The following is a 72,089-nucleotide window of genomic DNA, read 5'->3' on the forward strand; positions in this document are numbered from 1 at the left end:
GTATAACTTTTGAGACGTCATGTAAGGGAACACCGCAACAACTGGTCGAGTAGAACGTAAACATAAACATATATTAAATGTTGCTCGTGCATTGCATCTACAGGGTCACTTGCGTTAGAAATTTCGGGGGAATGTGTGATGGCGGCATGTTAATTAATAGGACTCCTTTGAGCATGCTTAATTTTAAAACAACGTATGAATGTTTATTTGTAAAAGTTCCTTATTTAAAAGCAATTCGGGTAATTGGGATGTTTACCTTATGCTCGTAATCAAAAAGCAAAATGTGAAAATTTCAGAGTAGGGGTCGTAAATGTATTTTTCTTTGTTACCCATTTGCTAAGAAGGGATGGTTATTGTATGATTGGAAGAAGAAAGAGTTTATGGTTTCACGTGATGTTGATCTTATTGAACATGTGTTTCCTATGGGTCTAAGCAATGGGGATATGGTTACAAGTGAGGTTGTGAGTACAAAAGACTTTTATGATGACGATTTTGATGAGTAATGGGGGGGGTGATGGGATGGTAGGCCTGCGGTCACAAATGAAGAGGAAGTACACGCAGTAAGGGGAGAGTAATGAGGAGATGGTGCAACACGTGGATCCAGTCTAGTGCTCATGACGAGGGCGTAGCAACAAGTCAACAACTAATATTTAGCAGGCTGCTGGGGAAGTGGAATGCAACAAGCAGATGAAATACAAAGGTGTCTTAAATGGGAAAAGGAAAACGAGTGAAGTTTCTAATTCTCGTTATCATGGATTTGTTACTCATATTACCGTGAAGAAGAAAAGTCCATCTGAGAATTCACCATCTCCATTGCCTTCCTCGGGTACTCCTTATCCTATTTCACACTTTGTATCTTGTGCACGGTTTTATAATAAGCACAGAAAACATATATAACAGCTCAGAATGCAACTGAACCTCCTAAAATATTTAAGGAGGCAGTGAAACATGAAAGATGGAGAAAGGCAATGGAAGAAGAAACACGAGCATTAGAAGATCAGAGCACTTGGGTGTTGCACTTCTACGGAAGAAAGCACTTGATAGTATTTGGATTTATAAGGAGAAACGGGATGAGGATGGAAATTTGCAAACATTGAAAGCGAGACATATGATATAAAGAAATAAGGCATGAAAAGTAAAGAAATTACTTGAATCGAAAATGGAGATCTTGCTCCAAGAATTTAGAAATCTAAAGACAATTAAGCAATAAAACTACACCAGAAAGCAATAACGGTTTGTGAGAGTGTATCACTAAGAGAGATAAGTAAATAACTGAAAATAAACCTAAAGACACACTCCACACATGTTAACTAAAGGGTAGTCTTCTATTTATACTAAGGGGAACATGTGCCTTAAAGATATGGTTGACGTTAGATGTTGCATGGGGTCCATCAGGTCTTGCACGGGCCCTGGAAGAGATGCACGACCCTAACTGTCAATTTTCACGAGCTATTGTCTGCACGGCCCTGGGAAAGCTGCAAGGTCCTTTAAGCAGCGTGCAATGTACCACTTCACTTAAAAATATCATAACTCCATTTCTGCTCGTCGAAATATGGCGTGTGATAACTTGTTGGAAACATATTGAGATAATATATCACCTCCAAGTTGAATCACCTCAAGATTTTGAGTATATCAGGAGTTATGGGCAGTTAAATTGACCCTTGTGCAAGTACTCTTTTGAATCCTTCCGCAACGACTTCAAACCATTCGGGGTGTTTCCCCGTTGTATAATACTTCCTTGGATCATGTAATTGACCTCATGGGATACTTCTACTCTATCTCTTAATTCATGTAATTCATTTGTAGATGGTAATGAGAGAGAAGCAATGAAGCCTTAGGGCTATGCTCGTTCCTCGTGGATGTGGCTCTTCTCTCTTTTGGATTAACGTGACTCCTTATTCCAACGCGTTGCTTTTACTTGACCTGAAAAATAGGGAGAGAAGATCTATGCATAGAAAATAAGAAAAGAAATACAAAGGAATAGGATTTGCTCTAAATGCAACTATATGCAACTAAATTACACTAATATGTACACAAAAGATATCCCAATTAGCTCCTAAAGATGTGCTAATTACAAGCATATCAAGGAGTTTATCCCCTTTAATGTGTAACCATTTGATGTTAAGTTGTAGAGCTTGCTGAAGACCTTTGTGAAGGGTGGATGCTTCAGCCTAAAGGCACGGGAGGTCTCTAGGTTGTAAGTATGGGCCGCAATTGTTGTCATTCGTTATTCCTTATGATAATATTCGCAGCTATTGAGCAGGAAGTGCATGAAGCTTCAAAATTGTGTCTGAAGGCTTCCGAGGGGGAGGAAACCAGAAAACATGGATTATATGTCCATTGTTAGTAATAATGGAGTCGTGTGAGATGAAAGGGGTACCCTTAAGTTGGTGGAAGTTCATTTGTGTTATGAGTTATCATTCTTTATAGGCATGATGTAGACACCTAAAATGTGTCTTCCCTAAAATGTAACATGACTGGTTTGTTTAGCAGTCCGAACCAGAAACATATGGGCCCACGCTTGCTAATTAGACATACAAACCATATTCTTATTTTACAAGACAATCTTTGGGCCTAATCCAACTACTAAGCCCTAAAGTTAGCTCATTTATGGTTCAGATATGCCAGATAATCCGATATAACCAAAATCGAGCTTACTCCGTCCATAAGATCTTGATTAGCCAATGCATCTTTAATAGTTTAATAACCCTTCATATAAGCTTTTAATTCATACTCCCTCTGTCACAGAATAGTTGTTACACTCTCCCGGGCACATAGTTTAATGCGATAAGTAGTAGTGTGGTTATCAATTGTTATTCTATTGAAAAAGTAGATATGATAGGAGTTAGTGGGGTATTTTTTTTAATTGAATGAGAGAGGGTGTGGGGAAAAAAAAAATTTAGTGGGAAGAGAGAGACAATATAATAATTGTAGGGTCGTTCCTAATTTAGAAGTGTAACAACTAATCTGGGACGGACAAAAAAGGAAAGTGTAACAACTAATCTGGGACAGAGGGAGTATATCATAGCTCAATTCCGATTTGTAACGAAAGAGTTGCGAGTCGTTTTCTAAAACCAAGTCGCTTTCTAAAACCGTACATGCTTCACCATTTGCGCCATATCTTACGTTATTCAAATGATTCTTATTGAGTTAAAAATAAGGATTGTAGCTTTCCTAAAAGTTATCATATGCACAAAAGTGAGGTCGGACGCGTAAGACATGGCCTAACTGAAAGGCTAAATCGCGTCTCATATATATCAAAGATAAATCTAGTGTTCACCCACTAAAAATATATCTAGGGAAGTAAGAATCAAATCCACAGGAAAAAAAGTGTTAACCTAAGACAATAATTGAATCAAGAAATATTAAACTACTAGTAACCAAACAATTGGCTTCTAAAGATGTGCTAACTACAAGTAACCAAACAAGGTGGGTGATTTGAATATTAAACTAAGACAATTATTGAATAAAGAAATATCAATATTAAACTAAGACAAAAATTGAATCAAGAAATATCACCACGAATGCAGACTAGGATTGGACAACAGACAACAACAAATAATCCATAACCAAAACTAGGAATAACATGCATCTCTCGATTCTTATGAATCCCTTAGAAAATAGAACTAGCAGGCTCTCGCAATTTACCAGCAATATTCCTATCTAATATTCCTAGGTCAAAAGCATCAGATTATACCTCTCGCCGCATAATCTAAGGTTAACCAAACTCAATCAAAATAGTCCGGTCGAACATAATTGATGAAAAATTAATACAGACTATAGAAATCATGATTAAAAATCAAAATTGAAACCAATCCATTCCCAATCAAACATTCATGGATCTCGTAAACCCTAGAAATAAAATACTCACATATATTGAAATTAAACAAAACAAGCATATTAATTGAATGCATAATTGAAATTAAAGAATTGAAATAAAGGAGAATACAAAATTGAAGAACATAAGTTGAAACTTCAATTGAAATTAAACTTGAGTTGAAATTTACAATGTTAAATAACAAGGGTTTTTTAGAGAACTAAAACTAAGAGAATTAAAGTGCTTATAATAATAGATGTCTTCTAAAAACTTAGCATGTAGTATTTATAGGCTTCCTAAAAGTTAAGAAAAAAAAGGAAGTCATTGTATGGGGATTTAGTATTCATTCTTTTATATTTGCATTTTTGAATGTAGGTTTTAGAGGCTTGACAAAATCCGATTGAATTTTGCCAAACACGCTAAACTTTGAGTGGTTTATCAAGAAGTGTGACTACGATAGTTGACTTGATTTGGACAATCCAACAAGGGGGGTCAATTTCAAGAGTCGCGCTAATGACGTTAACCGGTTTTTGAACATTGAAAAATCGAAATTCAAGATAGAGTAGGGCCCCTACGGCTTTGAACACTGAATTTCGACGGAGTCGCCACCAAAGTTTTGGAAAGACCATGACTCGGATAAGGCATTGGAATCGAAAACCGAATAGAGATATGAATTCGGGAACGAGGCACTTATTTATAAAGATTGCAAACTTTGGTGAATTCTAAACAAGGATCGTTTTCGTGTAGAAAATCCTAGCATGATACTAATTTAGGCGGGTTTGGCATGCATTTAGAACAATGAATTTGCTAAAATGTTGGTAATCGCTTCGCTTTAATCAAATTTAGGGAACCTAGGCCGATTGTCCAAAAATTATCTTGTTTAAGTGTGATCAAACTCTGTATGTTGTTGTTTAGCATGTGAGGTGATGAAAGCAATAAACAAGTAAAGCAAATCATCACAAGCATATTGTATTGGGTGCATAGAAGTAAAATTCTACACCGCCTAAAATGGACTAGGTGTAAAACTTGAATGAATTGTAAAGGTGCGGAATTGAAATAAGCGATTAAATAAGCAAGCTAGAGCATAATAATCGAAATTGCAATAAAGAATTGAAAGGTGCATTCTTGAAATTCAAAGGGGAAAAAACTTAATTCAAGTGTGACATGTTTTCCCTTGAATCAAATTTGTATGAATCTAACTTTAAAACGAGAGTATCGTCGATTTTGAATTGAAATAAAAGATTGAACTTGAATATTGAATCTTGAAATTAGGAGGCTAAATATTCAAAAATAAAAAGATTTATGCTAGAAAAATCTCATCTTTGACATGCTCCAAGACTTGAGTGTTCTAATTTAAAGAGATTTTGCTCTCATTTAAACATCCTTGAATATTGAATATTGAACATGAAACATGAAGTTCATGAGTACTAGTTTGAAGAATGGTTTGCACTTCTTAAAACATCCATGAACATTTACAAAATTGAAGGCTTTTGTAAAATTGTATGATGATTGCTGTAAAGAGTATTTTCAAGAGTGAAATCTCATTTACTAATCATTATTTTCGAAAATAAGTTGTAAAGATTGAAACTTTGAACTTGAAATAAGAATATGAAAAATCATTTAAAGGGAATTTCAAGATTGAAATCCCTTCAAATATTACTCGTTTATTGTATTTCATATTTCATGTGAGTATGAACTCAGATGAACATCCTTGGACAATTTTGTAAGATTGAAATAAAAGAGGTAGAAGCTTGAAATCGAGAGATTAGAGCCTCGGAATTACCTATGTTTTCTAGGTTGAAGCTTCCAAGCTCGGGCCCCAATTGCTAAAATGTAGAACTTGTATTTTGTGTTTGCTTTTTGAAAGAGATTTGTATTTTGTGGGAAAATTCGTTTAGATTTTCGGCTCTGTTTTTGCTAATTTCTTCTTCCTCCATTTTGTGTGGAAATTTGAGGTATTTTTATAGGAAAATGTTCGAATACTGCCAACAGGTGCATCGCCAGGCGCTGGACCAGCGCTGGGCGTTAGGCCAACTTAGAGCCAGGAGTCAGCCCTCCTGTCAGCAAGACAGTTGCACGTACTTGTCCTTTAGGCAAGTATGTGGCCTTAAAGGACAAGTGTACCTTTATTTGTATATGGCTTGGAGGCTAAGCAATCCGTTTTGAATTTCGTACATGAAAGCAATGTTTTTGAGCCGTTTTCGGGTTTGTTGATTTGTACTGAATTTTGCTCGGTTTTGGTGGGTCGCGCCCAGGATGCTCGATTTTGTGGGTCGGCGCCCGAATTGAAAGTGCTTAATTTTATTTTGAGTAGAAACGTGCCTGTAAGACTGATCGTGGCATCCGCTTCGCGATATTGTGTTTGGATTTTGAAATTGTGTTTGGAATTGAATTTTGTATCAAGTTACGGGATGGGAACGGACTACGGAATTGGATTTTGGATTTTCGAAATTGGAACAAGTTCATTGTAGTTTTGCAATTGGTGCTTGCTCTCGAAGTTGCCCCAACTTGAAGCTAGGTCGATTAGGATCGTCATCGTCCGTAAACAAAAAACAAAATATTGAAAACTATACCGAATATACCCTTAGTATTGAGATCTTGTCTTCAGACAAGTGGGAGACTAAAGGAATTATGTGGATATTTTCGGCAATAACTATAATTAGAAAACATTATGGAAATAAATGTTAAGTTAAATTAGTCATTCATAATTACTTACTAGAGAATAATTATGAAAGTAGGTTACAATTGGATTGGGCCTACAACTAATTTAGCTTAATTCCTATGAGGTCACACATATAAGCATTAATTGGAATAAATAATTTGGGCCCGAAAAGACCATAGATGGCGGCTTACTAAGATATAAGGTTGGGTTTTTTACCTAAAATTCTCATATTATAAAACAGATATAATATCAGGAATTAAGGATCAACGTTATTCAAGTGTATGACACAGAAAATAAAAAAACACAAAAACCCTAACCTAAAACTCAAAACCGCGCCCCTCCCTAGGCAAGCAACTCTCTTCCGTACTAGCATACGTACGATCCATTCTGTGCTTGTGGACTTAATAGAGGAGCTACAAGTGGAGCTCTAGGATCTCAAAAGCTAAAAGGAATTCACACTACAACGGGATTATTCCTCAATCATAAATTTGATTTGCATTATCATGCATGCGATCCTATGACAGACGTTAAAAATTATTTCCTGAAATTCCGCTTTACGCATCTGTATATACTCATTCTTTTATCATACTTGGTTGCATCTTTTACATTTGTTCATTCATGTGTATACCACAATACATAATTGTACTATATGGTCCATATGGACACCTGAAATGCCAAAATATTATTATTGCAAAACCAAATATATCCTATGATTACAATAGATTACAATTTACACTTGCAACTCTACGGTTACTTCCGCGAAAAAAACAAGCAATGTACATAAATTCTACAGAGAAAATTACCCAAACACCTACAACTCCTCTGCAAAAATAAATAAAGGAACGCTCACCAGTTCCCCTTATAGGACTTTCGGTTCTACATACAATGGTGATACAATGGTGATAAGACGCCATAGAAAGCTATGGCAGACGTACATAGAAGAGAATAAGAAGCCATATGAAGTTGTGATTTCCTAGCAGACAATTATACATTAATACCTGGCATGTATCAGGTGCCAGAATTTGCCAGCAGGAGAATCTGGAAAGACTAATCAAAATGATGGGAGCATATTGTCAACGACAGAGACTATACTCAATACTCCGAGTGCAAACCATCTGATGCTAAGGCAGAGCCACCCTTCATGTTGAATTGTTGATGGCTATTTCATAACCATCATATATGTTCCAGATGTACAATAAAATAACAGGCCAGAAACCAAAAGCTGCAGTGAACCACATACTTTGTACACCAAAGATTATGTTGCTTACACACTCCTGTAATACAATCATGTAATTAGGAAATAGAAACAAAATAATTTTAAATCATTCCATAAAAGATTAGATTCAAAAATTCTATTACTTACAAATCTAAGAATTTAGTCTTCAGTAGCTCCTGGTATTCAGAGGATCATAATCATAAGCTTCACCAGCTTTGACAAATCGGCCCTTCACACGCTTCCTAACATCAGCCCTGGCTTTCCGGGATGCATATCTCACTCTTTTCTCAAACCTAGTTGTAATAAGAAACGAGACATGGTCATGGTTATTTTCTTTTTCCCCTTCATATAATAAAAACAAAGTGAATTAGCACCAAGTTAACTCTGGAAATCATAAGGAACTACCACTTTTTAAAATAAAAAATATTACCCCTCTAATCCGAAAATAAAAGTCACGTATCATTTTAAAAGTTTGTCCAAAGTAATTCTCCCCTTTTCTATAATAGTAATAGTAATAGTTTATATTTCAGGTTTCCTATTATGCCCTTAAGATAAGGGACGGGGAAGGGAAAAAATAACACAACTATTATAAAGGACATTTTTGTGAAGCTAATTAAAAAGCTTGGGACAATGTGATAGCCACTTTAGGATGGAGTATACATACACAAGAAAGGGTTACTACAACGAAACAACTTCCAGCTGATGTGCATTACCAGCAATGGTTTTTGGACCAGACAAGCCAATATCCTAGCCTTCCCAAGTGTAGAAGACATTCGAGCAACATTGACAATACTCACGTAATTTCACAAAATGGTCAAACCATGTCAGGAAAATTGTGAATTATTTGACAGTAAAGGCTAGGATAGAGATTTTTACGAGCAGAGCAAATATATCAAGCATCTAATAAAATTTTCAATTAACTAAGACTAAAAGTTAGAATCAGATAGAGATTTTTGGCCAAGTTTTAAAAACTAGCGGGGAGTATGGTCGTGCGCTTACTTTTTACAGCATGGATAACTTTTAATCATCCTCCACAACCCAGTAATTCCTACTTTTTAGCGAACACATAGTCTGTCCCAATCTCCCTGATTTCTATATGGGTTCAAAGCTCCAATGCAGTAGGTAAAGAAGTAGGAGTGAATTCATCTGCCATGGGTAGTCGCTCACCCGCAGTTCTTACAGCAGCTTGTTGTAATGCCTAGATTTTCAGGTGGTTCACACCCTAGTGGTAAAATCCCTAAAATCAATTAAAAATAAATGTCCTGTTCTCTCCTCTCTTAGCCTCCACCGTAAAGCTAACATGTATCCATTCCAGAAATACAAATCCTGCCTCTATGCTTATTCAACAGCCCCCATGCAACCAAGCGCAATCCTTCAACTTATATAGCTCTCTGTTCCTCCTTCCCCCAGTCCTGCTGTGGCGCAGCAAACCTCTCAAATTCTCAATTGCATTCGTAATGTTAATCACCTTTATCTACGCCATGAGTGCAAACTGGAACGGAAGCTAAGCTAAACTCCCTTCCTTTCCCTTTTCCTCAATCATCTATTTATCTTCCACTCAATCCAACTCCAAAGAGCCATTAATAGTGGTCAGACCTCTGAAACACCTTTCCATAATTTTTCCTCGCAATATATTCCCTAAAAGAGTCATCGCACACCTGTAACACTTGTAAATGTCCTAGCTTACAGTCTGTCTATTAGACAAAGTGGGCAACCGACACTATGAATCGACTGCCTACATTAGGCTCCACGAATCCAAATATTTCCATGATCCGTCTCAGATTTAAACGGGTAAAAAAGTCGACCACTATGATAGCTTCTTTCGTCGGATTTAACTCTCTCCCCTTAGTGGTTTGCACCCACTACTAGTGACTTTCTCTACTTAATAGAAACGACTCACAACTTGTGATCACCCGAAATTTGAATCCCTCCACTTTCCAAGAACCAACCACTTACTAGCAACACCACTTATAGAGTTATAGCACCACATTTCATAAATATCCATCCTCAACTGACAAACTATTCAGTATCTAGTGTCTACGTAATTAAGAAGTAGCTAATTGCCTGACAGTAGAAAGTTACTTTGCACTTTTCTGTCATTGTGAATCCCATGAATATTGATCAACAACAACAATAACAAACAAAGCCTTAGTCCCAAAATAATTTGGGATCCACCAACATGAACCGTCCACGAAACGTGAAGCAAGAAAAGTAAAAGGTTATGTTAAACAGAGTAAACACACAAAATTGAGAAAGTGAAGCTGAGGCACCTCTCTTTGACTATGCTTAATGTTATCTTCTCTTTGACTAAGTGTTAACTCATCGTTAATCATTTACTTGATTTGAAGATTAGTAAAAATCAATTTGTAAGTTAATTTGATGGTGGGCAAGTTATATCCACACTCTACTTTTCTTTCAACCCTTATTCCAATGGATAACCTTTAGAAGGCAAAGGGACATGGAGCCTCATGTGAACTATGAAATTTTCACGATCTTGAGGTTGTTATTGCCAGAGAAAAAGAATAGGATCTTACTTAAATTTTCTTGGGGTAGTCATGTCCATTTACAAAATTTAGGGTTAAATGAGAAGGATCTTACAATGACAAGGATGAGAAGAAATCCCAATCCCACATATATGTATTATATAACATGGTTCCTTAGCTTATTCTACAGCTTCTCTTCACAGCTCTATTTTACCTATGTCTTTTCTTGGACTCCACTGTACAACCAATTCTAATAACCAATCATTTCTTTATCTAACAAGACATATGAGTGCATATGACAGATGAACAGGAATAATAATCAGAACTATAATGAGTAGACATTCAGAAGGCAATTTATTATCAACTGAAACACTAAGAACACAGCAGAATTTTGAGAGCATTCATCAGAGACCAAAAGTAATATTTTTTTCCAGATGCTTACTTCCGGGCCTTCTTTTTCTCCTTGTATCGCATAACAGCTTCAGTTCGACTAGTGGATTGGAAGGAACTATCAGGACAGGGAGGGAACCAGGGTGGCTCTCCAAGTAAAAGCGCTGCAGAAGCTCCACAGTCCTGATAGTCCCCACCACTGCTATCTCCAGTAAGGCCAGAAAATGAGAGATTAGAATGGGCTTGCTTTGCTGCAAAACCAGGGTTTGGTTCAGTTTTGACACTCATCATAGAGTCAGCAGATGCTGCGTTGCTGCATGCTGGCAGGACTTGAACCATGATTCCAGCAGATGCCCCCTTAGTAGCAGAAAAGTATCATAACCATCATCATTAATAAGAACAGACACATACCCAGCTCAATAAGCAGTATAGAATAAGTAACCCTGAATATATCTTACAAGAAACACACTTTTCAGTTTTCACAGTTGAACCAAGAATAACTAACTTATTCAAGCACTGGAAATAGTAGAGCCTGATAAGTCTTTGAAAGAACTAAATAAAAAAAACTATTAGCATTAGCTTCACCATGCAATTTAGGGTTTTTTTTGTCTCATTCCACTACCTTAAACTTCATCCCTCCCTATTCTGTTCCCCTCTTTCCATGCCCATGATACTAGATTATGGATTCAAAATTCTATAAAGGACATATAACTGCTACTACCTTCATTTTCTAGATTTCAACTCACTTTTGTTTTTCGTTCATTTTTCTGATTTCCACTCAATTTTACTTTATTCCCTTTATGGATATCTTTTAGTCAGTTTTCATCATCTACTAGACTACTACCCACCTTACGGAAATCTCTTACTCTCTATCTCTCTCCTCTTAAAATTACATGTACACACATGGGAGGTCCACTTTTTGTGTTTTCCTCGGTTTGTGTTGCTACAGAAACTGAGTGGAAATCAATAAAAAAAATTGGGAGAGTAAGAGTTAAAGAAATAAATCAAGAGATCATCAAAAGTTGACAGAGAGGAACAAGGCAAATCCATAATTAAAATGGTATGTAACTAAATGCTTCTAAACTGTGGAGTCATGTAATACCCATTACACATGGCTATGTAGGTGGAAAAGGCTTGTAAATTTATGAACCAAACATGGTTAAGAGTTTAGCTAACATAATTTAGGATTGTTAAAATTAAAAACCACAGGGATTTGTCAAAGGGAACAAGAATTTAATATTTCAAAAATTAAAGACTTGGAGTTAGGAACTTTGGATACTAGAAAGATAGAGAAATAGGACAGCTGGTTGATAGATGTTTGCTTGGTGCAGGAGCATTAATGAAGCAAACAAGTAACGGATTTTGCTTGGGTGTGATGATAAGCTATTCAACATAAGTTCCAAGGTGCTTAACTATATTAAAAAGGTCCATTATTATATCCTACGATTGAACTTGCAACATGATCTTTTTGGATATTGTAGAAAACGTACTCCAGTTTCAACAGAATATTGCAAATTGCCAGATGCAACAATCAGCAAGTAGCTTCTCAGAGATAAGCTAAAAAGTGGAAAATTCTTCTAGGGTTACTTCGTCACAACCAACACCTTTTTCTGTAGCACCTCTTCTGCCAAGATAAATAGCTGTTTACCAAACCAGCAGCAGTGATTATTCTTAGTTTATAGATAGTAAGGGTTATTTGATAAGACCTCCCATACTCGAATTTTGTATTTGTTACGAGATATATGTTAGGTGTATATTTTAGGGATATACATTACGGAAATTAGGAGAGATAATATGTTACCATAGAAGATAATTAAGGAGAGATTATTAGGAGTAAATTGTGGGGCGTTATTCTTGGCTATGGGTACAAGAATACAACATACTTTATGTAATTATGATGAATGAGAAAGCAGAATATATTTTGGAGAATTATTTCTTATAATTGGCAATTCAATGGAGTTATGGCACAAGCGATTAATGTGAGTGTTTTAAGTAATTAGAATAAAGATGGTTGTGATGTAAGTTATCGTGCAAAACAACCTAGAAAGAGTTTTCCGACTGGTAGTAGTAGAGCTAGTAGAATTTTTTGACTCGTTCATTGCGATTTGTGGGGTCCGAATAGTATCCCTTTTTCGTGTGGAGCATCTTATTTTGACTATTCTCGATGATTATTCAAGAGCACTTTGGGTTTATCTATAGATCTATACTGAAACTGACATCAAGAATGACACATGCAACTTTCTAGTGCAAAATTTTCCAGCCAAAACCCCTGTCCTAAAAAACATACTTCCTTCGTTCCTTAATCGTACCATTTGATTTTTACACTATCCATACTACGACTTTGGCCATTTTTTTGTGATTCATGCGTAAGAAAAAATTGTAGTGATTTGGAAACGTGTTAGATTTGTATCGATATATATTTTCAAAATATCAACTTTATAATTTATAGTTATACATAATTTGAGATATTAAGAGTCAAAGTAACGTGTAGGAAAAGTAAACGTCAACCATTGTGCAGTATTTAAGGAACAAAGGAAGTATCTACTTTATTAATTTTTTTATATTCTCTTCTTTTTTATAAACCGTCTATGTATGGAAAAAAAATATTGGATTATGGAATATGTCAACATTACACAATTTTGGTAGTTAAATCCTCATTATCAACAATAGAAAATATATTTACTCAATATTTCGGTTAAATTAGCATATTAGCATATCGAATATTCTTGTCGAATTATCATATTAATAAGCATATAAAATACTACGTAATACGTGGTAACCGAAAATTGCAGATTAAATAATTAAATAAGCATGTTCAAGATTTACTCCGTATTAATTATGCATTAACTTAAGGAATACATATTTCAGTTTAATATTATAGAAAAGACGGTGAATAATAATTTTCGAATATTCGTGCGTGCACATGACATAATCTAGTTTATTATATAATAAATTGGAAGTTGAATTTATATTCATGAATTTTGTTGCACGGGTAGAGCGACAATTTAATCAAAATATAAAAATAGTTCGGAGTGACAATGGGACCGAACTCAAGTGCTTTAGTAACTATTTTGTGAAGAATGGTATAACTTTTGAGACGTCATGTAAGGGAACACCGCAACAACTGGTCGAGTAGAACGTAAACATAAACATATATTAAATGTTGCTCGTGCATTGCATCTACAGGGTCACTTGCGTTAGAAATTTCGGGGGAATGTGTGATGGCGGCATGTTAATTAATAGGACTCCTTTGAGCATGCTTAATTTTAAAACAACGTATGAATGTTTATTTGTAAAAGTTCCTTATTTAAAAGCAATTCGGGTAATTGGGATGTTTACCTTATGCTCGTAATCAAAAAGCAAAATGTGAAAATTTCAGAGTAGGGGTCGTAAATGTATTTTTCTTTGTTACCCATTTGCTAAGAAGGGATGGTTATTGTATGATTGGAAGAAGAAAGAGTTTATGGTTTCACGTGATGTTGATCTTATTGAACATGTGTTTCCTATGGGTCTAAGCAATGGGGATATGGTTACAAGTGAGGTTGTGAGTACAAAAGACTTTTATGATGACGATTTTGATGAGTAATGGGGGGGGTGATGGGATGGTAGGCCTGCGGTCACAAATGAAGAGGAAGTACACGCAGTAAGGGGAGAGTAATGAGGAGATGGTGCAACACGTGGATCCAGTCTAGTGCTCATGACGAGGGCGTAGCAACAAGTCAACAACTAATATTTAGCAGGCTGCTGGGGAAGTGGAATGCAACAAGCAGATGAAATACAAAGGTGTCTTAAATGGGAAAAGGAAAACGAGTGAAGTTTCTAATTCTCGTTATCATGGATTTGTTACTCATATTACCGTGAAGAAGAAAAGTCCATCTGAGAATTCACCATCTCCATTGCCTTCCTCGGGTACTCCTTATCCTATTTCACACTTTGTATCTTGTGCACGGTTTTATAATAAGCACAGAAAACATATATAACAGCTCAGAATGCAACTGAACCTCCTAAAATATTTAAGGAGGCAGTGAAACATGAAAGATGGAGAAAGGCAATGGAAGAAGAAACACGAGCATTAGAAGATCAGAGCACTTGGGTGTTGCACTTCTACGGAAGAAAGCACTTGATAGTATTTGGATTTATAAGGAGAAACGGGATGAGGATGGAAATTTGCAAACATTGAAAGCGAGACATATGATATAAAGAAATAAGGCATGAAAAGTAAAGAAATTACTTGAATCGAAAATGGAGATCTTGCTCCAAGAATTTAGAAATCTAAAGACAATTAAGCAATAAAACTACACCAGAAAGCAATAACGGTTTGTGAGAGTGTATCACTAAGAGAGATAAGTAAATAACTGAAAATAAACCTAAAGACACACTCCACACATGTTAACTAAAGGGTAGTCTTCTATTTATACTAAGGGGAACATGTGCCTTAAAGATATGGTTGACGTTAGATGTTGCATGGGGTCCATCAGGTCTTGCACGGGCCCTGGAAGAGATGCACGACCCTAACTGTCAATTTTCACGAGCTATTGTCTGCACGGCCCTGGGAAAGCTGCAAGGTCCTTTAAGCAGCGTGCAATGTACCACTTCACTTAAAAATATCATAACTCCATTTCTGCTCGTCGAAATATGGCGTGTGATAACTTGTTGGAAACATATTGAGATAATATATCACCTCCAAGTTGAATCACCTCAAGATTTTGAGTATATCAGGAGTTATGGGCAGTTAAATTGACCCTTGTGCAAGTACTCTTTTGAATCCTTCCGCAACGACTTCAAACCATTCGGGGTGTTTCCCCGTTGTATAATACTTCCTTGGATCATGTAATTGACCTCATGGGATACTTCTACTCTATCTCTTAATTCATGTAATTCATTTGTAGATGGTAATGAGAGAGAAGCAATGAAGCCTTAGGGCTATGCTCGTTCCTCGTGGATGTGGCTCTTCTCTCTTTTGGATTAACGTGACTCCTTATTCCAACGCGTTGCTTTTACTTGACCTGAAAAATAGGGAGAGAAGATCTATGCATAGAAAATAAGAAAAGAAATACAAAGGAATAGGATTTGCTCTAAATGCAACTATATGCAACTAAATTACACTAATATGTACACAAAAGATATCCCAATTAGCTCCTAAAGATGTGCTAATTACAAGCATATCAAGGAGTTTATCCCCTTTAATGTGTAACCATTTGATGTTAAGTTGTAGAGCTTGCTGAAGACCTTTGTGAAGGGTGGATGCTTCAGCCTAAAGGCACGGGAGGTCTCTAGGTTGTAAGTATGGGCCGCAATTGTTGTCATTCGTTATTCCTTATGATAATATTCGCAGCTATTGAGCAGGAAGTGCATGAAGCTTCAAAATTGTGTCTGAAGGCTTCCGAGGGGGAGGAAACCAGAAAACATGGATTATATGTCCATTGTTAGTAATAATGGAGTCGTGTGAGATGAAAGGGGTACCCTTAAGTTGGTGGAAGTTCATTTGTGTTATGAGTTATCATTCTTTATAGGCATGATGTAGACACCTAAAATGTGTCTTCCCTAAAATGTAACATGACTGGTTTGTTTAGCAGTCCGAACCAGAAACATATGGGCCCACGCTTGCTAATTAGACATACAAACCATATTCTTATTTTACAAGACAATCTTTGGGCCTAATCCAACTACTAAGCCCTAAAGTTAGCTCATTTATGGTTCAGATATGCCAGATAATCCGATATAACCAAAATCGAGCTTACTCCGTCCATAAGATCTTGATTAGCCAATGCATCTTTAATAGTTTAATAACCCTTCATATAAGCTTTTAATTCATACTCCCTCTGTCACAGAATAGTTGTTACACTCTCCCGGGCACATAGTTTAATGCGATAAGTAGTAGTGTGGTTATCAATTGTTATTCTATTGAAAAAGTAGATATGATAGGAGTTAGTGGGGTATTTTTTTTAATTGAATGAGAGAGGGTGTGGGGACAAAAAAAATTTAGTGGGAAGAGAGAGACAATATAATAATTGTAGGGTCGTTCCTAATTTAGAAGTGTAACAACTAATCTGGGACGGACAAAAAAGGAAAGTGTAACAACTAATCTGGGACAGAGGGAGTATATCATAGCTCAATTCCGATTTGTAACGAAAGAGTTGCGAGTCGTTTTCTAAAACCAAGTCGCTTTCTAAAACCGTACATGCTTCACCATTTGCGCCATATCTTACGTTATTCAAATGATTCTTATTGAGTTAAAAATAAGGATTGTAGCTTTCCTAAAAGTTATCATATGCACAAAAGTGAGGTCGGACGCGTAAGACATGGCCTAACTGAAAGGCTAAATCGCGCTCATATATATCAAAGATAAATCAAGTGTTCACCCACTAAAAATATATCTAGGGAAGTAAGAATCAAATCCACAGGAAAAAAAGTGTTAACCTAAGACAATAATTGAATCAAGAAATATTAAACTACTAGTAACCAAACAATTGGCTTCTAAAGATGTGCTAACTACAAGTAACCAAACAAGGTGGGTGATTTGAATATTAAACTAAGACAATTATTGAATAAAGAAATATCAATATTAAACTAAGACAAAAATTGAATCAAGAAATATCACCACGAATGCAGACTAGGATTGGACAACAGACAACAACAAATAATCCATAACCAAAACTAGGAATAACATGCATCTCTCGATTCTTATGAATCCCTTAGAAAATAGAACTAGCAGGCTCTCGCAATTTACCAGCAATATTCCTATCTAATATTCCTAGGTCAAAAGCATCAGATTATACCTCTCGCCGCATAATCTAAGGTTAACCAAACTCAATCAAAATAGTCCGGTCGAACATAATTGATGAAAAATTACTACAGACTATAGAAATCATGATTAAAAATCAAAATTGAAACCAATCCATTCCCAATCAAACATTCATGGATCTCGTAAACCCTAGAAATAAAATACTCACATATATTGAAATTAAACAAAACAAGCATATTAATTGAATGCATAATTGAAATTAAAGAATTGAAATAAAGGAGAATACAAAATTGAAGAACATAAGTTGAAACTTCAATTGAAATTAAACTTGAGTTGAAATTTACAATGTTAAATAACAAGGGTTTTTTAGAGAACTAAAACTAAGAGAATTAAAGTGCTTATAATAATAGATGTCTTCTAAAAACTTAGCATGTAGTAGTTATAGGCTTCCTAAAAGTTAAGAAAAAAAAGGAAGTCATTGTATGGGGATTTAGTATTCATTCTTTTATATTTGCATTTTTGAATGTAGGTTTTAGAGGCTTGACAAAATCCGATTGAATTTTGCCAAACACGCTAAACTTTGAGTGGTTTATCAAGAAGTGTGACTACGATAGTTGACTTGATTTGGACAATCCAACAAGGGGGGTCAATTTCAAGAGTCGCGCTAATGACGTTAACCGGTTTTTGAACATTGAAAAATCGAAATTCAAGATAGAGTAGGGCCCCTACGGCTTTGAACATTGAATTTCGACGGAGTCGCCACCAAAGTTTTGGAAAGACCATGACTCGGATAAGGCATTGGAATCGAAAACCGAATAGAGATATGAATTCGGGAACGAGGCACTTATTTATAAAGATTGCAAACTTTGGTGAATTCTAAACAAGGATCGTTTTCGTGTAGAAAATCCTAGCATGATACTAATTTAGGCGGGTTTGGCATGCATTTAGAACAATGAATTTGCTAAAATGTTGGTAATCGCTTCGCTTTAATCAAATTTAGGGAACCTAGGCCGATTGTCCAAAAATTATCTTGTTTAAGTGTGATCAAACTCTGTATGTTGTTGTTTAGCATGTGAGGTGATGAAAGCAATAAACAAGTAAAGCAAATCATCACAAGCATATTGTATTGGGTGCATAGAAGTAAAATTCTACACCGCCTAAAATGGACTAGGTGTAAAACTTGAATGAATTGTAAAGGTGCGGAATTGAAATAAGCGATTAAATAAGCAAGCTAGAGCATAATAATCGAAATTGCAATAAAGAATTGAAAGGTGCATTCTTGAAATTCAAAGGGGAAAAAACTTAATTCAAGTGTGACATGTTTTCCCTTGAATCAAATTTGTATGAATCTAACTTTAAAACGAGAGTATCGTCGATTTTGAATTGAAATAAAAGATTGAACTTGAATATTGAATCTTGAAATTAGGAGGCTAAATATTCAAAAATAAAAAGATTTATGCTAGAAAAATCTCATCTTTGACATGCTCCAAGACTTGAGTGTTCTAATTTAAAGAGATTTTGCTCTCATTTAAACATCCTTGAATATTGAATATTGAACATGAAACATGAAGTTCATGAGTACTAGTTTGAAGAATGGTTTGCACTTCTTAAAACATCCATGAACATTTACAAAATTGAAGGCTTTTGTAAAATTGTATGATGATTGCTGTAAAGAGTATTTTCAAGAGTGAAATCTCATTTACTAATCATTATTTTCGAAAATAAGTTGTAAAGATTGAAACTTTGAACTTGAAATAAGAATATGAAAAATCATTTAAAGGGAATTTCAAGATTGAAATCCCTTCAAATATTACTCGTTTATTGTATTTCATATTTCATGTGAGTATGAACTCAGATGAACATCCTTGGACAATTTTGTAAGATTGAAATAAAAGAGGTAGAAGCTTGAAATCGAGAGATTAGAGCCTCGGAATTACCTATGTTTTCTAGGTTGAAGCTTCCAAGCTCGGGCCCCAATTGCTAAAATGTAGAACTTGTATTTTGTGTTTGCTTTTTGAAAGAGATTTGTATTTTGTGGGAAAATTCGTTTAGATTTTCGGCTCTGTTTTTGCTAATTTCTTCTTCCTCCATTTTGTGTGGAAATTTGAGGTATTTTTATAGGAAAATGTTCGAATACTGCCAACAGGTGCATCGCCAGGCGCTGGACCAGCGCTGGGCGTTAGGCCAACTTAGAGCCAGGAGTCAGCCCTCCTGTCAGCAAGACAGTTGCACGTACTTGTCCTTTAGGCAAGTATGTGGCCTTAAAGGACAAGTGTACCTTTATTTGTATATGGCTTGGAGGCTAAGCAATCCGTTTTGAATTTCGTACATGAAAGCAATGTTTTTGAGCCGTTTTCGGGTTTGTTGATTTGTACTGAATTTTGCTCGGTTTTGGTGGGTCGCGCCCAGGATGCTCGATTTTGTGGGTCGGCGCCCGAATTGAAAGTGCTTAATTTTATTTTGAGTAGAAACGTGCCTGTAAGACTGATCGTGGCATCCGCTTCGCGATATTGTGTTTGGATTTTGAAATTGTGTTTGGAATTGAATTTTGTATCAAGTTACGGGATGGGAACGGACTACGGAATTGGATTTTGGATTTTCGAAATTGGAACAAGTTCATTGTAGTTTTGCAATTGGTGCTTGCTCTCGAAGTTGCCCCAACTTGAAGCTAGGTCGATTAGGATCGTCATCGTCCGTAAACAAAAAACAAAATATTGAAAACTATACCGAATATACCCTTAGTATTGAGATCTTGTCTTCAGACAAGTGGGAGACTAAAGGAATTATGTGGATATTTTCGGCAATAACTATAATTAGAAAACATTATGGAAATAAATGTTAAGTTAAATTAGTCATTCATAATTACTTACTAGAGAATAATTATGAAAGTAGGTTACAATTGGATTGGGCCTACAACTAATTTAGCTTAATTCCTATGAGGTCACACATATAAGCATTAATTGGAATAAATAATTTGGGCCCGAAAAGACCATAGATGGCGGCTTACTAAGAGATAAGGTTGGGTTTTTTACCTAAAATTCTCATATTATAAAACAGATATAATATCAGGAATTAAGGATCAACGTTATTCAAGTGTATGACACAGAAAATAAAAAAACACAAAAACCCTAACCTAAAACTCAAAACCGCGCCCCTCCCTAGGCAAGCAACTCTCTTCCGTACTAGCATACGTACGATCCATTCTGTGCTTGTGGACTTAATAGAGGAGCTACAAGTGGAGCTCTAGGATCTCAAAAGCTAAAAGGAATTCACACTACAACGGGATTATTCCTCAATCATAAATTTGATTTGCATTATCATGCATGCGATCCTATGACAGACGTTAAAAATTATTTCCTGAAATTCCGCTTTACGCATCTGTATATACTCATTCTTTTATCATACTTGGTTGCATCTTTTACATTTGTTCATTCATGTGTATACCACAATACATAATTGTACTATATGGTCCATATGGACACCTGAAATGCCAAAATATTATTATTGCAAAACCAAATATATCCTATGATTACAATAGATTACAATTTACACTTGCAACTCTACGGTTACTTCCGCGAAAAAAACAAGCAATGTACATAAATTCTACAGAGAAAATTACCCAAACACCTACAACTCCTCTGCAAAAATAAATAAAGGAACGCTCACCAGTTCCCCTTATAGGACTTTCGGTTCTACATACAATGGTGATACAATGGTGATAAGACGCCATAGAAAGCTATGGCAGACGTACATAGAAGAGAATAAGAAGCCATATGAAGTTGTGATTTCCTAGCAGACAATTATACATTAATACCTGGCATGTATCAGGTGCCAGAATTTGCCAGCAGGAGAATCTGGAAAGACTAATCAAAATGATGGGAGCATATTGTCAACGACAGAGACTATACTCAATACTCCGAGTGCAAACCATCTGATGCTAAGGCAGAGCCACCCTTCATGTTGAATTGTTGATGGCTATTTCATAACCATCATATATGTTCCAGATGTACAATAAAATAACAGGCCAGAAACCAAAAGCTGCAGTGAACCACATACTTTGTACACCAAAGATTATGTTGCTTACACACTCCTGTAATACAATCATGTAATTAGGAAATAGAAACAAAATAATTTTAAATCATTCCATAAAAGATTAGATTCAAAAATTCTATTACTTACAAATCTAAGAATTTAGTCTTCAGTAGCTCCTGGTATTCAGAGGATCATAATCATAAGCTTCACCAGCTTTGACAAATCGGCCCTTCACACGCTTCCTAACATCAGCCCTGGCTTTCCGGGATGCATATCTCACTCTTTTCTCAAACCTAGTTGTAATAAGAAACGAGACATGGTCATGGTTATTTTCTTTTTCCCCTTCATATAATAAAAACAAAGTGAATTAGCACCAAGTTAACTCTGGAAATCATAAGGAACTACCACTTTTTAAAATAAAAAATATTACCCCTCTAATCCGAAAATAAAAGTCACGTATCATTTTAAAAGTTTGTCCAAAGTAATTCTCCCCTTTTCTATAATAGTAATAGTAATAGTTTATATTTCAGGTTTCCTATTATGCCCTTAAGATAAGGGACGGGGAAGGGAAAAAATAACACAACTATTATAAAGGACATTTTTGTGAAGCTAATTAAAAAGCTTGGGACAATGTGATAGCCACTTTAGGATGGAGTATACATACACAAGAAAGGGTTACTACAACGAAACAACTTCCAGCTGATGTGCATTACCAGCAATGGTTTTTGGACCAGACAAGCCAATATCCTAGCCTTCCCAAGTGTAGAAGACATTCGAGCAACATTGACAATACTCACGTAATTTCACAAAATGGTCAAACCATGTCAGGAAAATTGTGAATTATTTGACAGTAAAGGCTAGGATAGAGATTTTTACGAGCAGAGCAAATATATCAAGCATCTAATAAAATTTTCAATTAACTAAGACTAAAAGTTAGAATCAGATAGAGATTTTTGGCCAAGTTTTAAAAACTAGCGGGGAGTATGGTCGTGCGCTTACTTTTTACAGCATGGATAACTTTTAATCATCCTCCACAACCCAGTAATTCCTACTTTTTAGCGAACACATAGTCTGTCCCAATCTCCCTGATTTCTATATGGGTTCAAAGCTCCAATGCAGTAGGTAAAGAAGTAGGAGTGAATTCATCTGCCATGGGTAGTCGCTCACCCGCAGTTCTTACAGCAGCTTGTTGTAATGCCTAGATTTTCAGGTGGTTCACACCCTAGTGGTAAAATCCCTAAAATCAATTAAAAATAAATGTCCTGTTCTCTCCTCTCTTAGCCTCCACCGTAAAGCTAACATGTATCCATTCCAGAAATACAAATCCTGCCTCTATGCTTATTCAACAGCCCCCATGCAACCAAGCGCAATCCTTCAACTTATATAGCTCTCTGTTCCTCCTTCCCCCAGTCCTGCTGTGGCGCAGCAAACCTCTCAAATTCTCAATTGCATTCGTAATGTTAATCACCTTTATCTACGCCATGAGTGCAAACTGGAACGGAAGCTAAGCTAAACTCCCTTCCTTTCCCTTTTCCTCAATCATCTATTTATCTTCCACTCAATCCAACTCCAAAGAGCCATTAATAGTGGTCAGACCTCTGAAACACCTTTCCATAATTTTTCCTCGCAATATATTCCCTAAAAGAGTCATCGCACACCTGTAACACTTGTAAATGTCCTAGCTTACAGTCTGTCTATTAGACAAAGTGGGCAACCGACACTATGAATCGACTGCCTACATTAGGCTCCACGAATCCAAATATTTCCATGATCCGTCTCAGATTTAAACGGGTAAAAAAGTCGACCACTATGATAGCTTCTTTCGTCGGATTTAACTCTCTCCCCTTAGTGGTTTGCACCCACTACTAGTGACTTTCTCTACTTAATAGAAACGACTCACAACTTGTGATCACCCGAAATTTGAATCCCTCCACTTTCCAAGAACCAACCACTTACTAGCAACACCACTTATAGAGTTATAGCACCACATTTCATAAATATCCATCCTCAACTGACAAACTATTCAGTATCTAGTGTCTACGTAATTAAGAAGTAGCTAATTGCCTGACAGTAGAAAGTTACTTTGCACTTTTCTGTCATTGTGAATCCCATGAATATTGATCAACAACAACAATAACAAACAAAGCCTTAGTCCCAAAATAATTTGGGATCCACCAACATGAACCGTCCACGAAACGTGAAGCAAGAAAAGTAAAAGGTTATGTTAAACAGAGTAAACACACAAAATTGAGAAAGTGAAGCTGAGGCACCTCTCTTTGACTATGCTTAATGTTATCTTCTCTTTGACTAAGTGTTAACTCATCGTTAATCATTTACTTGATTTGAAGATTAGTAAAAATCAATTTGTAAGTTAATTTGATGGTGGGCAAGTTATATCCACACTCTACTTTTCTTTCAACCCTTATTCCAATGGATAACCTTTAGAAGGCAAAGGGACATGGAGCCTCATGTGAACTATGAAATTTTCACGATCTTGAGGTTGTTATTGCCAGAGAAAAAGAATAGGATCTTACTTAAATTTTCTTGGGGTAGTCATGTCCATTTACAAAATTTAGGGTTAAATGAGAAGGATCTTACAATGACAAGGATGAGAAGAAATCCCAATCCCACATATATGTATTATATAACATGGTTCCTTAGCTTATTCTACAGCTTCTCTTCACAGCTCTATTTTACCTATGTCTTTTCTTGGACTCCACTGTACAACCAATTCTAATAACCAATCATTTCTTTATCTAACAAGACATATGAGTGCATATGACAGATGAACAGGAATAATAATCAGAACTATAATGAGTAGACATTCAGAAGGCAATTTATTATCAACTGAAACACTAAGAACACAGCAGAATTTTGAGAGCATTCATCAGAGACCAAAAGTAATATTTTTTTCCAGATGCTTACTTCCGGGCCTTCTTTTTCTCCTTGTATCGCATAACAGCTTCAGTTCGACTAGTGGATTGGAAGGAACTATCAGGACAGGGAGGGAACCAGGGTGGCTCTCCAAGTAAAAGCGCTGCAGAAGCTCCACAGTCCTGATAGTCCCCACCACTGCTATCTCCAGTAAGGCCAGAAAATGAGAGATTAGAATGGGCTTGCTTTGCTGCAAAACCAGGGTTTGGTTCAGTTTTGACACTCATCATAGAGTCAGCAGATGCTGCGTTGCTGCATGCTGGCAGGACTTGAACCATGATTCCAGCAGATGCCCCCTTAGTAGCAGAAAAGTATCATAACCATCATCATTAATAAGAACAGACACATACCCAGCTCAATAAGCAGTATAGAATAAGTAACCCTGAATATATCTTACAAGAAACACACTTTTCAGTTTTCACAGTTGAACCAAGAATAACTAACTTATTCAAGCACTGGAAATAGTAGAGCCTGATAAGTCTTTGAAAGAACTAAATAAAAAAAACTATTAGCATTAGCTTCACCATGCAATTTAGGGTTTTTTTTGTCTCATTCCACTACCTTAAACTTCATCCCTCCCTATTCTGTTCCCCTCTTTCCATGCCCATGATACTAGATTATGGATTCAAAATTCTATAAAGGACATATAACTGCTACTACCTTCATTTTCTAGATTTCAACTCACTTTTGTTTTTCGTTCATTTTTCTGATTTCCACTCAATTTTACTTTATTCCCTTTATGGATATCTTTTAGTCAGTTTTCATCATCTACTAGACTACTACCCACCTTACGGAAATCTCTTACTCTCTATCTCTCTCCTCTTAAAATTACATGTACACACATGGGAGGTCCACTTTTTGTGTTTTCCTCGGTTTGTGTTGCTACAGAAACTGAGTGGAAATCAATAAAAAAAATTGGGAGAGTAAGAGTTAAAGAAATAAATCAAGAGATCATCAAAAGTTGACAGAGAGGAACAAGGCAAATCCATAATTAAAATGGTATGTAACTAAATGCTTCTAAACTGTGGAGTCATGTAATACCCATTACACATGGCTATGTAGGTGGAAAAGGCTTGTAAATTTATGAACCAAACATGGTTAAGAGTTTAGCTAACATAATTTAGGATTGTTAAAATTAAAAACCACAGGGATTTGTCAAAGGGAACAAGAATTTAATATTTCAAAAATTAAAGACTCGGAGTTAGGAACTTTGGATACTAGAAAGATAGAGAAATAGGACAGCTGGTTGATAGATGTTTGCTTGGTGCAGGAGCATTAATGAAGCAAACAAGTAACGGATTTTGCTTGGGTGTGATGATAAGCTATTCAACATAAGTTCCAAGGTGCTTAACTATATTAAAAAGGTCCATTATTATATCCTACGATTGAACTTGCAACATGATCTTTTTGGATATTGTAGAAAACGTACTCCAGTTTCAACAGAATATTGCAAATTGCCAGATGCAACAATCAGCAAGTAGCTTCTCAGAGATAAGCTAAAAAGTGGAAAATTCTTCTAGGGTTACTTCGTCACAACCAACACCTTTTTCTGTAGCACCTCTTCTGCCAAGATAAATAGCTGTTTACCAAACCAGCAGCAGTGATTATTCTTAGTTTATAGATAGTAAGGGTTATTTGATAAGACCTCCCATACTCGAATTTTGTATTTGTTACGAGATATATGTTAGGTGTATATTTTAGGGATATACATTACGGAAATTAGGAGAGATAATATGTTACCATAGAAGATAATTAAGGAGAGATTATTAGGAGTAAATTGTGGGGCGTTATTCTTGGCTATGGGTACAAGAATACAACATACTTTATGTAATTATGATGAATGAGAAAGCAGAATATATTTTGGAGAATTATTTCTTATAATTGGCAATTCAATGGAGTTATGGCACAAGCGATTAATGTGAGTGTTTTAAGTAATTAGAATAAAGATGGTTGCGATGTAAGTTATCGTGCAAAACAACCTAGAAAGAGTTTTCCGACTGGTAGTAGTAGAGCTAGTAGAATTTTTTGACTCGTTCATTGCGATTTGTGGGGTCCGAATAGTATCCCTTTTTCGTGTGGAGCATCTTATTTTGACTATTCTCGATGATTATTCAAGAGCACTTTGGGTTTATCTATAGATCTATACTGAAACTGACATCAAGAATGACACATGCAACTTTCTAGTGCAAAATTTTCCAGCCAAAACCCCTGTCCTAAAAAACATACTTCCTTCGTTCCTTAATCGTACCATTTGATTTTTACACTATCCATACTACGACTTTGGCCATTTTTTTGTGATTCATGCGTAAGAAAAAATTGTAGTGATTTGGAAACGTGTTAGATTTGTATCGATATATATTTTCAAAATATCAACTTTATAATTTATAGTTATACATAATTTGAGATATTAAGAGTCAAAGTAACGTGTAGGAAAAGTAAACGTCAACCATTGTGCAGTATTTAAGGAACAAAGGAAGTATCTACTTTATTAATTTTTTTATATTCTCTTCTTTTTTATAAACCGTCTATGTATGGAAAAAAAATATTGGATTATGGAATATGTCAACATTACACAATTTTGGTAGTTAAATCCTCATTATCAACAATAGAAAATATATTTACTCAATATTTCGGTTAAATTAGCATATTAGCATATCGAATATTCTTGTCGAATTATCATATTAATAAGCATATAAAATACTACGTAATACGTGGTAACCGAAAATTGCAGATTAAATAATTAAATAAGCATGTTCAAGATTTACTCCGTATTAATTATGCATTAACTTAAGGAATACATATTTCAGTTTAATATTATAGAAAAGACGGTGAATAATAATTTTCGAATATTCGTGCGTGCACATGACATAATCTAGTTTATTATATAATAAATTGGAAGTTGAATTTATATTCATGAATTTTGTTGCACGGGTAGAGCGACAATTTAATCAAAATATAAAAATAGTTCGGAGTGACAATGGGACCGAACTCAAGTGCTTTAGTAACTATTTTGTGAAGAATGGTATAACTTTTGAGACGTCATGTAAGGGAACACCGCAACAACTGGTCGAGTAGAACGTAAACATAAACATATATTAAATGTTGCTCGTGCATTGCATCTACAGGGTCACTTGCGTTAGAAATTTCGGGGGAATGTGTGATGGCGGCATGTTAATTAATAGGACTCCTTTGAGCATGCTTAATTTTAAAACAACGTATGAATGTTTATTTGTAAAAGTTCCTTATTTAAAAGCAATTCGGGTAATTGGGATGTTTACCTTATGCTCGTAATCAAAAAGCAAAATGTGAAAATTTCAGAGTAGGGGTCGTAAATGTATTTTTCTTTGTTACCCATTTGCTAAGAAGGGATGGTTATTGTATGATTGGAAGAAGAAAGAGTTTATGGTTTCACGTGATGTTGATCTTATTGAACATGTGTTTCCTATGGTCTAAGCAATGGGGATATGGTTACAAGTGAGGTTGTGAGTACAAAAGACTTTTATGATGACGATTTTGATGAGTAATGGGGGGGGTGATGGGATGGTAGGCCTGCGGTCACAAATGAAGAGGAAGTACACGCAGTAAGGGGGGAGTAATGAGGAGATGGTGCAACACGTGGATCCAGTCTAGTGCTCATGACGAGGGCGTAGCAACAAGTCAACAACTAATATTTAGCAGGCTGCTGGGGAAGTGGAATGCAACAAGCAGATGAAATACAAAGGTGTCTTAAATGGGAAAAGGAAAACGAGTGAAGTTTCTAATTCTCGTTATCATGGATTTGTTACTCATATTACCGTGAAGAAGAAAAGTCCATCTGAGAATTCACCATCTCCATTGCCTTCCTCGGGTACTCCTTATCCTATTTCACACTTTGTATCTTGTGCACGGTTTTATAATAAGCACAGAAAACATATATAACAGCTCAGAATGCAACTGAACCTCCTAAAATATTTAAGGAGGCAGTGAAACATGAAAGATGGAGAAAGGCAATGGAAGAAGAAACACGAGCATTAGAAGATCAGAGCACTTGGGTGTTGCACTTCTACGGAAGAAAGCACTTGATAGTATTTGGATTTATAAGGAGAAACGGGATGAGGATGGAAATTTGCAAACATTGAAAGCGAGACATATGATATATGGAAATCGCCAGGTGTAAGGAATTGTATAATGAGACATTTGCACCGGTGGCAAAAATGGTGCCGGTTCAAACTTTTCTAGCAATGGCAACGATCAAACAATGGGAGGTTCATCAAATGGACATCCATAACGCATTTTACATGGAGATCTAGAAGAAGAGACATGAAAGTTCTTCCGGACTTTGAGAAGAAGAACAACAATATGGTGTGCCGTGTGCGGGATGAAGAAATCGCTATATGGTTTGAAACAAGCTCCACGGAGTTGGTTTGCTAAGTTAGCAATCGCATTGAAGAGTTATGGTTTTAAACAATCACATTCAGATTATTCCTTATTTCACTTTGTCGGAAGGAAAAATCCAAATTAATGTTCTTGTATATGTGGATGACATGATCATTATAGGTAATGATAGAGTGGCATTTGAGATTTTTAAAGACTATCTTGAAAAATGTTTCAAGATGAAGGAATTGAGAGTGTTGAAGAATTTTTTACGGCTAGAAGCCTAGAAGTAGCCGGAGCAAGAAGGGAATTTGTATGTGCCAAAGGAAGTATCCACTGGATATCATCATCTATTCATCTCTAAAACAAAGTCGATGGGGTGGAAGCCAACAGAGTTTCCAATGGAACAAAACCACAAGATGGCGTTAGCTAGTGGAAAAATACTTGATGAAAGGACCTCTAATATATCTAGGCCTGACTTTGGCATAATCCGTTCACATTTTGTCACAATTTATACAACAACCTAAGAAAGAACCTAGGGAACAACATTGGGAGGCAACATTTCGAGTTGTACGCTATTTGAAGAAAAATCCGACAAGGCATCTTGAGAGAAGACAATGAATTACGCTTAGAGAGGTGGTGCGATTCCAATTGGGTTAGTTGTCCTACTACTCGAAGATTTGTTGAGTGGATGGTTTGTGTTACTTGGTTATTCCCCAATTCCTGGAAAACCAAGAAGCAACAAATAGTGTCATGATCATCAACGAAACCAGAATATCGTTCAATGGCATTGGCGTCCAGCCGTCCATTACTTGTGAATTGAAGTGGTTGAACCAAATGTTCAGGGATTTAGGAGTTCGGCATGAGAAAGGAATGAGAGTCGATTGTGATGGTCAGTTGGCGCGTTGGCGGTGGCGTTGTATGTTGCAAAAAATCTTGTCTTTCATGAGCAGTGTAAACATATACAAGCCTATTGTCATTTTATTAATGATGCGACCGTAGAAGTTTAGATTGATCCATTTACGAAGGTTTTGTTGGCGGACATATTTACAAACGCGCTGGGGAAGTCCCGGTATGAGTTTAGTTTTGTTGGGCAAGTTGGTCGTTCGGGATTTATACGCTCCAACTTGAGGGGGGTGTTACGAGATGTATCTTAGGTGCATATTTTAGGGATATACTTCACCAAAATTAGGAGAGATATATGTTATTATAGAAGATAATTAAAGAGAGATTATTAGGAATAAATTGTGTTATTCTTGGTTATGGGCGCGAAACAATATCCTTTTGTTCCGGTGAAATCACCACTCTATGTGAGTACACTACTTATATAAGAATGAATCTATGCCATTGGATTAGGAGGGATCTAACCGCGTCATTAGGCGCGTTCATTAATGGCAAAGTTAATAAACATATTTTTCTTATACAAGTTAGAAAATGATGTATGTTTGTTTAGAACATGTTAGTATGTTTGGTTAGAACATGTTGTATGTTTGTTCAGAACATGATGTATGTTTTTTTAAAACATGTATGTTTTTTAGAACACGCTTTATGTTTTCTCAGAACAAGAAAGCATACTAAACTTCAACTTCATTTCCTCCATTTTCTCTCTCCAAATTTTCCACATTTCTTCAAATTAAGTTTGTCTCTAACTTTTAAATTATTCAAAATTTGTTATAATACTTGCATGTAATCTTCCAATTTGAATTAGAATGAGCCATTTTTCATCTTAATTCAAAGAACTTTGTTTAATTTGAGCTTAAAGCTTCATCAATTCTATTTGAGGAGAGATACTTAGTATTCTTGAGTAGAAAAAATGGGTTTTCAAATTTCACATAATTGAGGATGAAAACTAAAAAGAACCAAAATTATAACTTGATGAACAAATAATCAACAAATTTTAGAACATGAATCGTCACAATTCAGAACATGAAAGTACGGCAATTTAGAATGAATTGTCACAAATCACAATTTAGAACACGAAGTACGAAATTTTAGTATATGAATGGTCATAGTTTAAAATATGAAGTGCAAGTTTAGAACATCAGTTGGCACAGTTTAGAACATGAAGTTCAATCTAAATAAGTTGAATTTCAAAAAAATTGATGAAGAACTTCGTTAAACTTGTTAAGAATTGCGTTGAATTCAAAGAACTTTGTTGAATTATTATTTAAAGAATTTCGTTGAATTTGAGCTTGAAGTTTCAATAAAGCGGATTTGAAGAGAGAGAATGGGTATTCTTGCTAGAGAAAGAAAGAGAAACGGAATTGAATTCATATCTATTGAATTAATCCTTAAGTCGAATTTCAGAAATTTGATGAATAATTTTATTGAACTTGTGAAGAACTTCGTTGAGCTTGACCTTAGAGGTTCAATGTAGTCTACTTGAGGAGGGAAAATGAGTATTTTTTAGGAGAGAGAATGAGTATAATAGAGGAAACAGAAACAAAGTTAAATTTGTACTTAATGAATTCAACATATACAAGTCGAAATTCATAAAATTGAATGAAGAGTTTAGTTAAATTCGTGAAAAACTTGGTGAATATTAGAATGGAACTTTAATGTAGTCCTTTTGAGAGAAAAGAGAATTTGAAACATAGCGCCTAATTTGTAGAACACAGGGTATGTTCTCATATAAGGAAGTGTTTTCACACAAGGGAGGTGTTCTCACAAGAGCCTCCCCCTACATATATATATATATATATATATATATATATATATTCTCCGTTTTTTTACTTGTGCCATTTTCCTTTTTGAAAGTTGCATATTAGTTGCACCATTTCCTTATATGGTATGTATTCACATTCTTTTTCGTGTGTTCACACACCTAATACCCATTTTACCCTTACATATATTTTATATTTACCATTAATACCTAACATTTTCTAGCTGATTTGTATGTTATTCCCATGAACATTCTTTCCTTTCTTAATGTTTTTCCCAACCCAAATGGTGCAAGTAAAAAAACGGAGGAAGTATATGCAATTATGATGAATGAGAAGGCAAAACAAACTGTGGAGAATTATTCCTTATCAGTATTCTATGTACTTTTTTGTTAATTTCTTCGTTTGCTTTTCCTTACGAAGATTTCAAAGTTGGAATTGGCAACAAAGTCAATTTCTGGAAGAAATCTTTAGTTGTGGAGCATTATGTTCTCAATTCCTTTCCACACCTCATTATCTTCCACTCTTAATGTCGCCCCAATTTTGAATAACTTAACAAGAGAAGTAATGTTCTTTCCTATAATAGATTCAGGGTCGAGGGAGTTGAAAGAGTCATTGGTTGTTTTGAGAAAATTTGTTTCACACATTCTCTCAATAGAACCCTAAGGTGGATGCTAATCCGTTTTTTCACTTTGTATATTCTTTATTCTCATAAACATAATTCTTCTCATGCTTCCTAATTCCTCTAGCCTCCTTTATTTGGAAAGACAAAACCCTAGAGAAAATAAAAGCCTTCTTGTCAACATGTTTGGCTAAATTCAGCTGCCAGTTAATGAATTTTCCTTCACGTGGGTGTACTGACATGTGCTGACGTGCAACCACTTTTCTTCATTAGAAGGTGGCTGCTAATTTATGGAATGATTTAATACAAATTAAAGGGTTCAGTGCACCTCCCAACTTCTACTTTGAAGCATTTGCAATTGTATAAACGTTTTTAGAAGTTATAAGGGAAAAACTTCGGGATAGTTCAAAATTATTGTGACTAGATTTTAGCCCGTGCGATGCACGGATTATATTAAATCGTTATATTTAAATAAAACTCCTATGTATATACCAATTTTATATACTTCGTATTAGATTAGAATATTTTTTTTATTTTGCATTTAATTTCATTTTAGATTTTTTTTTTTTAATTATGAGAGTGTTTGTTTTGAATGAAATTGTATATGCGTAATAATAATAATTAATTAATTAAAATATCTACCTGGAACTTAATTATTTATCTACATGACACTCGACTTTTTTAATTCAAAATTAATTTTAAAATCTTATTTTTCATTGGCCGAAACCATTAGATTTCCTACGTGGCGCTCTAATATTGGATTAATGTTTGATTTTTAATTGAATTTTATTTATTTTATTTAAGATTAGTGTTTGATTTTGGATGAATTTTATTTTAGATTTATTTTTTAATTGTTAGAGTGTTTGATTTTAGATGGAGTTGTATATATTAGTAATTAATTAATTTAAACATCTACGTGGCACCTTATTAATTATCCACGTGGCAATTGATTTTTTTTTATTCAAAAATAAAGTAGAAATCTTATTTTTCATTGGCCGAAACCATTAGTAATCCTATGTGGCGCTCTAATAATTCAGCAAATATTCCTATTGGATTAATGTTTGATTTTAAATTGAATTTTCTTTATTTTATTTTATATTAGTGTTTGATTTTAAATTGAATTTTATTTATTTTATTTTATATTAGTGTTTGATTTTGGATTCATTTTATTTTAGATTAATTTTTAAATTATTATAGTGTTTGATTTTAGATGGAGTTGTATATATTAGTAATTAATTAATTAAAATATCTACGTGGCACCTAATTAATTATCTAGGTGGCAATCGATTTTTTTAATTCAAAAATAATTAGAAATCTTATTTTTCATTGGCCGAAACCATAGTAATCCTATGTGGCGCTCTAATAATTCAGCAAATATGTCTCCTTTATATATATATATATATATATATATATATATATATATATATATATATATATATATATATATATATATATAGATTCATTTGGATTTGCAGCTTGAGCAGCAATATAGGATGTCCAAGTGAAGAACAGGGTGTAACTTCTTTTGGGATAAAGTGATTTATCTTGTTTCCATTGAGTGACACTGTACAAGGGGTTTCCCAAGTGTTTATTTGCCATGATGTATTACGGGGTTGACACAGTAAAAAATTTAATTGAGTTCCCATTGATGATACCTTGTCCTTTATGGCTGCAATACTTTACATCCTTTCTAATAATTCCTTATCAAGGAAATAAAATAAAATAAGTTAGATAAAGGTTCACAGTATTCTCCCTCTTCATTGAAAAACTAATAATAATAATAACAGCCGAGAAAACCTTACTTGAAGAGAATTCAAGTTTCAGAAATCAACCCTTTTAGTGACTAGGAACAACTGTGCAATTTATTAAAGGAATAAACATGACTTTGGCTAAAAGGGTTGGTAACATAATGGAGGCAAAACAAAGCATTTCCTTAGATAAATACTTCCTCCGCTCTTATTTAAGTTCACACAGTTTGACTTTAGCACTATTAACACATCCTCCTTTGACCGGGTTTTGTTACTTATGCTTAAGGTAAAATATAGTCATGTGAGATCTTGTTAAATTCGTCTTTTTAGATATTTTAAAAATATCAAGCTTTATAATTTTTTCCTTTACATAATTAAAGATAGTAATTATAGAAAATGTGCATTGACAAATTTAATTAAAGAATTGTGTCAACGAAATAAGAACGGAGGAAGTAGGTGGTTTACATGTGGAATAAATGTAAATATACATGATTATTAAATATACATTGAAATTATAACAGCAAGACTGCAAGCCGATTAGGGGTCATGATTTAAAAGATGAGCGGATGTGGAGAAAGTAATTTTTGACTTGCACCAATTCCACTGCCTTCCTTGTAAAGCAAAATAAAAGAAGAAATAAATATGTAGCTAGAAAGGTTTTAATGAATGTATGTCCAAAGCGTCTAGGCAGTGAGCTTTGGACATATTTTTCTCGACCTAACCAACATCCTTGGCTTAATAGGGTTTTTTTTTTAGGAAATGACAAACTAGGCATTGTATTTTCATATCTTTGCTACGGAATGAAGTGTCAGGTGTCTATATTCTATACCAAAGTTTGAGCGTATCGTGTATGGGATCTGACAAGGGTACATGAGGAGAAATGAAGATTAACACACTGGAATAGTAAAATCAAAATAGTTCAGTGAGTAAACTGGGTGGATAAAGTTAGATTAAAATAGAAACTATCAAACCTAAATTTCAATACAAAAAGAAAATTAGTCGAAATTAACTACATCAAGAAAGTAGCAAACCTCAACACTGAATCCACCCTGGTCATCGGAATCCGTTGTAGACATGCCTTGTCTACGAAACAAGCTGTTGATTCCACCATTCTCAAGAAGTTGTTCAGAATGAGTAAGAGTAACACCAAATAGCTCATCGTAGTTCTCAAGATTTATGTCAACTTCATCCATGTCCAAGTCTGCAAATGGGTCGTCATGGATCCCTTGAACTCTATTGGTGGGATAAAACAACTGTACATAAGTTAAAAGAAAATAGTCACATGTTGCCCAGAAACTACTCAGCCGTGGAGGCCCTGAAAACTTAAAATCCCAAAGTAAATGAAAGAGAACTAAAAAGAATATGATCCAAGAAGGACCTTGGGGCTTCAACCATAAAAAAGGGAAAAAAAAATTGAAGGGACGAAAAGTTTACTTAAAGGAAACTAATACTTATGAAAACATTTAACCATAAAAAAAATATTAAAAAAAACAAAAATAAAAATAGTTCCCCAGGTTGAGACAGCATTTTCGCTTGTGGTCCAAATTTCAAAGTGTCAATATGACATATGTCATACACTCATACACCTAATATGAAATTAGCTAAATCTCTCTATATCAGAAATTTACAAGTGATAAGTAACTTCACAACTCCAATCTTGATATTCGAAGTGGTATCTCGTGAAATAAAACGAAAGGGAAATTCAACAATCAATATATTTCCAGCAATAATGAAATTCATTTTCCAAACAATCAGGTGTTTTTAGCTTCTTAATGGATAGACCTTGCTGGGGATATACCAAGAAGCTTTATTGGACTAGGTGCATGGAATGTGCTGTTTTGAAATGTATCAGTCTCCTAGAAGACTTCTGATACTGCAATTATCAAATATTCTTATCAATTCACCGATATAACTACGTTATCAAAAACATTCTTGGAAAAGTTTGGACTAGATAAAAATGTTGCTGCATCAGGTAAAAAGAAAGAGAGCGCGCAGAAATGAGAAAAAAGGATTATTGATTATGATACAAGGGCCAACCAACTACATGTTTTTCCTGTTAAAATTTTATCTTCTGAAAATCTGGAGTTGTGGTTACCTTGGAGGATTCTGCGCATTCAAATTGGTCAGGACATTCACGTGAAAAAAATTCAGGGATAGATGAAGGTCCACTCCAAAAACTAGTTTTATCAACACATTGGGGATCACTCCCATCCCCCACAACCATTGTATCTTGACCAGCGTCTTTACCCATAGGATCCTCGCAATTCTTCGCACCGCTGTCAGAAATACTCAATAAACCTAATCCCTCTGGACAAGTAGAATTGTCTGATGAAGGGAGAGGATCCAAGATGAATGACCAAATTTTGGAGAGCTCTGCTGCAGATGGGCAACCAGAATAATAACTTATACTTTGCTGCTTATGAAAAGAAGAAGCCGCAGACCCATCATGTCCAACCAAATTACAATTCTGGCAGAGAGAGGCTCCTTCATCAATGCATCTAACACAAGCAGGTTGAACATTACATCTTTCACAAACAAGGGTCCGAGAATGTCGCTTCGAAAGAGCATTTGCAGAGTGAACATTCCGATCACAGGACAAGCACAAAAAAGCAAGATCAGACCGACAATACACCATTGACCTTTGCTCCCCACAATAATCACATGTACGCCCCATTGTATCTCTTCCAAAGTTCAATTTACCAATCCAAATCTCAGTCAAAATTGTGACCTACAACTTGTTCCCTCAGAGGAATTGCACTTGTGAAATACTTGTTTATTTCCTAACAAAATCACAAAAGAGAATTCGTAAGCTGATCACTAATCAAAATCCTGTTAGATGCATTGAACTTCCATATAATGGGTAAAAAGGAACAAGTTTAATACCAATACCTACACAACAAATGTGAAACATAAATTTAATCTTAACCCAACTCACTCCACAACAACCCCCCACCCCCTAAGAAATGATTATGGAAGAATGAAAAACAAACCAACCAACAACAGCTTCTCATAAGTCAAGTAAATTATGTTAGTAACCAGCAACAGGTACTTGGAAAGTCCGGGAAATTTTGTTAAGAAACCAGAAGCATGCACTTCAGAATATTATATTAAGAAACCAGAAGCATGCACTAGTAAGGAATATTGTGTTAAGAAACCAGAAGTAGGTACTCAGAAAAAAAAAGGGAAAGAAACCAACATGTACTCAGAAACCAGCAACAAGTACTCAAAAAAGTCGTGCAAATCATGTTATCAAAACAGCAACAGAAAGTCGGGGAATTCATATACGAAACCAGCAACAAGTACTCAAAAAATAGGAGAAATCATGTTATCAAATCAGCAACAGAAAGTCGGGGAATTTATTTAAGAACCCGGCAAAAAGTACTCAAAAGTTGGGGAAATTATGTAATCAAACATTTGCTGAATTTGAGCTGAGCATATATGTTCAGAAATCTACCAAAAGATGAACAAAAAGTACAAATGAAAAGAGAATGAGCTAAAATACACTTTACCAAACATTGGAGAACCTCGGACCAACAATTAAAATCAATAATAATAATTGAAACATTCCAATTAATAACTCAATTAATCACCAAATTACAAAATCATCTAAACAATTTCATTAATCAAACAAAAGATGATTAGCAAAAACAAACCCTTCCTCAAATTAATGAACAATAACAATAGATTGTTCACTGATCAATAAAATATTTTTAAAAAAAATAAAAATTCAAGAGCAAAAACTCCATTAAAAGCTGAATTCATAACATTATAAGGAGAATCAAATTGCAAAAAAAAAAAAAAAAAAAAAAAAAAAAAAAAAGCAGAAGATGAGAGAAATTACCAGGAATCTGTGAAGAATATCAAGCAAACAACAAATCTATTGGATTGAAAAATATCAGAAAAATAAAAAATAAATAAATGCCTAAAAAGACGACTCAAGAGGCTATATATCCCCTCTTTATCTGTTGTTGTACACTCGAGTGGGCCAGACGTCAGATAGCAGCTCTAGTTAAAAAAAAAGTGAAATAAATTAAGAAATGGAGAAATTTATAATTTATAAATCCGTGGACTAATAAAAAATTAACATATAGATTAAAAATAAAACAAAATAAATGTGGGTGGAGAAGAATTTCTGACATAAAGTAATAAAAGCGCAAAGGTGGGACCTATTTTGTTCATGTGACAAAAAGGTTTAGGTCCCAACTAGTATGCTGAATTTAATGCTTCGGTTTTAATCGACCCCGCTAACATAAGGAGTGCGTCGAGGCGGATATCGGGCATGCAACAACAAACACATATCAACTAAAAGACAAATAGCTAAAATACAAAAAAGGAAGTACCATTCATGTAAAAAAAGTACCATTCTAATACCATTCTGTAAAAAAAAGTACCATTTGTGTTTAGAAAAGTACCATTTAATTTTTTTTTTGTCCTTTTTCCTATTTTGTCTTATGTTCTGATATGTATTTGGACACACATATCAGATATGTGTTTTTACTAGCTAGAAGAAAAAATACTTAACTTCGTTTCAAAATTAAGTTTACTGTTACTATTTTGTATAAAAATTAAGATAAGATAAAATAAAATAATAAAAGTGTATAAAAAGGTGGATAAATACAAACGACTCAGGATCTGATGAGAATTGAGAACTAATATTGTAATTCCCGTAAATTTATAAATGTTATTTATATATTTTAACGTATAGTTAATATATTTAAATAAGAATTTACGAATTTTAGAAATAAATATATAATTAGCGTATATTTATTTTATTACATTTTGAATATTTTTAACGATTTATGCAATCTAAAATAATTTTAGAATTTTATGTTGAAAATAACTTGGATTACGAAAACACGATTGAATTTAAAAAACAATCCTAACCGGTTTTGGATTCAAATACTAAAACTAAATCCTAATTGTAGCCCAAATAATAAAACCCAAAACTCTTTACTCCCTTCTCTTTCAATTTCACGTAAAAAGCAAAAACATAAAGAAACAAAACCCTCTTCTCTCCTACTTCATTCACGTGAAAACAAAACCTTCAACTCCTCCTTGCTTGCTACTGTTCACCGCCGCCACCACCCACCGGCGACCACGTCGTCCCTCTCCGCCCTTGCCGCCGGTAACTTCTTCCTTCCCCTTCTCTCTCTTTCGTTCTCTAAACTCTTTGGTTTCGGTTTCTTGCACATCCCCTTAATCGTCGTTGCTTGTTTCTGTTTTCAGCCGCCGCACGCACCACCGTGCTGCCGCCTAGCCAACCACCGCCCACACTGTTGCGCAACCACCGACCGGCCCAGCGAGCCGTTGCTGCTTCCCTGTCAGGATGCGCTCTTCCTTCTCTCGTTCGTCCCTTCTCTTTTCCCTCTTTTTGCTGCGTGGCTTTCTCCTTTCGCAAGCAACCAACGCAGCCACCACCCACCTGCACCACCAGCTACGGTGTCCAGCCTCCACTGTCGCGCCGCCGTGCCTCTGGCCACCGGCCGCCCACTCTTTCCTCCTTATTGGTTTATTTCTTGAACCCTAAGTAATTAATTAAATATTCTAATTTTATGTTATTAATTTAAGTTATGTTTTAATTGAATTTAATTTAGGATTTTTATGATTTAATTAGAATTTTCAGATTTATATATTATGTTTAAATAATAAATTTAATTTTCAGATTATATGAATGCATTGAAATAATGATTTTTAATTATTTAAAGCATGAATTTTAAGTCTTTAATGGTTTTAAATCATGGTAGGATGATTAGGGATTATCAAACTTATTGTTTCGATGTTCTAAGAATGTAAGTTGGTTTTGGCGAAGTTTTTAAACGAGTTTATATTGCTGAAAATTTAAAGTATGATGTTTTTGAAGAGTTTTCAACGAATTTCAATCATTAATTCAATAATTATGATGCTAGGAAATCAAATATCCAAGTTTTGATATTGGGGAAAGTTCTAAATATGTTTAGGATGTATTTAGAATGCTTTATTATTGTTGTGAATGATTAGAAGGTGATTGGGAATCCTTGTTGGTTGTTTTAGGCAGAGAATTATCTGTAGGTGACTTTAAAAGTGTTAAAGTGGCCTATCAGTTTGTTTACACAAGGTACGTACATACCTGTGTGCTTGTGGATGTGTGCTATTATGGAAACCATGTTGAACATGTCTGTAAACTTGGTTATGTTGAAATTTATACGTTTAATGTAGCTGGAAAGTATTTGCACCAGGTGGCTTCATTGGTCCCAAATGCATGTCAGGATCCGAAGTACCATCGTAAGCGTCCATGGATGGAGCTTTAACCTTGGGATCTTTTCGTACAAACGTGATGTTGATACAGAAGGGGATTGCGTGCCCACGCATCATGGGTATGACCCCTTGCTGGATATGATGCACAGATCCCATCTGTCGCCTCTGGCGTCCTTCTCTCACATGGTAACTAGGAGTTTAAGGCAAGCGAACCACCCTATGTGCCGAGCCGATATCTGCTGTTGGGAAATGAATAATACAATAATATAATTCATGCGGAAAAACCATAAAGCCATAATCCAAATTAATTGCCACATAGTCAATTAGCATAATTTAGGTTACATACAACGTGATGCGTGCCTTTCCTAGCTGCTCCCGAACCACACAAGAACAAGTCTTTAGAGCCCCAAACGTTTCCCCTCCAATCCGTAGAAAGTCCACAGCACATTCGGATCTGCCTTAGGTTCAACCCACTAGGACTATACTTAAGGTTTTATGTATTCGGGTTAGGCTATATTATGTTCTCCCTTGAACACAATGTAAGTAAAGAATATGATTTTCTATATGTAAAATTATGAGGGCCTAGCCTCATATTTATAGGGTAGGAAATAAGGAATTTGAGTCTTACTAGGAAAAGAATTACCAACCCTACTAGGATTGAAATTCTTATCCAATTAGAATTGTAACATTAATTAAACTCTTAATTAAACCAATTCTAGTAGGACTAGGAAAACTAATACTTAATCCCAAAGTTACTTGGCAACTAAGTAATCGGACTTTTCTTGGAGCCCAAGACGAAACAACCAACGCAGCCACAATGGGCCACGCTGGTGCGCGTGCCTGCCTAGGCCCAACCACATCCGCAGCTGACCAAAGGCCCAGCGCGCTGCAGCCTTGCCTTGGCAGGCTGCTGCTGGCTTGGCGGGCTGCTTCGCTGCTGCTGCCTTGCTTGCTCCTCGCGGCCCACTACGCTTCTAGGCCCATCGGCTGGGCGCTGGTGCTGGGCTTCGTGCTTAGTGGTATGCGCTCGGCCTTTTGCTTGTCGAGCGATGGGCCGGCTCGTTTCCGGCTTGTCGCTCGTTGAGCTTCCGATTCGTTTTCCGATTCCGGAATCCATTTCCGTTTCGAAAAAATACCTACGTTTCCGTTAATATTTCCGATTCCGGAAATAATTTCCTTTTCCGACAATATTTCCGATTCCGGTAATATTTCCGTTTCCGGCAATATTTCCGATTCCAACAATATTTCTATTTCCGATAATATTTTCCGTTACGAACCATGTTTCCATTTCCGGCAACATCTACGACTTGGATAATATTTATATTTCCGTTATGAAACTGTAGGGGGTTTTTTTGTACTTTTTCCCGTAGCGTATTTCCTCTACGAGGGCGGTTTTTAAAAACCTTTGTATTTTGGATTTTGAAGAAGTCGCCACCAAAAATTTTTAAGGGTCCCGTTTGGAAGGACCAAAAAGTGACTCTATTAGGATAAGGCATTGAATCTTAGAAACGGATGGGTGAGATCTGGGCAAGGGAACGAGATGCTTATTCCGCGAGCTTTAGAAATAATTCAAATGCGTGGCACAACATTTTCGAAAATACCCTAGTTTAGACTACGTGGGTTTGAATTTAGAACAAATAGAATTTCTACTTTGTATCGTGGCCACTTTGAAGGAAATAATGCCCTTGGTCCAAGTATGCATTCTATGTTAAGTCTAATAAATGCGGTTCAGTATTGATTAACAAGTTAATAATTCAGTGAGATCAAGTGAGCTGAATGCCTAGCTAGAGGCCGCTTCAGTTCAAGTGGAATTAATGATATTAATCCACAGCTTACTCTTGACTGAACCCGTAGGGTCACACAAATAGTACGTAAACGGATCAAGTATTTAATGGCATTAAATACTCCATCTATGGATATTCGGAATCGACGGATCTTGGTTTCAGTGGGAGCTGAGATCGTCACAGGCAAGAAATGAATGCTCCGGAAACGATGATATTGCCGGAAACGGAAATATGGATCGTATCGGAAATATAAATATTATCCAAGTCGTAGATGTTGCCGGAAACGGAAACATGGTACGTATCGGAAAATATTATCGGAAATGGAAATATTGCCGGAATCGGAAATATTGCCGGAAACGGAAATATTGTCAGAATCGGAAATATTATCGGAATCGGAAAATAATTCCGGAAACGGAAATATTAAATATTTGTTCGAAACGGAAATTGATTCCGGAATCGGAAATGTTAAATATTGTTCGTATCGGAAATGAATTCCGGAACCGGGAATTTAATCGGAAGCGTATCGTACGAATAAGCATCGGACGAGGCCTGCCGGACGAGGGCCCAGCACGAAGCCAGGCCATCGCCCAGCAAGCCACACGCATCCAACAACACGCCAATGCCTCGACCAGGCCCAGCGCAAGGCCAGTCCCAGCCAAGGCTGGCGCGCGCGCACAAATGGGCTGCGGGCAGTGGGCCTGTGCGCCGTGCGCACAGCGTGGGCCGCAAGGCTTGCGCATGGGCGTGCGATGCTCGTGCGGTGCGTGTGTACGTGCTATACGAATCCTAAAGCTATCGGAATTCGTGCATAGATTAAATCCTAATCCTAAAAGATTAAATTAATTATTTAGAGTTCTAATAGGATTCTAATTAATTAATTAGTATTCTAACAGGATTCGAAATCCTTTCCAAGGTTCTATAAATATATGCCTAGGGTCATAAATTTATACACAAGTTTTCAAGTATTCAAAGCTAGGATTTTTAAGCAGAAAAATCAGCCATAACTCTTGCCCATTTAGCCGAAAATAAGTAGTACCTTAAGGGCGATTCTAGTTGGTCAATCTTAAGGCGGATCCGGACGTGCTGTGGACTATCTACGGAGGGACGACACTTGGAGTCCTAAAGACTTGTTCTTGTTCGGTTCGGGCGCAGCTAGGGAAGGCACGCAACAAAGAGTATGCATCTAAACTATGCTAAATGATTATGTGTAAATAATATGATTTCCTGGCTTTATGGTTTTTCCGCATGATTTATGAATTGTCATATGTATCATAACCTAACAGTGGTATCACGAGCCTCTTATTATTTTCATAATCTAAATTGCATGAACATGGTTAAATATTACAAATTTGCAAGAATTAAAAGGGGTGATTAATTTTTGTAATTGTTAATTAATTGCAAATTGCGTTTATTTAATTATACGTACGCAGTTTTTCGGCAGTTTCTTCGTTACTCATCCAAATCGAGTGATTTTTGTGTCAATTCCGCATGTAAAAGGCATTCTAAAATTTTGACAAAATTAGTATTTTTCGGCCGAACCCAGAATTCTCAAATTCGAAGCCTAACTATGACTTTTCGGAGGTTTTAGTTTTTCGAATGCAAAATTTCGTAAATTTAAGATGTTAAATTAAATATTTGCGATTCTTGTTGATAAATCTTGAATTTTTGATTGACCTACTGTATATGTTTAACAAGTTTGAATGCCTAGCCTTGTTAATTATGCAATCTAATTTGTAATTATGATTAATTTGTTGAAAATTGGAATAATTTAGAATTAATTTGATTTTCATAATTAGTTATAATTTAATTAGATACCTATGATTAAAAACCACCATAAAAATTGTAAATTTATGTTAAATTTTAAATTTTTATGACCTAGACTTGAATCCATGTTAATCGAAAATCAATTGAATAATAAATTTTCGATTTTTTCGCCCTAAAATTATGAAATTAATATTATTTATTAATTTGTCATTAATTTTTAATATAAATTTTAAATTTTTTATGCGATTCGCTCATATAACTTGCACGCACAAAGCAATGGATGCTACGTGTTACCCTTAAGGGGTGTTGTATAGTGCGGGCATGTGACGACGAGCAAGGGAGCTCGTCGCCCATGCGGTACGAATGCAATGAGCAAGGCCATGGTGCACGAGCACAAGGCAGCAGCCTGCCTTGTGTCGTGGGATGTGTGCGATGGGCGAATGGGCGAGGGCGAGGGCAAGGCACGAGCAGTCGCGTGTGGGCAGCAAGCGAGCTGCGCCACAGCGCGCACTGCCTCGCGCAAGCGTGCGGAGCCTCGCGCGCAGCGAGCGCAAGCTCGCGTGCCACGAGTGCTGCGCCAAGCATCGATCGCTCGCGCGCAGCGAGCGCTATTGTACGTGCGACGAGCGCTGCGCCCAGCGATGGCGTGCGAGTGCTTGTTGTGCGTGCGACGAGCGCTGCGCCCAGCGATGGCGTGCGAGTGCTTGTTGTGCGTGCGACGAGCGCTGCGCCCAGCGATGGCGTGCGGGTGCGTGTTGCGACGTGCGACGAGCGCTGCGCCCAGCGATGGGCTACGACAGCATGCTCGTGCGTCGAGCGCTGGCGCGCGCAGCGAGCACCATGCGTGATGCCTTGCGATGGTGAGCAGCAGCGATGCGACGCAGCGCATGGGCTGCGCGCACATGGCCAGCGATGGCTGTGTGCGTGATGCCCATGGGCGTGTGTTGCGTGGGATTGTTGCGTTGCGATTAGATCGTTTTGAAATTTTAATTTGAAATTTTCAGTTTACGTAATTTTAATTAATTTTAAAATTAATAATTTAAATTATTTTCTTGGATTTTAATTTTGAATATTGTAATTATAATAAATTTTATTTATTCTAATTATTTTACTAAAATTAAAATCATGAATTAATTTAAATACGACTGAAATTAAATTAAACGTCTTTGGAATCAATTATAAATTTATATGAGCTTTAAATTTTAATTAAATTTGTATGTTTCCGGTTAGACTAGAAATACATTTTTATGTTTAAAATTAGTAAAGCATATGAATTTATTGGTTTAAGTGGGAGCCCTTTTTAGTCATAAACTCTTGATTAGGTCTACAAATCCTTAAGGTTAAAACAACTTGATTAGAATTAATAAGGACTGAATAATTTGTAGATTATTGGTGCCCTTGATTAATTGATGCAAATGTTTATGTGATGCATAATGTGTTTTACTAACCAGCTATGTGGGCCATTCATGATAATGAATGGGTGAATGGTATATATTGTATATGTACTGTTTTGCAGGTTATGAAGTGACTAGTATGGCCCAAATAGGATAGAAAATATGGTCTGCGTACCATTAATTTGAATGTAATTGGTCTAAAGTACCAAGTTGTTTTTCAATTCAAAATGGTCTGCGTACCATCAAATAGTTGTAATTAGTTTTAATTATAGCTTATTCTATTTGAAGAAAATGGTGCCTCCCACGGAGATTTTCAAGACGGACTTTGAAGTTAAATCTTCAAGATGAAGTCGGGCCATACTAGATCACATTTATCTTATGCATGTTTTAAGTTATTTATTGCTTTTAAATATGTCTTAAAATGCATGAGATCAAAGCTTGATTATGTTGCATGATTAAGGATTTTAGTTCACTTAAAATCTAACCAACATAGTAAGAGCCTTAAGTTCCAAACTTAAAAATTGAGTTAAAAGGTGCCATGCCAAAATATACACTTGCTTGGATATCCTTTACATCAATCTAGTAATAGTTTTCGCTCAGCGAGGTGTTACTTATTGGTCCTAAAGGGGCAAGGTACACAAATAATTGTGAGTACATGTTAGTTTTGGTGAAACTCAACGATATAAGTAAGGAGTCCTTTTATGTCGTGGCAAAATCGATAGGTTTACCTAATAAGTTCTTAGACGTACCTATCAACCAAGAGTAGTTTCTAGACTATTAGCAAAAGGCTTTTGCTTACCTAAAATGTTTTAGAATTGAGTCGACAAACTGTGCTTAATTCTTCAATGGTTTTAGGGTCTTGGAATCATTTTATTCACACATGCCGGAACACATAATTCGAATAAAATGCTAATGACTTGTTTAAATTGCATGATTGCTTTAATTTTCAAGTTATTACTCATGATAAATGTTTAGACTTTGCATGCTTCAATGTATGTTTTAATTATTGTTTATGATTAAATATCTTGCACTGCAATAAATCCTTTTAGAAAGGTAACAGTAAATTTCCTTGATTGGTAATGAATCCAAGAACGATTCACGGAAATGAGAGAAAGTGAGCAATTTAAAATGTACGTTTCTTATATCGACTTTTATGGTTGTTTTCGAGTATCAAAGTCGAATGGCAAACCCATTGGTGCTTGTGAATTCAAAATACAATGTAGTTTTGAGATCATAAAGCATTGAGTTTAAACACTCAGCTTTACCAATGGTTAACAACCTAATATCTTTGTCCATTTAATTCTCGAATGAGTCTAGTCCCTAGACATTCGAATAGATCGATGCTTAGAGAACTTTAGAAGCTTCTGGTAAGATCATCTAGTTGAAACAGAATATTCAACATAAATTAAATGGTAAGAACCTTGTTGGAGTGACATTGGACATGTCTAACAAAGTATAAAAGTCAACACTAAAGAAATCAATTCTTAAGACTATAAGAAATGGTACAAGAAATAGGAAAACGAGGAACAAATGAAAGGAATTTACGATTCCGTTTCTACCTATAAGTTTATGTTTAAAGAGAAGTGACCTAGCAATCAAACTTCCTTGGTATCATATACCGCTTGAGGTTCTTACTTCGGTAATAACTCAAACAATGGAAGCTAGGATACACTAATGACCTACAAGTGGGAAATGAAGCATGGCAATGCTACATTAGTTGTAGGGTCATCTAATTTGTTTTAAGTCCTTTCAAAGGCTGGAACTTAATGGCTATTTTGTTCCATAATCAGCATACCTAAATTTCTGCTTCAAACACAGAAAGACTCACATTCAGAAGAACGAAAACAATGCTTGTTTGTTTGTTTGTTTATTTGAATGAAATGGTCATTTACGGTTTGAGTCAATATGCTTGATTAAAACAAACAACTCTTTAAATAAAAACTTTACTAGGTTCGAATCAAACCCTTGATTTGAGTTCCATTAATCTTTGGCATTGTTGCTTAGACCATATCAACAAGTTAACATTCATAAGCTCTATTTTGATGGACTTTTTGAAAGTTGGTTGATTTTTAGATCAACTTAAGACAAGCTAGTCTTACTTGTGGAAAGTAACATAGAATATGAACTATTGTTAGAACGCCTAGACGATAGAGTTCAAAGCTAAAGAAAGGTTTTATGACTTTATTATTTCACATGGATTTGAGTGAATATAGGTTTATTTACTCAAATGTGATATAAGTTGAATCTGTTTGGCTAGTTCAAAGATTCAGAAGTATAAAATCCACTTGGCAAGAAATCATAAAGATCTAGGTTAGATCATGTTGATGATTACTTGAGACCAAATATGATCATCAATGATTGTGTGTTGTAATTTCACAATCTAGGTCCATAAGATATGGCATATCTTAGTTGGAATAATCTAAGTCAATTAGTACTTGATTCGATCAATGATGGATCATAAAGACTTTTCCTATAATTTCTAAAACAAAATGCTCAACTACCACCAAACTAAACCAAATTCGTCAAAGCTATTGAAAAGTAATTTCAGAATAACTTTTCATAAAATATATCTAGAGAGTTCCTAAACTCAGTGGGAGCTTAGTGTTTGTTATTCAACAAACTAAGGCCCCAAGTATAGATATATGTTTCATTGTGATTTATTCAAATGAGACACAAGGGTATTGTTTCTACCACGAATTTTTGAGAACATAATGTTTGTTTGCTCGAAATGATGTCCTTTTGGAGATTCGTTTCCAAAATGACAAGTGGGAGAAAATAGACCTCGAAAGTCTTCGAGGCGAACAACAAACATAGACGGACATTTCGGAGGCTTTTCGAAGTTCTTTAGAAAATCCGAACACGTATTCTTTAAGGACTTTAGAAGTGGCTTTAAAGAATAGACATCTCTTAGAAGACTTTACAAGTGCTTCAAGGAGAACAGAATATTCAAAGGACTCTCAAAGTGCCTGTTGATATTCTATTGTTTGATACCCAAGTAGGCATAGAGTTCAGGTCAATGAAACTATGAGATTCTTCTATTAATAGTGAAGAAACCTACAACTTGCAGTCAAACTATTAATGAGTTTGTGACCTGTAAGAAAGCTATGACGAAACCCAGATTCCCTAAAATGGTTAGAGGCCATATATAGACTCAAATGTTTTAGATGGTTAAAGGCCATAAAACATAACCAATGTTTTGATGACAAAATTGAAATTTTGTTGATTTGCAAGAATAGTTTCACACCTATTGGTTGCAAGTTTGTTTTAAGGATAAAAACCATCAAACATGGAATTGTGTTCACACACAAAGCTAGATTAGTTGCTAAAGGTTACAAGCAAATTCATGGCATGGATTGTGTTGAAACCTCATGCATAATCGTAATGCTCAAGTCTATAATTCAAGCAATGATTGCATATTGGTACATATGACAATTGGATGACAAAACGTATTCCTCAATCAAATGTTGGAAGAAAACTATGTACATGGCATGTCATAGGATTTGTGGATCCAAATAAATGCTTGAAAAGGAATGCTAACTTATGAAATCTAAGTACAGATTTAAGCAAGCAATTGGGAATTGGAACTGTATTTTAGTGAAGCTAATAAGCATTTTAGTTTCATAAAATGTACATGATTCTTATAGATATATAAGAAGTTTAGTGGGAGTACGTAAAACTTAATTGGTCCTGTGTGTATCACACACATATCTCTCTATTGTAAAATAACATTCAAATGCTAATGACTTAGATTTGAAATTATTCATCAATGATGGACCAAGGCGAAACTTAGTACATACTGGGTATTAAGATCTATTTACAAAGATCTTATATTAATGTTTTGGATTAAGTAATGGCATTTACTAAATCAAACACGAAAGACTCCATTGGAGATATTCGACCCATGTGAATAAATCTAAGTAAGAATGTTTGAACTATGTATAAGCATTTACTAAGTTAACATCAAATAATCTAATGAGATTCTTCACCTATATTTTATGTCAAAGAATTTAACTGGATTCCGTATCTACTGAAATTGAATAAGCTAAAGTTACATGAATAGAATTCAATTGGGAATTATTCTGCAAAAGAATTTATCATGTATGATATAATATGAGGATCGCCAAAAATGTATCGTATGGCTTTAGGCATGACGAACATATACCAGTCTCTATTGATCTAAGTGAAGATCAACTAGATTGAGATCAAGAATACTTATGGTACTTGAAAAGGTACATAGGAATAGTTCTTGATTCAAGGAAATAAAGATATGCTAAATATTGATGCTACACGCAGAAACACTGGCAAAGGATCAAGCAAGATCCCTTTGGAGTTAACCATTGATAAGGACGAGCTATAGAGCATCGTGTTTTGAAATGGCAACATGGATTGGAGACCATGAGTTGTTGCGTGGGAAATTAAATATTAATTTCTATGTTCTAAAGATACAGCTGGAAAGTCTTCCACATATCCGTGAACTTCTTGGATAAGAAAATCCAAACCAAAGCATTACTAGCAACCTATACAGTTGAAGTAGAAGTACTTATTGCCTAAGAAGCAATAAAACTGAGTTGTTTACATTAAAAGTTTTTCACTGAACTTGGCTGGATCACATGTCTGCTGACTTGATGGTTCTTCATTGCAAAATGCGTAGAACCACTATTTAAGTAAGAAAGACTAGATCACAAAATAAACATACTCAAAAGATCTTATCATCATATCTCGAAGAACATTCGATGAAAAGGATATTAAGATTGGCAAAGCATGATAACTAAACCTATGCAACAAGTGAGAAGCAACACTCACATTGTAGCACTGGAAATCAAGCATAGCTTTGAATTCCATGAAATGTTTTAAAGATGGGTTAGAGGCCCATGGTTGTAAAACGTTGGGGTTGAACATTTATCATATATGAAATGTATTTTTCATATTCCATTTAATCTTGGTTTAGTATTAAATGATGAGTCCCTTCAATTTGACAATATATTCAAGATAGACTGTCAGGACCAGTCCTGTGACTAAGAAATGTCTATCAAGTGAACTTGAATGTCAAAAGTTGAAAATGGTCCCTAGTCGGAGTTTTCTATAAAATTGGACGCATAGAAAACGTTAGACGACTAGAATGCAAGATGACCAGTAGTTCTGTTTCTTGAACTATGTGGACATGGCAATGTCATAATCATTTGCATAGATACTTACTTTGGGAAGACTAGTATCGGACAAGACCTATGAAACTTTACTGTAAGAGATGAAAATATGTCATAAGTAAATTTCATTAAAATTATTAGACACTAAATCCTCAATACCTGAGTGATTTGAGATTACTTGTTTGAGAACTGGTTGCTTTGACGTTGACCAACCGTCGCACCGTAAAAGGAGGCTATAAAGGCAACGCTCAGGTAATCACCTATCAAACGAAGTCTAATCTCAAGATCGCAAGATTGGGATTGTCCTCCCATAAATCGGGATGAGATGCTTAAAAGTTGAACAAGGCCACTCGGAGAGCTAGAAACTGTGAAATGCATGGCCGTGCTCGGATGAATCATAGGCTATGATTATCTGTTTATTTGATCAGTTGAACTCTGAAACCGAGAAACACCTCTGGACATAATAAGGATGACAACTCTTACCTTATGTTCAAGAGCAAGCATCGAGCGACAAAGGAATTAGGAAATGCACACTTGTCCCTAAGGACAAGTGGGAGACTGAAGGAAATAATGCCCTTGGTCCAAGTATGCATTCTATGTTAAGTCTAATAACTGCGGTTCAGTATTGATTAACAAGTTAATAATTCAGTGAGATCAAGTGAGCTGAATGCCTAGCTAGAGGCCGCTTCAGTTCAAGTGGAATTAATGATATTAATCCATAGCTTACTCTTGACTGAACCCGTAGGGTCACACAAATAGTACGTAAACGGATCAAGTATTTAATGGCATTAAATACTCCATCTATGGATATTCGGAATCGACGGATCTTGGTTTCAGTGGGAGCTGAGATCGTCACAGGCAAGAAATGAATGCTCCGGAAACGATGATATTGCCGGAAACGGAAATATGGATCGTATCGGAAATATAAATATTATCCAAGTCGTAGATGTTGCCGGAAACGGAAACATGGTACGTATCGGAAAATATTATCGGAAATGGAAATATTGCCGGAATCGGAAATATTGCCGGAAACGGAAATATTGTCAGAATCGGAAATATTATCGGAATCGGAAAATAATTCCGGAAACGGAAATATTAAATATTTGTTCGAAACGGAAATTGATTCCGGAATCGGAAATGTTAAATATTGTTCGTATCGGAAATGAATTCCGGAACCGGGAATTTAATCGGAAGCGTATCGTACGAATAAGCATCGGACGAGGCCTGCCGGACGAGGGCCCAACACGAAGCCAGGCCATCGCCCAGCAAGCCACACGCATCCAACAACACGCCAATGCCTCGACCAGGCCCAGCGCAAGGCCAGTCCCAGCCAAGGCTGGCGCGCGCGCACAAATGGGCTGCGGGCAGTGGGCCTGTGCGCCGTGCGCACAGCGTGGGCCGCAAGGCTTGCGCATGGGCGTGCGATGCTCGTGCGGTACGTGTGTACGTGCTATACGAATCCTAAAGCTCTCGGAATTCGTGCATAGATTAAATCCTAATCCTAAAAGATTAAATTAATTATTTAGAGTTCTAATAGGATTCTAATTAATTAATTAGTATTCTAACAGGATTCGAAATCCTTTCCAAGGTTCTATAAATATATGCCTAGGGTCATAAATTTATACACAAGTTTTCAAGTATTCAAAGCTAGGATTTTTAAGCAGAAAAATCAGCCATAACTCTTGCCCATTTAGCCGAAAATAAGTAGTACCTTAAGGGCGATTCTAGTTGGTCAATCTTAAGGCGGATCCGGACGTGCTGTGGACTATCTACGGAGGGACGACACTTGGAGTCCTAAAGACTTGTTCTTGTTCGGTTCGGGCGCAGCTAGGGAAGGCACGCAACAAAGAGTATGCATCTAAACTATGCTAAATGATTATGTGTAAATAATATGTTTTCCTGGCTTTATGGTTTTTCCGCATGATTTATGAATTGTCATATGTATCATAACCTAACAGTGGTATCACGAGCCTCTTATTATTTTCATAATCTAAATTGCATGAACATGGTTAAATATTACAAATTTGCAAGAATTAAAAGGGGTGATTAATTTTTGTAATTGTTAATTAATTGCAAATTGCGTTTATTTAATTATACGTACGCAGTTTTTCGGCAGTTTCTTCGTTACTCATCCAAATCGAGTGATTTTTGTGTCAATTCCGCATGTAAAAGGCATTCTAAAATTTTGACAAAATTAGTATTTTTCGGCCGAACCCAGAATTCTCAAATTCGAAGCCTAACTATGACTTTTCGGAGGTTTTAGTTTTTTGAATGCAAAATTTCGTAAATTTAAGATGTTAAATTAAATATTTGCGATTCTTGTTGATAAATCTTGAATTTTTGATTGACCTACTGTATATGTTTAACAAGTTTGAATGCCTAGCCTTGTTAATTATGCAATCTAATTTGTAATTATGATTAATTTGTTGAAAATTGGAATAATTTAGAATTAATTTGATTTTTATAATTAGTTATAATTTAATTAGATACCTATGATTAAAAACCACCATAAAAATTGTAAATTTATGTTAAATTTTAAATTTTTATGACCTAGACTTGAATCCATGTTAATCGGAAATCAATTGAATAATAAATTTTGTACTTGTACTGCTCTCCCGCCTTTGGTTTAGGACGGAGCTTGGCATCGAAAATTTTGAATCTCAAATTTTTGAATCTCGAACTTTGAATTTTGAATACCCGGAATTGATCCGCTGGGGATGTGCTTCACTGGGGATAAGAGCTGTTTTATTAGCTCTTAGATTTTGGAATTTCGGCTGACTTTCCTGGAGCTTGGGTCCGTTTGGAGTCGAACGCCTGAATCGTTGTATTTTTTGGACTTTGTATTCTCGAAATATTCATCTATTGGTGCTTGGAGATACAGGTGTATACCCGTATTTTCGGAGGGTAGCATGATTTGATGTTTGATGCCTGGTGCAGGAAACCGTAGCAGTAAAGGACGTGCAACCAACACGGAGGACCGTGCGCTGAAGATTCCGCGCATGCGGCAAAGCTGCGCCCAGCGCAGGGCTCGGCGTTCAGCGCGGGGCTGGGCTATAAAAGCTCCCCTTGCCGTGCCATTTGAAGAGCAATCACTTGTATTCTCTTGCTTTTCTCTCTCAAAGGTCGAATATTCTCCCTTGATCTTGTTGTTCTTGCCTTGCTCATGTAAGTATTACATGTTTTGCTTATGAAATAATCTATTTAGCTTTGATTTTTGTACCTTGAAATGCTTGTTGATATGATGTTTGTATGATAGTAGGCTTCTTGAATCTTGTAGAAAATTGTTTGATAGCCACTTGAACTTGAACTGTTGGAACTTGTAGGATTTTAATTTTCGTCGAATCTTGAATTTTAAAATTTTTCTTGAACTTTGTACTTGGTACTTGTAGATAGTGGCCTTACTGGTGACCTTGTAGGAGAGTAGGTTGGGATGCGTAGATGTTGTTTGTAGAACTTGCATTCCTGCTTCGCATGGGTAGCCTAGGCGTTGGTGTAGAACTTGTATTCCTGCTTCGGCATGGATAGCCTAAGCGTTGGTGTAGAACTTGTATGTTGAAATAGAGGTCCCTGGCTGAATTTGTACCGCCACTGGGGATTTTTAGAATCTTGATTTTTGTACGGGCTAGTATAGGATATCCCCCAATCTTGAATTTTGATATTTTGTATTTTGAATAACCTAGCATGCCTCGTCACACCCGGAGAAAGCTTGCCGAAAGTTTGGCGGTTTAAGCTGCCATGGAGGATGCTTCGGATGAGGAAGCGGCTGTGACAGACGTGCCGGAGGCGGGCATGGTACCACAGAGAGCACCCGCTTTCGTTGGCACTGGCTAGAGTTTGTTGTTCGACTCGAATTTCTTCGAGGTCTATTTTTCTCCCACTTGTCATTTTGGAAATGTGATCTCTTTCCAAAAAGATACCATCTCGAGCAACAAACACCTTGTTCTCAGATGTATTGTAGAAGTAATACCCATTTGTTTCCTTTGGATAGCCCACAAGGATACATTTGTCAGATTTTGGTTGAAGTTTGTCTGAAATTAATCGTTTGACGTATACTTCACAACCCCAAATCTTAAGAAAAGACACATTTGGAGGCTTTCCAAACCATAACTCATATGAAGTCTTTTCGACAGCTTTAGACGGAGCTCTATTTATAGTGAGTGCAGCTGTATTTAGTGCATGTCCCCAAAATTCTATTGGAAGTTCGGCCTGACCCATCATTGATCTAACCATGTCTAGCAAGGTTCTATTCCTCCGTTCTGACACACCGTTCCATTGAGGTGTTCCAGAAGGAGTCAATTCTGATAGAATTCCACATTCTTTCAGATGGTCATCAAATTCATAGCTCAGATATTCACCGCCTCTATCAGACCGCAGTGCCTTAATCTTCTTGCCTAATTGATTCTCTACTTCACTCTGAAATTCCTTGAATTTGTCAAAGGATTCAGACTTATGCTTCATTAGGTAGACATAACCATATCTATTGAAGTCATCAGTGAAAGTGATAAAGTAGCTGAAACCACCTCTAGCATTTGTACTCATTGGTCCACATACATCTGTATGGATTAAACCCAATAGTTCAGTTGCTCTTTCTCCAACTTTAGAGAAAGGTTGCCTTGTCATTTTGCCAAGTAAACATGATTCGCACTTACCATAATCCTCTAAGTCAAATGGTTCTAGAATTCCTTCCTTTTGAAGTCTTTCTATGCGCTTTATGTTTATATGGCCTAATCGACAATGCCATCGATAGGTGAGATCTGAATCATTCTTTTTGGCCTTTTTGGTATTTATGTTATAAACATGTTTGTCGTGATCTAATAAATAAAGTCCATTGACTAATCTAGCAGATCCATAAAACATCTCTTTAAAATAAAACGAGCAACTATTATCTTTTATTAAAAAGGAAAATCCCTTAGCATCTAAGCAAGAAACATAAATGATGTTTTTAGTAAGACTTGGAAAATGGAAACAATCTTCCAGTTCCAAAACTAGCCCAGAGGGCAACGACAAATAATAAGTTCCTACAGCTAATGCAGCAATCCGTGCTCCATTTCCCACTCGTAGGTCGACTTCACCCTTGCTTAACCTTCTACTTCTTCTTAGTCCCTGCGAATTGGAACATAAGTGTGAGCCACAACCTGTATCTAATACCCAAGAAGTTGAATTTGCAAGTATACAATCTATAACGAAAATACTTGAACATGGAACAACTGTTCCGTTCTTCTGATCTTCCTTAAGCTTCAAGCAATCTGTCTTCCAATTCCCCTTCTTCTTGCAGTAGAAGCATTCAGATTCAGAAGTGGGTTGGCTCACCTTCTTCTTTTCAGACTTGGTGCTGCCAGATTTCTTAGTCGGGTTGGCCTTCTTGCCACCTTTCTTAGCATTCCTCTTCTTGCCAGATTTCTTGAACTTGCCCCCACGCACCATAAGCACATCTTGCTTATCACTTTTGAGCGTCTTTTCAGCGGTCTTCAGCATACCGTGAAGCTCAGTGAGCGTTTTGTCCAGACTATTCATACTGTAGTTCAGCTTGAACAAATCATACCCGCTATGAAGAGAATGGAGGATGGTGTCTACATCGATTTCCTGAGAGAATTGCTGATCCAGCGGACTCATATTCTCAATGAGTCCAATCATTTTGAGAACATGTGGACTTACGGGCTCGCCTTTCTTAAGCTTAGTCTCAAGAATTTGCCTATGAGTCTCGAATCTTTCGAGTCGAGCCAGATCTTGGAACATGTTCTTTAACTCACTGATGATTGTGAAAGCATCAGAGTTGATGAACGTTTTCTGTAGATCTGCATTCATGGTTGCAAGCATTAGACATTTTACATCCTTGTTGGCATCAACCCAACGATTAAGGGCTGCCTGAGTGACCCCGTCCCCTGCGTCTTCGGGCATCGTCTCATCCAGGACATACTCCTTTTCTTCCTGCATAAGAACTATTTGCAAGTTCCTTTGCCAGTCAAGGAAGTTTTTCCCGTTCAACTTCTCCTTTTCAAGAATTGATCGGATGTTGAATGAATTGTTGTTTGCCATAGTAAAAACTACAATTGAGAAAGAATAAACAAATAAATAACTATTATATTCACAGTTTCTCTTAATAAACTTAAATTCTAGCATACATGCATAATTTATCATTTATTAAGCATTTTGTTCAAGTTATGTGTTCCAGCAGGTGTGAATAAAATGATTCCAAGACCCTTAAATCATTGAAGAATTAAGCACATTATGTATTTAGACTCAATTCTAAAATATTTTAGGTAAGCAATGTCTTTGCTAATAGTCTAGAAACTACTCTTGGTTGATAGGTTCGTCTAAGAACTTATTAGGTAAACCTATCTCATTTTCCATGACATAAAAGGACTCTTTACTTATATCGTTGAGTTTCACCAAAACTAACATGTACTCACAATTATTTGTGTACCTTACTGTGAGGGGGTCGAAAAAACACGAGGCTAATGCGTGACCTCGTCCCTCGTGGGTGTGACGTTTCTTTTTGTCAAATCAAGTGTAATTGGATTCCCTGTGAGTTTACACCCAATTGACTAGTAATATAGGAGTCGCCATTCAGTTTTTAACAACAATGAGAAAAACTGACAAAACCCGGTTATCGTGACATAAAGGGAGTGCAATTATGTTTGACCACGACGACCGTAGGTTCCCTTGTGATCCCTGGTGTGGGGATCTCTCAACATACACCCGCAAGGTAGAGATTGAGGGTTCGGGGGACTGTAACTACCGAGAGGAGTACTCGCTCTTCGATAACTCCAGAGGCAGGATATCCTTACTAGCTCAGCATAAATAATTGAAGGGACATGCGTTAACTATTAAACTAATCTGAGTTGATTTTAACAATATGCAACATATAATACTACATCGAGCGCGATTATCTGAGTTAGATTGCATTAAGGGACCTAGCATGATAATCCAATTTCCCAAAAATGTTATCTTTATTAGGCGTGATAGAACAATCAGATTTAATTAGTTTAACAGTTCATAAAAGGGCGAGGAAAGCAATTAAATCATGGAAAAGGGACAAATTACGACGCACCCTTGAAAGGTGCGTCACGGTTCTCAGAAAACTAACCACTTTGACTTTGCTATTTCTCCTTTTATTTAACGAATCTCAAGTTTACGGGACAGGATACGTTCTGTTCGATTTTTGGATCGATTGCGACAGAACACGTGATCAATTTCGCAGCGTGAGGCTTAGGCTTAGGGGTTAGAGTCAATACTCAGAATATGAATTGTGTGTTGTGTTTCACGTCCAACTTGGGGCTATATTTATAGAAAAGAGTTCGTGGAAAGATAGAATTGCAGAACTCTAATCCACGAGGAATTAGGAAAGAACACGTCCCAGGTAATTTCAGCGCCCAGGGCTGGGCGTCAAAGATTTCGGCGCCCAGCTCTAGGCGTTGAAAATAGGATCCAAGCAATTTCAGCGCCCAGGGCTGGGCGTTGAAATTGATGTTTGGGCCGTTTCTTTGTCAGATTTGGACTCTTAGAATACGGAGTGTATGAGACTTAATCGAGTCTTTTAGTGCGTATTAATTTTATGACGGGATGCGTCTGGGCCCGTTACGAACTCTAGGCTCGTTAGGATTTCAATTTAACACGTAACTCTTATTTTCGAATCCGCATTAGGAATAGGATTCTCTCGCAACTTCTATCTCATTTAGGATTTATGTTGGAGTTCAACACCTTATTCTGACAGGTTTCTATCTTTTATGACTTGCTACTTTTAACAACTACCCATTACGGCAGTTACTATTTTTAGCAGGTTTCCATAAATAGCAGGTTTCTATAAATAGCAGGTTTCGGGTGAAATGAAAAGGGTGATTGAGATTCGTTATTTTATAGGAGATGCGTTGTCAAGTGGAGATTTATGTTCTCATCATCGAACCTTCCCTTTCGAGAATGGGGAAAAAAGTAGGTGTCTACAGTTAGCCCCCACTTTGACTGAGTCTTGGAGTAAGACGATGGTCAAAGTATTAGACGGAGTGCGTCACACAAGTCATGGTGACCTGTTTTTTTGCGAGGGTCTCACGAGCCCCCGAGTGATAACATTTGACTTAAGGGTCATCACTTGAAGTGTCGACATATCCCTCACGTGTCATTGGGATTTGTCAACGGATAGTATAGAAACTCCCTCACTTTGTCATTGGAAGTATCTAAAGAGGCGTAGAAACTCCCTCACTTTGTCATTGGGAGTAGCTACAGATGTTTTCGAAATCAAAGCTATAAAGTGTAATTGGGCCTGGCCAAGCCCAACCACGAGGTAAAAATGTTTTTAAAGATTCTCATTTTCAGGGCTAGCTAAACGAGAAAACCCCTTGTTTTTATGGGACATAAAACGAAGGAAAATCCAGCACATCGCTCTTTTTTGGAAAAAAACAAAAAACCAATCCTTTAATTTTTTGGAAAAGGGAAAACCAGAAAAAGTTATCGCTGCAGCGACTAAGGACCTGCGCGGTTAGTGGCGTAGACCCCGCCGGCTAAAGATTGCGAGCCTGTCCGCTAAGGGTGGACGCCCCGTCCGAAAGAAGTGGACGAATCTGTTTTGAAGTTTGTTTGCTTTTTTTTTTTGAAAATAAGGACCTACGCGGCTTGTGACGTAGACCCCGCCGGCTAAAGATGGCGAGCCTGTCCGCTAAGGGTGACCCCGTCCGATAGAAGTGGACGAATCTATTTTGAAATTTGTTTGTGCTTTTTGAAAATAAGGACCTACGTGGTTTGTGACGTAGACCCCGCCGGCTAAAGATGGCGAGCCTATTTTGAATTTGAAGATTTATTTTTCGAAAACTGAGGACCTGCGCGGCTAGTGACGCAGACCCCGCCCGCTGAAGGTGGGCGAGCCCTGTCCGCTAAGGGTGGACGCCCCGCTCGCTGGAGGTGAGCGAACCTGAATTCGTCTTTTCAATTTGGGATTCGCGTGCCGCGATCTTGCCCGATTGAGGTGGGCAAGTCCCTATTTCATTTTTTTTCTTGTGATTTCTTTTGAGAATTTCTTTTTATTCATTCTTTTAGGAGCGAATTCTTCTGAGGGATGCTCGGACTTAGTTGTAACCTGAATGTGGGTTGACAACGGGTTTAGACGGACCTTTGTCTTCTTCTTTTGTGGTTTTGAGCTAGTTTTTACGGCTCAATTTTGCCACTACTTGGGTCCTTGATTAGGGGACTATGTATAAGTATCAACGACGACCTTTGTTTTGAGGTCGTAAACCAATTTTATTTTTTTTGAGACATCCAAACATGGGACTTCGTACAACGTAGTCTGGGAATATTGTTTTAACTTTGCATACTCTTTTTTGAAATATTTTCTTTCGAGCCCCCAAGCATTCGTGCTTGACGGTTATTTCTTGTCAAAGAGGTTCCTTGGGGATATGCATTTTGTAATGTCCTTGATCACGTTTGGGATCGTGCTCGTAAGTGCGAGCGATCTTTGTAGTGGTGTGCTACTCTTGACAAAGCCGTGAGGTGCGACTTTCAGTAAAGAAATCGGCAATTTTCAAGTCGAATGAATATGGCAGGGCCCAATAGAAGTTAGGGCCTTTTTTGAGCCTGGGTTCATTTTCGGCGCCCACGCCTGGGCGTTGAAATAATTCACGCCCAGGTGGGGCGTTGAAAGTGTTGTTTGGGCTGGTCTTTTGATGACACAGTTGGCCTGTTGTTCATTCGTTTATTTCACTTGGAAGTTCTATGTATTCTCTTCTCTTTTGTTTTTTCTTTATTTTTAGAACGTAATGATTTTGTTGAGAAGCCGTAGCCGATTGGTGGACTACGGTGCTTGTCTCTTTGGGGCGATTATTTTAAGGAACTGTTGCTCTTAAGGCGTACAGTTATTGCAATAGTTGGGCGAGTCTATATGGCCCGAGGAACATACCTTGAGGCGTATATTTTGACCGCTCTTGTTGTTGTATATTTTTCCTTTTGAACGCGTTCGTGAATGTTCGATACTTAGAATGATGATATGTATGTGCGAACGAGCGTTCATAGAATGGCCGTTGTGTGCGGTCCATTAATCAGTTTGCTTGAATCATTTTTTTTTGAGCAATGACTGATTTTGAATAGTTTGCTTAGAAGCTTGATAGGGTTCAGGCCCATTCATGAAGTGGGCTCAAACATCGTACCCTTTCGATTGTTCAAACATTTGCTTTGAGATTTTGTTTATTTTTCTATGGTTGTTTCGTAGCTTGGAGCCCCCAAGTATGCATGTTGGGATGCTTCCTTTTGGCGTACGATTTTTGTAGGTTCTTTCGAGAAAGATGCCTTGGGGTTCCGCTCGTGTAGGTGCGAGCTATCCCTTCCGTGGTAATATTTCGCTACCTTTAATCCTTAATGTAGGAGTCGTGGGGCTTGCATTTTGAATTTGGGCGATAAGTAGTCTTTGCCTCTTTTACACATGCTCTTGGTCGTGCTCGCATTAGTGCGATATGCCTTCCACTTTTTTTTAGACTTGTACTGTGGGATGGTTGAACTTATGGTGCGACGTAGGCTTGTGTGGCCTAACAACATGTATTAGAACATTTCTCCAGGTGTTGGGATATCATTATTATTTTTTGCATTGGAGTACTTCATCACGCCTCGTTCAGGTGCTCGAACAAGTGTAGCACCTTCTGCGTGGGTTTGCACGGCTTATTACTTCGTTCGATGCGAGGATTCATAGATGTTTCTTTCTTGTTTTTATATCTGGGCAAAATTTGACAAGCAGAAAGATTCAGCGCCCAGGCTGGGGCGTTAAAGATATCGGCGCCCAGCTCTGGGTGATGAAAATGAGTTCCGGGTATATTTTGACAGTTCTTATCCTTGATTTTTCTTTCGCTTTTGCTTTGGAACGACGTAGACTGTGTAACGGTCACTTATAGGGCTAGCGTTATGTGCAGTAGTTTGACCGGAGTTTTGGTGACTCGCGATTTTCAGTTACCCTTGATAGTGGGGTGACTTTACATATTCTAAGTAGTGATTTAGAATTTGGGAGGGGTTGTAGCCATTCTAAGGTTCGTTTTACACGATTGACCTTAGGATTGTGCCCCTATGACGTGTGTATAGCATTAGCGTCAAGAATTTGCGATAAAATGATCATTTCGAGCATTTTTAGAGTGTTTTCTCAAGCCTCAAACTGTAGCTACGGGATTGGCTTGGTGCTATAATGCCTTGCATACGTTTTTATGCATTCATGGTGACATGGATCATGAATAGTTTGAACCAGACTCGTTTAGTGCGAGGTACGTTCGAGTAGTGATCTGCTACTTCTCTTGTAAATGTCGTATTGTGCGACATTGCCATGGTCAAGGTAGTCATATGTTGAAGTGTGCCTTGACCAAAAGCTAGGTGCCTTTCTTTACCCATAATCATATTTAGAAATCTTTTTGACTCACTTGCAACGTCGAGATAAACGCATACTTAGATTAAACCAACGACTCTTTATTATGTTCGAAGAAGTCTTTGAAAATTATTTGAAATCCGAGTCCTACTGCGTACAATCCGAGGTGTCCTAAGTAGGTTGACTTATAGAAGAGTTCGTACAGGATTACATGAGTGAATCAAAATACTGTTATGATTTTTGGAATGCCGTCTAAGGATTTGCTGGAAGCCAGGGTGCAGGCGTCAAGATATACTTGTGCCCGTTTGGCATATGCTTTAGGCTTTTAGGGCCATCTTTTCCAGAATTGCGGGAATATAAACCGTTTTCAAATTGACTTAGATTTACTTGGTGTATGTCTGCACAAAAGGTCAAGGTATACTTAGTTCTTTCCCTAGCTCTTTCATTTCAATTTTTAGCCCCCAGTTGCTGTTATGTCTTCCCATTAATGATGCTTTCAGATTTCGATTTTAGATGCCCGTGTCATATGTCTGAGTAGGGTGAGCCTTGGTTAAGTGCCAAGTCCTATTGACAATGTATGATTTTTTTTTCAAAGGGGATTCGCAAGCATTTGAATTACCATGAACGGGTGCCCTGAGTTCGAAGGAACGATGGGGCGACGCCGTAGAACAATCCTCTTTATTGCAAGCTTACTGCCTTTACTACTTGTTGGCGATTATGACTGTGTCTAGTGGTGAAAGAAGGTCTTTAAGCGAACGACTATGTCTAGTGGTGAAAGAAGGTCTTTAAGTGAGTTAGTTCGCTTTAGGGAGGGTCAAGTCGAGTACTTTAGAGGTCATGGACGCTTGCGCTAGCCCCCATTTAATTGAGGCAAAGCGATCTTTTGAGTCTTGGCTAAGTGCCTAGGAGTGTGAGTGCTCCTTCTAGCAAGGGTACGTGTGTAGACACCTACTTTTGTCCCCATTCCCGAAAGGGAAAGGTTCGATGATGAAAACGTAAATCTCCACTTGACAACGCATCTCCTATAAAATAAACGAATCTCAATTCCCCTTTTCATTTCACCCGAAACCTGCTATTTATGGAAACCTGCTAAAAATAGTAACTGCCGTAAAAGGTAGCTTCTAAAAGTGGCAAATCATAAAGGATAGAAACCTGTCAGAATTAGGTGTTGCATTCCATCATAAATCCTAAATGAGATATAAAACTGCGAGAATCCTATTCCTAATATGATTCGGAAATAAGAGTTACGTATTAATTAAAATCCTAACGAGCCTAGAGTTCGTAACGGGCCCAGACGCATTCCGTCATAAAATTGATACGCGCTAAAAGACTCGGTTAAGTCTCAAACTCTACGGATTTCAGGAATCTGAATCTGACTAAAGAAAACAGCCCAGACCCTATTTTCAACGCCTGGCTCTGGGCGCCGAAATCTTCGGCGCCCAGGCCTGGGCGCTGAAAATACCTGGGTACGTGTTTTTTCCTAATTCTTTGTGGATTAGAACTCTGCAATTCTATCTTTCCACGAACTCTTCCCTATAAATAGGCCCCTAAATTCGACGTGAAAAGAACACACAACAACACACAATTATATTCTGAGTATTGACTCCAACCCTTAGCCTAAGCCTCTCGCTGCGAAACAGTTCACGCGTTCTGTCGCAATCGATCCATAAATCGAACAGAACGTATCCTGTCCCATAATTGAGATTCGTTAAATAAAAAGGAGAAATAACAAAGTCAAAGTGGTTAGTTTTCTGAGAACCGTGACGCACCTCTCAAGGGTGCGTCGTAATGTGTCCCTTTTCGATGATTTAACTGCTTTCCTCGCCCTTTTTATGAACTGTTAAACTAACCTAATCTGATTGTTCTATCACGCCTAACAAATATAATATTTTTGGGAAATCGGATTATCATGCTAGGTCCCTTGATGCTATTTAAATTAGATAATCACGATCGAATTAGTATTATATGTTGCATATTGCTAAAATCAATTCAGATTAGTTTAATAGTTAACGCATGTCCCTTCAATTATTTATGCTGAGCTAGTAAGGATATCCTGCCTCTGGAGTTATCGACGAGCGAAGTACTCCTCTCGGTAGTTACAGTCCCCCGAACCCTCAATCTCTACCTTGCGGGTGTATGTTGAGAGATCCCCACACCAGGGATCACAAGGGAACTTACGGCCGTCGTGGTCAAACATAATTGCACTCCCTTTATGTCACGATAACCGGGTTTTGTCAGTTTTTCTCATTGTCGTTAAAAACTGAATGGCGACTCCTATATTACTAGTCAATTGGGTGTAAACTCTCTGGAAATCCAATTACACTTGATTGAATAAAAAGAATCGTCACACCCACGAGGGACGAGGTCACGCATTAGCCTCGTGCTTTTTCGACCCCCTCACAGTGGCGACTCCACTAGGGATAGTGAAGGAAATACTCGTGCTTGTAGGTAATCAAAATAGCCGAAGGGTGAAACGATCCTACCCCGCGTTTATTTCCCCATCAAGTTGGGACGACCTGAAAATCAGCATATTAATGTGAACGGGCAGAACCGCATAACGAATCTCGGCTCCCTCGGGAGTTGGGACTAAGGATACCTTTTTTCGCCAATAGGGGGGTGCATACGCCGCGCATGTTTCCCACTCGGTACTTGTGCAGGTAGTACACCTATCCCGAACCCAATCGCTCGCTCATTAGGTCCCTCTCGCCTGCATGCCCCCTTGGCTTGCACTTGCGGGTTGGTCTTTTGGGCGAAATTCGTCTGTTGAAGACACTACCTCGACCGGGGCATGTGTTGGATCTACGATAGAAGCGGTACCAAGCCAGGCGCACATAAACTACCCATAGAAGCCTATCATAAACTACGTGGCATATTTAATTTTCAAATCCATGCTTGTAATGTAGTTATGTGTAGCGAAATATGTGATTGTGTGTGACAAACTATCCTAGAAAACCAACGACCTTAAAAATTGCCCAAACATTCATAAACCAATTGGCCAAAGAGTTATACCAAGATACGTGTTCCGCAAACCCGAACGATCGCCACAAAAATAAGCGACGCTCGGGATGGCCCGTAACGAATCCCACAAACGCTGCACAACGCGTAAAGGACGTTATTAGGCAAGCACGCAAATCGAAGTCGCATAAACAGAAGACAGAAAACGAGAACCAGCCAGGGACAAATTTTCAACGCCCCTGGCTGGGCGCCAGAATTTCTCACGCCCCTAGCTGGGCGCTGAAGTTGCTGCTTGGCCTTCTGGTCAGGCGCAGCAGCCTCGGTGCCCGTGCGAAAGGAAAATACGTAGCGCAAAAAATGTTCTTAAAAAGAATTGCTACAAGGGCGTAAGAAAAGCACTCGATTTCAAAAGCGACTCGCGAAAAAAAATTAATAACTCTTTGCGTCGTCGTTAGGCCTCCTACGACGGCAATGCTCGACACTAAAAGTCGACCATGCAAATAATCATGAATGTCACACGGGCAGAGATTTCCGAAAACATAAAGAGTTCAAAGTGCACACATAGCAATCCAAATATACTAGTCCGACTTAAGGGTAGTCATAGAATGTCTAAAAAAACCGACTCATGAAACAAACTAATGTGTCTCCTACTCCACAACAATAATGCAGGGCCCCTGAGTACTTGCCCGTGATAGCCATCAAGGAACGCGATGGAAGAAGCATATCCCGAACATCTATACCTAGAGGTCGCACAAACCCAAGAGATGCATGCTCTGGGACACGACCCTTTACGTTCTCAAAGGCCACTCGCCCCAAAGAACCATGCTATGCCAAAAACGCTCCCCAACTCACACGCTTTCGGGCTATTGTTTGGGTTAGAAAAGAAAAGAGCGAAGAAAGAAACAGAAATTATGGCATTAGCTCTCCAAGATGAAGTGTTCGATCCTACTAAATTGATCGCCCCATCACCCTCAAAAGATGACCAAATCCAACGAGGGTGGCGCAAGACTTTCAAATGGACTAACGCTCGTGGGATGAAGTTCAAGATATCTGCGGGAGAGGGTCCGATGTACGAAGAATTAGAGTCTGAATCCGAGTCTGACTCCGAGTCCGAACCTAGCAAAATTGTAACCCCTCCCAAAAATGGTTTAGACCCGGAAATCTCTACTCCGGGAGATCTTTTTGGTGTAATGCTTCATGACTTTAATAAGATAAACAAAACTTTTGAGTATGTGCCGCTTAAAAATCCGAGTAATAATGCAGAATGTCTCGCCACTAATGAACACGAAAAAGAGCCAGAAGAGGAACATACCGAACTAATAAAAGATGTAAGTGAACAAGAACTCAAAACTCCTATAATTGAGGACACAGAATCGGTAAATATTGGAACAGAAGAAAATCCTAAAATTATTAAAATTGGCCTCACCTTAACTCCCACTGAAAAGGCCGATCTAATCTCCACTTTGCGGGAATTCGAGGGTGTCTTTGCTTGGTCCTACAAAGACATGCCAGGAATAGATCGAGAAATCGCTGAGCATAAAATTCCGCTAGATCCCAAAATGACGTCAGTAAAACAAAAGCTACGGCGGCTCAAACCAGAGATAGCCTTGAAAATAAAAGAAGAAGTCACTAAACAATTAGATGCCGGCTTTATAAAAGTCTCCAACTACCCAGAATGGGTGGCCAATATTGTCCCCATAGCTAAAAAAGATGGACGAGTGCGAATGTGCGTAGACTTTCGAGACCTCAACAAAGCCAGTCCTAAAGATGACTTCCCTCTACCTCACATTGAGATACTAGTAGACAACACCGCAGAGCACGCGCTCCTCTCCTTTATGGACGGGTACGCCGGATATAACCAAATACTCATGGCAGAAGAAGACATGGAAAAAACAACTTTCATTACCCCTTGGGGAACATATTGTTACACTGTAATGCCTTTTGGTTTGAAAAACGCGGGGGCCACCTATCAAAGAACAGCCACCACGTTACTCCATGACATGATACATAAAGAAATCGAGGTCTATGTGGACGACATGATCGTCAAATCTAAAGACCGGCACGGTCACCTCCCGGCACTTAAAAAGTTCTTCACCCGAATCTTGAAATATAACATGAGACTAAATCCACAAAAATGTGTGTCGGGGTAACCTCGGGAAAATTGCTAGGATATGTTGTTAGTACGCGAGGAATCGAGATTGACCCATCTAAGATCAAAGCCATTACCGAAATGCCCCCACCAAAAACTGAAAAACAGATAAGGGGCTTCCTAGGAAGGCTGCAATACATTAGTAGGTTCATTGCCAAGCTTACTAGGACTTGTGAGCCAATATTCAAAAAATTAAGAAAAGAAGAAAAGATCGAATGGGATGAACAATGCCAAACTGCCTTCGATAAAATCAAAGAATACCTAAGCAAGCCACCCGTCCTCTCCCCGCCTTTGCCTGGAATCCCTTTACGCCTATACCTAACCGTCACGGATACTGCAGCAGGAGCTATGCTCTCACAGTGTGTACATGGATCCGAGCGAGCCATTTACTACTTGAGCAAGAAGTTCATACAGTACGAGACGAGATACACAGAACTTGAGAAAACCTGTCTCGCCCTCGTCTGGGCATCCAAAAAACTCAGACATTACCTATTGGCCCACACTGTTCATATAGTGTCACAACTAGATCCCTTAAAATACATGTTCGAAAAGCCCCCCCTAAATGGTCGCCTGTCCAGGTGGCTAGTCATGCTCTCAGAATTCGACCTAAAATTCATGCCGGAAAAAACAATCAAAGGAAGAGCGGTAGCCGAATTCCTGGCCGAGCATGCCACGAATGAGGAAACCACGGAAGCTTACCTCCTCCCCGACGAGGAATTTCTGATGATACGAGACGACTATTGGACACTATACTTCGATGGCGCGTCCAACCAAAAAGGATGCGGCGTCGGAGTTCTCCTAGTCAGTCCCGAAGGAGCTGAGCCCATATACCAATTTCCGTCAAACTTGACTTCGAGGCCACAAACAATGCCGCCGAATACGAGGCCTGCATAGTTAGGCTAGAGGCCGCAAATAGCCTCGGAGTCAAACATCTACAAGTCTTCGGGGATTCTTCCCTAATAATCAACCATATATCCAAAAGATGGAAGGTCCGAAGCACTAGTCTCTCAAAATATCAAGCTCACTTAGACCAAATAGTCGAGCAATTTGAAAAAATCGAGTATACGTACTTGCCAAGAGACGACAACCAATTCGCGGATGCACTAGCGAAGCTAGCTTCAATGCTCAACATCCCGAATGAATGGGACGGAATGACCCTTCGGGTCGAGCGAAGGAAAGAGCCGGCTTATTGTTGTGCCATAGACTCCGAACCTGAAAACACCGAAGAAGAACCATGGTACACGGACATCCTTCGTTACAAAACAAGTGGGGAATTCCCCCCAAACACTTCCCCGCGAGCACAAAAGGCCCTACGCCTCCTCGCTTCACAATATAGCATAATTCTGGGAGAACTGTACAAATACACGCCGAATAAAATCAAGTTACTTTGTGTCCATCAAAACCAAGCCCAAAGACTAATGGAAGAATACCATAACGGCGTGTGCGGACCCCATATGAACGGAAAAATGCTATCCCGAAAAATATCCCGCTCAGGGTACTATTGGACCACTATGGAAACTGATTGTCATCACTTTGTAAAATTTGCCCAAAATGCCAAATCTTCAGTAACCTTAACCATTTACCTCCCTCAGAACTATACACCTTCACTTCTCCATGGCCCTTTTCCACCTGGGGTATAGATATAATCGGCAAGGTAACACCAACAGGCGTAGGGGGACACGAGTACGTTTTAGTCGCAATTGATTACTTCACTAAATGGGTAGAGGCAGTCTCCTATGCAAAATTAACGGCCAAACATGTAGCTCGATTCCTAGAAAAGAACATATTCTGTCGATACGGGGTTCCACATGAAATCATAAGTGACCAAGGTTCCCACTTCAAGGCCGAAGTCCAAGACCTGCTCGAAAAATATCATGTCAAACACCATAAATCCTCTCCCTACAGGCCGCAAATGAACGGCGCGGTAGAGGCGGCCAACAAAAATATTAAAGTCATAATCGAAAAAATGGCCGAAAATTATAAGGATTGGCCCAACAAATTACACTTCGCATTATGGGGCTATCGAACCTCAATCCGCACCTCCATTGGAGTAACACACTACTCCTTGGTATACGGAATGGAAGCAGTTCAACCGGTCAAGTTGGAGATTCCCTCCCTCCGGATCGTCCTAGAAAGCAAGCTACCCGAAGCTGATTGGGTTCAAGCTAGGTACGACGAACTCGTCCTTTTAGACGAACGGAGGTTGAGAGCTCTACATCACGTGCAAGTGTATCAAAAGCGCATCGCAAGGCAATTCAACAAAAGAGTCAAACCTCGAAATATCAAAGAAGGCGATTTTGTATTAAAAGAATTCTGCGCACCTACTACGGACCCTCGAGGAAAATTCCGGCCTAACTGGACAGGACCGTATTTTGTAAAGACCATCCTACCTGGCGGAGCAGTCCAACTAGCTGACATAGATGGAGCGGAATTCGCTAACCTCACGAACTTAGACCAATTAAAAAGGTACCATATTTAATAAAATTCAGTCCAGAGTTAAGGTATCTAATAAAACACATTAAGACTCATAAGCAAACATTCTGCGCATTACTCTAAGCAAACGACATAAAACTCGATAAGGTAGAAAAAGCGAAGGACAAAACTTCAACGCCCAGGACTGGGCGCTGTTATTTTTCACGCCCAGGCCTGGGCGCCGATATTTCCTTCGCCCTTGATCGGGCGTCATTCTCTCTTGCCACCTACCCTCCCGCTTCTGCAAGTGTTCGTACTCCTTTTTCTAACCCTCAAAAGAACCACGAACACTTGGGGGGGGGGGGGGGGGAAGCAGACGTGTAATGAACACCCTTTCAAAAAAAATTTCTCAAAAGCTAGAACTACGCGCGACCTGATTTTGACAAGATACGTAGGCAATCCTTCTCAAGGATTCGGTCCAATAAAAATTAAAAAAAATAATAAAGTCATGCAACGCATCAAGAAGAAAAGATATTGCAAAGGGCACTCTACCCTAACCCATGCACGGGCAAGACCAAATAGAATGAAAAAAAAACAAAGCCACAAGAATTTCCACGAACAAGCCCAACAAAGGAGTATGGCACGAGTCGGCAAAAAACAAAAAAATAGTGAACATGCATATGTAATACCCCAAGTAGTCGGTTAGTCTAAAAGTATGTGTGCACTCTTATATGAACTCATTATTTTTACGAAAGTCTTTTCCTTTTCAAAATTCGTCGTTGGTTTAGAAAGCTAATATTGCTATAATATGTTAAAACAAAGCCCACGGAAGGCTCAAAACATTCTTGCACCAAAAATCGCAAAAAAAATATATATATATACATGCGGAATACAAGAATGAATATGTACAAAACAGGAGGTAAGCCTAAGACTCGTCATCGGCTCCATGTCTCCAAGCCTCGCCGGTCCATCCACTCCACTCCCCGTGGTATGAGGGCCCCCAGCCAGAGTCACCCCAAAATGAGGTTGTGACTGCAACTCGGGGCTAGGCTCTCGGGCCACCGACACGGAACGTCGCCTACGCTCCGGCTCGGACCTCTCCCCGGAAGAACTCACCCCCGCGTCGGAACGGCGATGCCGTAGGGGCGAGTGCCGTGCCCTCTCTCTCACGACCGTGTCCCCCGCCCGAGGGACCCGCATCGTCGGCCCCGGCGCGTCCAGCAGCCGTCTACAAAAAAGGACAAAAAAGAGAGTGAATAACCGAAAGCCAAACAAAAGGTACAGATCAAAAGAAAAAAGAGGGCACATTACCCGAGTAGAGTGGGGGCTCCTGCAAGAAAGTGCAGACCGAGCTCGAACCAACGCGGACTTCAACCGGTTGATCACCCCCACCATCGCATTGGCCGTACGGGCCGGAACCTGAAACAGGAATGTTAGTAAAAAAGAAAGAAAAAATATAAGAAGAGTACACAAATAAAAGGTGCATACCGCCTGTACTCCCTCAGGGAGCGGAGCATGGAAAACCCGGTCTTCCGGAAAAGTCTCCACTATCTCGGATCCACTCTCTCCGGTATACGAGATCCGAGCATCGGGAAGCACCCATCTCCCCAACGAAGGGTCAGGACACTCCTGCACAAAACACAGTAGGCATAAACACATGGGCACGAGCATGAAAACACTAAAATCAATACGAAGAGAGGAGGTAACTTACAGCGCCAGGCTCCGGGAGACGAAGAGAATCCTGGATAAACTGGTAATAGCTAGCTCCCTCTATCACCAACTCCGTCGCCGGCACGCCAGTCCTCGAGTGGACCCTCCACGAATCGCCTATCAAGCGAGTAGACAGCATGGTCGCAGGCGGAGACCTAGGCACCGAAAAAGCCCCGACCGTCTCCATACGTACCCGCTCTCCCAGGTACCAGACAGGGTCCCGGCGGCCAACGAACAAGACCCGCATCTGGCTCAGGGCATAACTATCCCTGACCGAAGCATGGGTACCCCTAAAAGAGAGCCATGGGGTCCAAACCACCTGTTTTGTACAAACGCAGTCAGATCTCGCACATAGAAAATAAAAAAGAATGACGAAATACGAGATAGAGGATAAGATTCTGTACATGCTCAGGGTTCCCGTCCCGGATAAGATCCCACACGGTATCGGGCGGTGGACGCACTGTCAGCTTCTTCTTCCAACCCCAACGGCGACCGGCAGGGAACTCCAAAGGCCTCTGCCCCTTTCGGGGAGCCAGCCAAGGTAAGTGCTCAAAGGCCCACAGCTGCAAAAAGAAAAGGACAATAAAACATTAAAAAAAAAGAGGAGGCCTGGTAAAAGCGAGAAAACAAAAGAAAGTCTAGGCACATACCTCGATCAAACGCGGCACTCCCGCTAATGTAATCACAAAGTGACGTATACTCGGGTCCGAATCGCGCACCGACAAACTCATCTGGCCGACAAGCGTCGCATAGCCCAAATCGCCCCACCAATAGTCACCCAGTGTAGACACGTCCTCCACCATGCCTATCCACCTCGGGTCAAAGGTGTCAGTCGGACCCGATAGAAAAGTGGAAGTAATAAAATGGAGGTAGAACAGCCGAGCCTATCTCGAAGGCGACTCCTCTACCCCATGCTCCAAAGCCCACATCAGGTCAGCGAAAGGTATCCCACGGGGCTGGTACGAAGGTAATCTACTACCCATCCACGAGCCCAGAAGCCTGGTACCCTCAGCAACAGTCAGCGATGGGCCATCCGACCTCAGACGAACGGGGTTCCTTGTAAAGGTCAAGCCCGTCAAAGCTGTGTAGTCCTCAGGAGTGATCGTCATCTCGCCCCAAGGAAAATGGAAGGTGTTGGTGGTATCCCACCACCACCTCATGAACGACCGCAGAAAGGACAGGGAGATGTTAAGCTGCAGTATCTCCCAGAAGGTCTCAACCACCGGAAACAGTGAGCTCGCCCTCACCAAGGCCTGGGCGTCCGAGCTCAGGTAGCTAAAAACGGTCTCACTCGTCGCTGCGCCATAGCCGCGAACCGTAGTCTCTCTCCTCGCGTGAAGGCGGGAAGTCACGTGGTGCTCTAGGTCATAGTGCAGATCACGACCGTCGTAGAGCTCAGGGCCCACCCATAGGGGACCCGCGCCAGTAGACTGACGCGTCATGCCACGCTCCTCGTGGCCACCAGGAGGGGGTAACGACTCGTCAGACATGCTGATCAACAATGCAACAAGGCATTATACCTTTGACAAAATCGACACTCACACCGATCCCTAAAAAG

The 72,089-nt window shown here is 37.9% G+C and overlaps 2 protein-coding genes across 2 annotated transcripts; both read right to left on the reverse strand.

The window, feature by feature from the left end:
• Positions 1 to 7,140: 7,140 nt before the first annotated feature.
• LOC130472568 (zinc finger protein CONSTANS-LIKE 9) lies at positions 7,141 to 12,469 on the reverse strand. Its single transcript, XM_056843931.1, has 3 exons — positions 10,621 to 12,469; positions 7,843 to 7,988; positions 7,141 to 7,753 (listed from the first exon to the last, which is right to left on the reverse strand). The coding sequence occupies exons 1-2, from the start codon at positions 10,905 to 10,907 to the stop codon at positions 7,862 to 7,864; spliced, it is 414 nt and encodes a 137-aa protein (XP_056699909.1). The 5' UTR covers positions 10,908 to 12,469; the 3' UTR covers positions 7,141 to 7,753; positions 7,843 to 7,861.
• Positions 12,470 to 20,790: 8,321 nt separating this feature from the next.
• On the reverse strand, positions 20,791 to 37,666 carry LOC110778540 (zinc finger protein CONSTANS-LIKE 9). Its single transcript, XM_021983090.2, has 6 exons — positions 37,504 to 37,666; positions 35,758 to 36,442; positions 34,694 to 34,915; positions 24,271 to 24,575; positions 21,493 to 21,638; positions 20,791 to 21,403 (listed from the first exon to the last, which is right to left on the reverse strand). Exons 2-5 carry the CDS (start codon positions 36,334 to 36,336, stop codon positions 21,512 to 21,514), a joined length of 1,233 nt encoding a protein of 410 aa, XP_021838782.1. The 5' UTR covers positions 36,337 to 36,442; positions 37,504 to 37,666; the 3' UTR covers positions 20,791 to 21,403; positions 21,493 to 21,511.
• Between the last annotated feature and the right edge of the window lie 34,423 nt (positions 37,667 to 72,089).

Source organism: Spinacia oleracea, chromosome 4 (assembly GCF_020520425.1).
Source record: "Spinacia oleracea cultivar Varoflay chromosome 4, BTI_SOV_V1, whole genome shotgun sequence".
NCBI lineage: Eukaryota > Viridiplantae > Streptophyta > Magnoliopsida > Caryophyllales > Amaranthaceae > Spinacia > Spinacia oleracea.

Bases quoted from the DNA above. Each gene is read 5' to 3' on its own strand.
- LOC110778540 (XM_021983090.2), bottom strand. From the start codon at position 36,336: ATGGGGCGTACATGTGATTATTGTGGGGAGCAAAGGTCAATGGTGTAT. The intron at 24,576-34,693 runs GTTTGCTACTTT...TCTGCTACTAAG, and splicing joins AGGGTGGATTCAGTGTTGAG to GGGGCATCTGCTGGAATCAT. The intron at 21,639-24,270 runs GTAAGCATCTGG...TATTACAACTAG, and splicing joins GAGAAAAAGAAGGCCCGGAA to GTTTGAGAAAAGAGTGAGAT.
- LOC130472568 (XM_056843931.1), bottom strand. From the start codon at position 10,907: ATGGTTCAAGTCCTGCCAGCATGCAGCAACGCAGCATCTGCTGACTCT. The intron at 7,989-10,620 runs GTAAGCATCTGG...TATTACAACTAG, and splicing joins GAGAAAAAGAAGGCCCGGAA to GTTTGAGAAAAGAGTGAGAT.